At 36.5% G+C, this 70,951-nt stretch overlaps 5 protein-coding genes and 1 pseudogene across 8 annotated transcripts; 3 read left to right on the top strand and 3 right to left on the bottom strand.

Annotated features, from left to right (window-relative positions):
* The first annotated feature begins 13,013 nt into the window (after positions 1-13,013).
* LOC121992094 (protein PHR1-LIKE 2-like) lies at positions 13,014-16,762 on the top strand. Its single transcript, XM_042546237.1, has 6 exons — positions 13,014-13,463; positions 15,273-15,349; positions 15,441-15,495; positions 15,989-16,058; positions 16,146-16,215; positions 16,300-16,762. Exons 1-6 carry the CDS (start codon positions 13,301-13,303, stop codon positions 16,609-16,611), a joined length of 747 nt encoding a protein of 248 aa, XP_042402171.1. The 5' UTR covers positions 13,014-13,300; the 3' UTR covers positions 16,612-16,762.
* A 1,934-nt stretch (positions 16,763-18,696) lies between these two features.
* LOC121992093 (myb family transcription factor PHL7-like) lies at positions 18,697-24,670 on the top strand. The gene is made up of 8 exons (XM_042546236.1): positions 18,697-18,846; positions 18,964-19,062; positions 19,969-20,195; positions 20,793-20,869; positions 20,943-20,985; positions 21,109-21,166; positions 21,307-21,376; positions 23,855-24,670. Exons 3-8 carry the CDS (start codon positions 19,979-19,981, stop codon positions 24,359-24,361), a joined length of 972 nt encoding a protein of 323 aa, XP_042402170.1. The 5' UTR covers positions 18,697-18,846; positions 18,964-19,062; positions 19,969-19,978; the 3' UTR covers positions 24,362-24,670.
* Positions 24,671-30,726: 6,056 nt separating this feature from the next.
* On the top strand, positions 30,727-37,454 carry LOC121992091 (phosphatidylinositol/phosphatidylcholine transfer protein SFH13-like). 2 transcript variants are annotated; one of them, XM_042546234.1, is made up of 15 exons: positions 30,727-31,190; positions 31,454-31,545; positions 31,636-31,939; positions 32,252-32,351; positions 32,797-33,063; positions 33,233-33,310; positions 33,398-33,499; positions 33,591-33,640; positions 33,723-33,822; positions 34,803-34,892; positions 35,001-35,102; positions 35,613-35,778; positions 35,899-36,257; positions 36,638-36,712; positions 37,069-37,454. In XM_042546234.1, exons 2-15 carry the CDS (start codon positions 31,527-31,529, stop codon positions 37,084-37,086), a joined length of 1,830 nt encoding a protein of 609 aa, XP_042402168.1. In that variant the 5' UTR covers positions 30,727-31,190; positions 31,454-31,526; the 3' UTR covers positions 37,087-37,454. The 2 variants fall into 2 exon arrangements, with proteins under 2 accessions (XP_042402168.1, XP_042402169.1); XM_042546235.1 differs by lacking the exon at positions 30,727-31,190 and adding an exon at positions 31,206-31,338.
* Positions 37,455-37,645: 191 nt separating this feature from the next.
* On the bottom strand, positions 37,646-46,181 carry LOC121992090 (DNA topoisomerase 1 beta-like). Of its 3 annotated transcripts, none has more exons than XM_042546233.1 (17): positions 45,770-46,181; positions 44,213-45,204; positions 43,462-43,969; positions 43,111-43,305; positions 42,503-42,583; positions 41,797-41,856; positions 41,589-41,683; positions 41,297-41,453; positions 40,154-40,279; positions 39,689-39,769; positions 39,521-39,611; positions 39,278-39,432; positions 38,818-38,886; positions 38,651-38,740; positions 38,450-38,553; positions 38,199-38,367; positions 37,646-38,061 (listed from the first exon to the last, which is right to left on the bottom strand). In XM_042546233.1, the coding sequence occupies exons 2-17, from the start codon at positions 45,163-45,165 to the stop codon at positions 37,993-37,995; spliced, it is 3,003 nt and encodes a 1,000-aa protein (XP_042402167.1). In that variant the 5' UTR covers positions 45,166-45,204; positions 45,770-46,181; the 3' UTR covers positions 37,646-37,992. The 3 variants fall into 3 exon arrangements, with proteins under 3 accessions (XP_042402167.1, XP_042402166.1, XP_042402165.1); XM_042546232.1 differs by having other exon boundaries at positions 43,462-44,363; positions 44,607-45,204; XM_042546231.1 differs by having other exon boundaries at positions 43,462-45,204.
* Positions 46,182-46,636: 455 nt separating this feature from the next.
* On the bottom strand, positions 46,637-56,045 carry LOC121990797 (E3 ubiquitin-protein ligase UPL5-like). The gene is made up of 3 exons (XM_042544862.1): positions 53,999-56,045; positions 50,275-50,864; positions 46,637-47,381 (listed from the first exon to the last, which is right to left on the bottom strand). Exons 1-3 carry the CDS (start codon positions 56,043-56,045, stop codon positions 47,118-47,120), a joined length of 2,901 nt encoding a protein of 966 aa, XP_042400796.1. The 3' UTR covers positions 46,637-47,117.
* Positions 56,046-56,296: 251 nt separating this feature from the next.
* On the bottom strand, positions 56,297-59,369 carry LOC121990795 (annotated as a pseudogene).
* Between the last annotated feature and the right edge of the window lie 11,582 nt (positions 59,370-70,951).

Genomic DNA, 70,951 nt, shown 5'->3' with positions numbered 1-70,951 from the left:
TCCACCGAGATTGAAGCTCGGGAGATTGAAAGGAGAAGGAAAGGGGCTGAAATCCGGAAGATTGCCGCGAGGATGAGGCTGCTACGCGCTGTGGAGTCGACAAAGAAGCTGGGTACTGTAGCTTCTCATTTAAATCAGATCTGGATCTAGAATGGACGCTTGAGATGATTCCGGGCTAAATCAATGGTGAAAAGTCATCCAAAATCTAATCCGAAGGTACTGATGTTGATCTAGGGTCTGGATCTACCCTCCCGTAGGTTGGATTGATCAGATCATCACTGGATGGCCCAGATCGGCCCAGTCTTCATTGAACGGCCCAGATTAATTCGGCTTGATCAATGGCTAGATGAACTCAGATCTGGATCAAAACTTTTGGGTCTTCATCAATGGCTCATATCTACTCCCCATTAGGTTGGATCGGCCAGATCTTCAACGGATGGTCCGGATCTGTCCTATTCTTGATGAACGACCCATAATGCTCAATGGCTAGATCTTCTCGTTTGAACTCCGATTTGAGCCCAATTTCGGTCCAAATAGATCCAAATCCAAGATCCTTTGATGCCTACAAAATAAGAATCAAATATTAGCATCAAATAATATAAAAATAAAGTAATTTGCAATTAAATCCAAAAATACACACAATGCACAAAATGTGATGTAACCATGATTTTAACCTATGAAATCAAATCAAACCATGCATATATGAATCAAAATAATGCAGTAAAATCATGGTTATCATGAGTCAACTCCTCAGCGGGTAACAACTGATATACATAGTAGAGAAATAACATCTAGCACTAATCATGCGTACAATCTCCTGACATAAGAAGAATAAAATGCAACTGAGGTAAACAGGAGAAAACTGTACTAACCAGGACCTGGTACAAGGATAAACAGTCCGAGAGGTATAGAAATCCTGTATGCATGTCAAGCATGGCATCCAACCAATATGCAACAAATAAATGCAGCATGATGCGTCCTGGTCACCCCTGACACCAGTCAACCATCTCACACACAATAGTGAGACAGAGTGGGTAGGGCTGTGACAACCGTGCACTCTGTCGTCACTGCTCATGATGAGTGACCAAGTGGATGGGATGCTGTCGGAGTACACCTATCCTCCTACCCCAAATCATAAATGGGGGAGCACAATGCTCTCAACTCCCGGTACACGATGGCGGGGAGGAATCTCTGCCGGCTTCTACGCTGCGTCACACTACCCATGAGCGGACTAACGAAGCCAAACAAAGTCCCTGCTGCAACACACTCTGCCTGTATCGACCACTAACCCATGAGTGGTGGTGTGTGCAGATCCATGTAACTGGCGATGTGCTCAACAATAATGGAGCGGACTATCACACAGCATGCAATCATGCGAATGGTGCATGGCACTAACCATGGAAATATCCTGAGCTAATCCATATATATATATAGAAGGTGCACCTTAGGTCAATGAATCAAATCAAAGGTACACAGATAAGACAAGGTATAAAACCTAGGTCCTGAACATGGTGAAACATGGTATATCACTACCCCCTATAAGCATGTATAAGCAGGTAAGAAATAACATGAGATGCAAAACAAGTATCAACCAAGCATGTAACAAGTATGGGGTAGTGACTAACCGAAACTGATAAGAAACATAATTATTGTAATTTGTTAAATTCACTACTATGCATATCAAACGACATAAAGTCAGAAGTACCCGCCTCCAATAGGAATGTCCAAATCTGACATCGAGATACTCGTCTCGCGTCAAAGTCCTGTAATATCAAACATATACGGATTTAGCTAATTCCCTTGTATATTTAATTAGCTAACCAACCATTAATCCATATCCAACTAGATTTAACCTAACCCATTTCACAATTACAATGGATTAGGTATCCCCAATTATCTAAAAATTAAATTGTATCAGATTAATACATGAACTAGTACCTAACCATGTAAAAACCAAATTCTTTACAGCATGAATCACGATCTAAAATAATCAAACTACTCTATGATCTACAACTAAGACCCAAAACCCAGTACCTTACCTGAATTCACAGCTAAGGGTTGCGGCTAGAACAGGGCTGCCGGCTACTCCAATTCAAGGTAAACAGCTGCTGTACAAGGAAACCCTAATCAACAAATTTTTCCTTTCCAAACTAAGTACCCAAATCTGAAATCGTTACCTCCACGGTGGCAGCAAGCAGCACAGAAGCTAGTAGTGACACTAGGTAAAAATGGGAGGCTCGGCAGAACCTAGTGGCCGGCAACAATGAAGATGTAATGGTGCGGTCGGCGGCGCTGTGCTGAGATGTGGCAGAGAGGAAGAAGGGCACAGACTGGTGTCGGGGCAGAGTCACCGCAAGGGAAAGGTGCTCGGCTCAGGGACTGCAGAGAGGCTAGGGCTCGCAGTGGCCGGCGATCTGCGTCGGTGCGCAGGAAAGGAGGAGACGACGGTGGTGGCTTCAGTGTCGCGGAAGGGAAGAAGGGCACAGGGACGACGTGGAGAAGGAAAAGGAAGAAGAAGGAGATGCAACCCTCGACCACGGCTTAAATTGTGAGGAGAAGTGAACTGTCGCGGCGCCGGTTAGGGCAAATCGGCGTCGGCACGCGCGGGGGAAGAGTCGGGCACGGGGGAAAGAATAAGAGAAAAAGAAAAAGAAAAAGAAAAGGAAAAGGAAAAGGAAATAAAACTTTTCCTCATTAAAACAGGGTGGCCTAAACAGGCTTTTCCGGGCCCCATTTTTGTCCCCGTTAACTCGTCCATACAAGCTCGGAAAAATTCCTGAAAAATTTCTAAAAATTTCAAAAAAAATCCTTTATTATTATTCTCTATTTTTCGGTATTTTACAGTTGATGACTTAAATTTTAAGAAATTATAACTTTCAATGTTCAAAAATCAACAACACAAGGCTGATTTTCGTAAACGAGCAACACAAGTGTTGATAATTTTTGAAAATCGGCAACACCATATTGCTGTTGATTTTCAAATATCAACAACACAATGTTGTTGGCTTATCTTTATGACCCTATTTATTTTTATTATATTCGATATGTTACATTGAAATTGTATATAATATCTGAAGATAATCTAATCTGTGATTTAACTTTTCAATCAATAATCTTCACCATTCTCTGTAAGCTCCTTAAGATAAACAAATAAATTACTCAAAAGATAATACAGCCAATCTTCTTTCGATAAACAGATAAAAAGGCATAGAACATCCATTATCGGTCTCAAACATAAACCAATATCAACAATAAGACTAAATAATATAAGGAAGACAACCATTGCACAAGCATGAAACCTAGTGACAAAGAAAATGAGTTTCCAGGAGCAATTAGGGACTAGAGCTTCCTTGAAAAGGTAATTGCCCAGGGTGTCTAGATGAACACAATTAATAGGAAAACTCATCTCATGCCTTGTTAGAGCCAACTCTCCTTGGGTGAACTCATGAAACATCTCACTAAAGGGTTAGAACTGACCATGAGGTCAATCCACAAGTAGGTAGTTGAGATTTTAGAATCGAAAGGCACCTCACGACCAAGAAGGTTTCGTTGAGACACACTGCTTGGGTCTTCAACGATACTGGAGTGGCTTTTGCGGAGAGAAACATGTATTAAAAGAGAGTCTACATTCTACTGAACATTTGTTTAGTAATGAACTCTGATAGTAGCATAATAACAATAGAATAATGTTAAAGGAAAAAAATTGATAGATAATAAGTTGAAAAGCACATAATTTTAGAAGCTCAAATGGGAGCTTCCACCAAGCTATCACTTTCTTCTCTCATCCTTTAACCAAATCATTATGCAAGGCAATGCTCTCAATTTCCACATGTTCTTCACACCCTTCTTCCTTGGCTTTCTCAATTCCCATTTTCATAGTTCTCACTACTTCTTCACTCTCCTCATCTTCATGTATCTTTTTGATTATTTTCGGCACTTTAACACCACCAAACTCATCCTTTTGGCTTCCAAGACGCAATCTTGTCTTCTTGTCCAACTCATTGAACCCATAGTCATCCAAATCAGTACTCACCTCTGGAAAATCGATGTCCTTCCCCTTTGTGTCTGGATCAACCCAACTAAGATTTTGTCGCTGCCTCAATCGTCACCTCATTGTGGCCATTTCCATCAAAGGAGTACTTTGCAGCGCTCCTCGTGTGAATCTAACTCGAAGTAGTCGAGCACGGTGGTTTTGTCGCTGGAGTCGTGCTCCTGTGAGGGTTTCCAATCTGTTGGGGCGGTTAGTACTAACGGTTTAACTCAGGTTTTAATGAATGAAAAATTAGGTTAAGTTAGGTTTTTCGTTATCTAACACTCTGACCGAGTGTGCAGGCGAAGTCCAAACAGGTCGACAGGCTGACCGGATGTCTAGCACGAAGTCCAAGCAGGTCGACGGGCTGACCGGATGCTTGACACGAAAACCAAATGGGTCGACGAGCTGACCGTACATTTGGCACGAAGTCCAAGCGGGTCGATGGGCTGACTAGACGCTTGGCACGAAGTCCAGCTAGGTCGACGGGCTGACCAGATAGCTGGCGAGAAGTCCAGACGGGTCGAAGGGCTGACCGGACATCTGGCAGGTGAGTAAAGGTAAGTCACTGGAAGGGAGTGACTGTGAGGATGCATTCCCGGGAAGGGAACTTAGGCGCCGATCCGACTTAGAACCATTTCGAAACTCTAAGTCGAGATCTTGACTAGATTCCGATTTCGGAGAGACGGAATCTAAGTCATACTCTTTATGTTGAACTTATAAACTGTGCTAACACTTTGTTTTGCAAGATACACATTATATATTTGCCTCGGACTAACCTTGTCTTGCAGGAAAAGGACTTTCTGGAGAAAGGAGGTCCGGGCGCCCGGAGGCAAATGTTATCCAAGACGCGGCGTCGACATGTGGAGCTCGCTGGTTGGGACTGCAACGTCACACCAGGGCGCCCGGAAGAGATCCGGGGCGCCCCGAGCCTCCTATATAAGGAGGATCAAAGGCGGAGCTCAAAACAACAACTCTGAATTGACGATCTGCTCTCCTACGCTCCTACGACGTTGCGACGCCACTCCGACAAAGCTCCGATTTCTTTCTTATTGCTCTATTGTCAGTATTTTATTTCTATCAATTCTTGTACTTAACTCTTTTGTAATTATTATTCAAATTGATAGTGATTGTCCAACGAAAGTATTCAACGAGTACGGGCCTTGGAGTAGGAGTCGACACAGACTCCGAACCAAGTAAAAAGATTCTGTGTTAGCATTGTTTTACTTTTCCGCTGCGCTTACTATCGACGAATTTTTGTAATCGATATTCAGCCCTCCTCTATCGAACGATCACGATCCAACAAGTGGTATCAGAGCAGATACCGCTTTGATTTGGTGCAACCACCAATCAGGCAAAGGGAGTGTTTTTTTTTTGTATTGTTTGTCTTTAAAATAAAACCTTATGCCTTTCGTTTTTTTCCCTCCAAAACTACTTTTGAAAAATACATCGTCATCTTTTCACCATTATTTAGTATCAACAAAATATTACATTTTCAAAAATTTGAGATAATATTTTTTTAAATATTTTAATAATATTTTATTATTTTTTAAAAAATATATATAGTGAAAAGTTATATTTTGTTCTCTAACACTGTTAATCCAAGACCAAGTCTTGGGACTTTTTCTCTATTTCCATGTGTGCAAGACCAATGCCTCTTCAAGAAGGATGGAACCCCAACGAACCACCATCATACGATCAAGATTTCAACTACTGGAGACGAAGAATGGAGTGTTTCTTAGGAAATCTAAACTTTGATTATTGGCTGATATTGAGAAAACCTTCTCAGAACTCATAAATAAACACAAATGTAAGTAAAATTATTTGTAATGTTTTACCTAACAATGTTTTATGCAGACTAGAAAAGTACAAAGATGCACATGAGTTTTGGACCCAATTGATCAAACTTCACAAGGAGCCGATGGAGCTCGAGGATCAAGTAAAAATTGAATTCGAACTCGGATCAGATCCAATCGAAAAGCCTACTGAATTAGGGGATGCGGTTAAGGTGAGTAATATTTACCAAAATACCCCTGCTAATAGTAGTTTAAAGAATATACATGTTAATTTGGATATTTCTGAAAATATCTGTGAAAATAGTATAGCTGGCAATACTTGCAAAAATACCTCTAGGATATTTTCTGATAGAATAAATCTAATTAATTTAGAAAATTCAGAAAATCTAAAAATAATTAATAACTCTAAAAATTCAAATTTAAACCTAAACATATCTGAAAGTTCAAACAATAATAATGATAAGGTCAATATTAATCTAGACACAATTAATAAATTATTTAATAATCTAGACAATATCAATCTGCAAAATCCTATCCAAACCCAATATAATCTAATTAACAACAAATTAAATTTTAAAGATAAGACTTATTTGATAAATTCCACTAATTATATCAACTTAAAAGGTAAAGAAAATATAAGGATAAAATCAAAAATAAATTTAACAAACTTAAAATTAAATGTTAAAGATAAGTAGATAACATATTAAACAAAGATAATCTAGAAAATTCAAAATTAACAGTTAATAAAAGGTTAAAAGATAAACCTTTAAAGAAATATAATTTAAACAATTTGATTAATTCAAACTCAAAAATTAATAAAAACTCAATTATTAACGATAATCTATTAAATAAAGGTAATTCAATTAACTTAATAAAATTAAAATGGAAAGAAAATTCAAATATTAAATATACTCTATTAAAGAAGGATAATTTAATCAATTTAATTAATTCAAAATTAAAAACTTAAATCTAAATTATAAATTAAATATTAAGACTAAATTGTATAAAAAATAGTAAAAGAAAAATCAATAACTTAGGGGGAGGCTCCAGAATAGCTGGCACCTCCAAAAATAATTTACCCGACGGGTAACCGAAACCAATCTACCCGGCAGGGTAATTAGGACTAGAGTAAAAGGACAAGATTTAACTTGACCTATGGTACTGGTGAAGTTTTGGATGATAGTACATTATGGAAGCTTAGTCTATGCATGTCTAGAAAGATATGGCTTCGACCTAGAGCCGTCAATTTGGGTTGGGCCCGTCGGGTTGGCCCACCCCGCCAAACAATTTAAGCGGGTTGGGTTGGAATTTTATCAACCCAAGTCCGCCGTAGGCCGACCCGCCTAGGCCCGCGACCCGCGCGGGTCGGCCCGCTCGGGCTTGGGTTGACCCGCGGGTTGAAAAACATATGTAAGTTAAGTTTTAGGCCAATTTATTATCTTTCTTTATTATAATTTTGAAATAAAAATAGTACTTTTCATCCAACATAAGTACTCATTTGTGTTCATTTATATTTAAAATACATGTTTATGTATACATTTAATTGTAGAAAACTTTTCCGAAGTAAAATGTTAAATATATGAAATATTTTTTAATATTTTTTAAAATTTTTGATGGGCCCGCGGGTTGGCCCGCCAAACCCGCAACCCGCCTTAGAATGGGTTGGGTTGGAAATTTCCCAACCCGCCAAGTTAGCGGGTTGGCCCGCCCCGCCCCGCCAAATGGTTAGTCCGCCACGGGCCGACCAGCCCCGCCACGGATTGACCCGTCTGACAGCTCTACTTCGACCTGGTGCATTTGGCTAAGTGGAACTGACCGAAACTATCATTTATGGATCATAACCAGTTAGACCAAGGTTTTGTACTAAGTCCAGTGGATGAGACTATTAGGAAAACCTCGAAGGCATGGTTACTCTAATGATGTCCAAGTGACTCACCATAACCCAGAAGTTTATGCAGAGAATACCTATCTGTTGAACCCAAAGCTAAACCTGAATTTAACACAAAGTTAAACCAAACCCTATAATTGAATCTAACTCATCTCACAAAATTATAGGATTCCCTAATTGATAATTTATATCAGCTGAGATAAATAAGGAAATAAAATAATTTTTTTTATAAAATTAATTAAATTAAAAATTAAATTAAATTTCGAATTAATTTAAATTTCAAATTAAATTAATTAAACTAATTAAAATTTGAATTGAATTAAATTGCTGTTTAAATTAAATTAAATTTAGAATTAAATTAATTAAATTTTAATTAATTTCGAACTAAATTAAATTTTAAAAAAAATGTTTTAAAAATTCTATAAAACCATTTTAAAAATTATTTAAATATTATTTTAAAAATTCTTTAAAATTCTTTTTAAATCATTTTAAAAATTCTTTTAAAAATTCTTTTAAAACTATTTTAAAAATTCTTCAAAAATTATTTTAAAAATTCTAAAAAAATTATTTGAAAAATTCTTTAAAAATTATTTTTAAAATTCTTTAAAAATCATTTTAAAATTTCTTTTAAAACTATTTTCAATTCTTTAAAAATTATTTTAAAAACTATTTTAAAAATTCTTTAAAAATTATTTTAAAACTATTTTAAAATCCTTTAAAAATTATTTTAAAAATTATTTTAAAAATTCTTTAAATATTATTCATGAAATACTATTTCAAAAATTCTTTAAAAATTATTTTTAAAATTCTTTAAAAACCATTTTAAAAATTCTTTAATTTTTTTTTAAAAAATTCTTTAAAAATTATTTTAAATTCTTTAAAAATCATTTTAAAAACTATTTTAAAAATTCTTTAAAAACTATTTTAAAATTTCTTTAAAAACCATTTTAAAAATTCTTTAAAAATTATTTTTAAAATTCTTTAAAAACCATTTTAAAAATTATTTTAAAATCTCTTTAAAAATTATTTTGAAAATTCTTTAAAAATTATTTTAAAAATTATTTTTGAAAAACTCTTTTTAAAATTCTTTAAAAACCATTTTAAAAATTCTTTAAAAATTATTTTAAATTCTTTAAAAATTATTTTAAATTTTTTTAAAAAATTATTTTAAAAATTCTTTAAAACCATTTTAAAAATTCTTTAAAAATTATTTTAAAAGCTCTTTAAAATACTATTTTAAAAACTCTTTATAAACTATTTGAAAAAAATTTTAAAAAAATTTTAAAAATTCTTTAAAATCAATTTTAAAAATTCTATAAAAACAATTTTAAAAATTCTTTTAAAACTATTTTAAAATTTTTTAAAAAAATTCTTTCAAAAATTCTTCTAAAAATTATTTAAAAATTGTTTTAAAAATTCTTTTAAAAATTATTTTAAAACTCTTTTAAAATTCATTTTAAAAACTCTTTTAAAAATTATTTAAAAATTCTTTTAAATTTTTTTTTAAAAATTATTTTAAAAACTATTTTAATAACTATTTAAAAATTCTTTTAAAAATTCTTTCAAAAATTATTTTTAAAAAAATCTTTTAAAAATCATTTAAAAAACTTTTAAAAATTATTTAAAAATTCTTTTTACAAGTTAAAAGACATTAAAAGTCATTCTAAAATTAAGACACTTAATTTAATTAAAACTTTAAAATTTAAATTATAACTTAAAATTAAAACTTAAATTAACTTAAAATAAAATTTAAAGCTTAAATTAAAAATGGAATTTAAAACTAAAATTTTAACAAATAAAAAGTAAATAATTAAAGTAAAAAACTTCAAACATTAACTCTAGTCAATTGTACTTTAAATTAGATATGAGCTTCATTTAACTCAATCAATCTTCATTTTGACGTCAAAATAAACGTAACTTACGTAATCCTAATTAAACCTAACTTAGGTTACTTAATCAAAACTTAAAGATTAAGTGAATGAAAATAAAAGATAAATTATAACTATTATCCATTAATATTAAGACAATTAATAAAAAATTTAATCAGATAAGTCAAGTAAAATAAAAGTTAATCAATAAAGTATTGATAATGATTAACTATTATTATGTTCATAATAAATTATTTATTACTTATTATTAAGAATAATGGATTACTCATTAATTTCAATAATCTTATTCTTATAAAAAAAAAAACTATACTAAGTATATAAAAATACTTATATAAATAATATACTCGATAAACATAAGTGTTACTAACACTAATCCACCAAAACACTTAGGTACAAAAATGTATTGAGGTTGTAAAATTTAATATAACCAAACCTTAGTATTATATTAAGGGGATAATAAAATAAGGAAGATTAATAAATTAAGGGAAAATAATAAATTAAAGGAGTATCAAATTCAGGGGAGGATTAAATCAATTTATTTTCACACTTAGCACCAAAATTATTCTCTCCGCCTTAAAAATAATGTCTTCTCTTAAAATTTATTTTTAAATCTGATCTTTGGAAATCTAATTTGATATATCTATTTTTGAAAACTAACTTTTATAAAACTAAGCTTTTAAATCGGATTTTATAAACTAAGTTTTTAAAAATTGAATCTTTTGCAAACTTAGTTTTAATTAGTTTTGAAAAGTATATTTTTTCAAACTTAATTTTGAAATTTTGGTTTTGAAAACTCAGGTTTGAAAAGTATTTCAAAGTTGAAACTTATTTTGAAAAATCTACACCTTGATCGTGAAACTTTGATTTTGAAAACTCATATTTGTAAAGCATTCCAAGTTGAAACTCATTTTGAAAATTTAATTTCCTGAAGTTTGGAACTTAAAAACTTATGTTTGCAAATTCATTTAATTTGGCAAAAATTATTACTCAAAATATACTAAGTTATGTTGTTAAATTAGTTATTTTTCAAAACTTAGTTATGTTACAAAAGTTAAATTACTATGTGTTGAAATTTAAAACTCCCCCAAGTTACCTTGACATCATTTCTTACAACTTTTACTCTGTTTGAATTCTATATTGGTTACTTGACTTATGTCCTTATTTGATGAATGCCAAAATGGGAGGGATAGGTGGTTAAGTTAGGCAACAAAATAACAAATTTAAAAACTAACTTAAACCTTAAAAATCATGCTTGGTTTTTGCATATCTTTTCACTGACTTAACCAGGTTATCATTCCATCAAAAAGAGGGAGATTGTTGGTGTAGTTAGCACTAATGGTCTAACTCAGGTTTTGATGAATGACAAATTAGGTTAAGTTAGGTTTGTCGTTATCTAACACTCTGACCGAGTGTGCAGGCGAAATCCAGACAGGTCGGCGGGTTGACCGGATGTCTAGCACGAAGTCCAAGCGGGTCGACAGGCTGACCGGACGCTTGACACGAAGACCAAATTGGTTGACGGGCTGACCGGACATTTGGCACGAAGTCCAAGCAGGTCGACGGGCTGACCAAACGCTTGACACGAAGTCCAGCTAGGTCGACGGGCTGACTGGATAGCTGGCGAGAAGTCCAGACGGGTCGAAGGGCTGACCGGACATCTGGAAGGTGAGTAAAGGTAAGTTACTGGAAGGGAGTGACTGTGAAGACGCATTCCCGGGAAGGGAACTTAGGCGCCGATCCGACTTAGAACCATTTCGGAACTCTAAGTCGAGATCTTGACTAGATTCCGATTTCGGAGAGACGGAATCTAAGTCATACTCTTTATGTTGAACTTATAAACTGTGCTAACACTTTGTTTTGCAGGATACACATTATATATTTGCCTCGGATTAATCTTGTCTTGTAGGAGAAGGACTTTCTGGAGAAAGGAGGTCCGAGCACCCGGAAGGGATTCGGGCGCCCGGAGGCAAATGTTATCCAAGACGCGGCGTCGACACGTGTAGCTCGCTGGTTGGGACTGCTACGTCACACCAGGGCGCCCAGAAGGGATCCGGGGCGCCCCGAGCCTCCTATATAAGGAGGGTCAAAGGCGGAGCTCAAAAGAACAACTCTGAATTGACGATCTGCTCTCCTGCGCTCCTACGACGTTGCAACGCCACTCCGACAAAGCTCCGATTTCTTTCTTATTGCTCTATTGTCGGTATTTTATTTCTATTAATTCTTGTACTTAATTCTTTTGTAATTATTATTCGAATTGATAGTGATTGTCCAACGAAAGTACTCAACGAGTACGAGCCTTGGAGTAGGAGTTGACACAAGCTCCGAACCAAGTAAAAAGGTTCTGTGTTAGCATTGTTTTACTTATCCACTGCGCTTACTATCGACGAATTTTTGTAATCGATATTCACCCTCCCTCTATCGAACAATCACGATCCAACACAATCGTCCTCACCAACGTTAGGGTCCATCAAGATCTCTCAATCGTGGAACTCAAAATTGCCTTTCTTGGCGGGCGCGACGCTTAAGAACAAAAAGATGAGGAGGCAAAGAGAGAGGAGAACGATGGCAACAAGGTATTGTGGTGTTGATTTTCAAATGAACAATAATAGAGGGAGAAGGGTAAAATGGGATATGAACACAGTGAAGCTACATTATTTGGACAATTCCAAAACCAAGTACTTATAATGGGGAAAACGCAAAATCACCTATGCATTTTGGTAAATTACCATAAAATTAAACTGAAAATAATTTTAAATTAATAAGTTTAAAATATTTTTTGGATGATTTTAAAGTTTTCAATACATCAACTATTCATATGATCCTCTAAATTGGAAAGAAGTCTCAAGCGTAGCGCAGATGGTGAGCGCATGATATTTCTGACGTAATGGTCAAAGGTCAATTTTCAGGAACTAACGATTTATGGTTTACCCTACCATGTGTCTAACGTCGATGTATCTTTATTTATCTCCTTCTATATTCATGGGGTCAATATGAGCCATTAATATAGCGAATATTTTGTTCTCTAAGAAATGTGCATTTGATAGAGTATGTGATAAAACTACTGAATTTAATTGGATTTTAGCTACAATTTCTCCAAATACTGATGATCACAAAGTTGAATCTTTCATTGTATCTCTCTCACCCATCACGCACCACTCAAACAAAGAGAAGAAAAATAATGGCGGTGTGATGTGCAAGCATCAACAACTCCTTTGCTTGTGTTCTTATTTTAACAACAAAAGTACAATAAAGGCAATACAAAATAGATTAAAGAAAAGTATGATAGTGTTCCATTGACTTGCCAACCCAATGGTTGGTGCCTCTTTCACATGGCTATCAAGCTCACATTGTTCAATCCTTTTTTTTCCCCCTAATCTTCTTGCTATCATCTTTGATCGCACGTCTCCATCAAAGCTTCAATTCACAAAAAAAAAAAAGAGATTTTTTTTTGTGAGACAAAAGAGATTATTGAAAAGAAGATAAAGAAAAGCTTAATTGGTGTAATCTGCTCGAAAGGGCCAAATCTAGCTTCACATTGACAAGGAGCGCGGTTGAGCTCGAGCTAGGAGCCAAAAAGCTTCCACCTTTCCCCTTCTCCCTCCCCCTTTCGTCCTGCTTCCAAGTGGATTTCTAATCCTTGTGATCTGGGTGGCTTTCTTTCCGCCTTTCGAGGATCGCTTTTCCGCTGGAAAGGAGGATGTTTTCGGGCTTGATCCACAGACCGGAAGCTTCGATTCCACCGGAGGAGGCACACGGCCCGAGCCTGGTGCTGACGGCGGACCCCAAGCCGCGCCTCCGATGGACGGCCGACCTCCACGAGCGCTTCGTCGACGCCGTCGCCCAGCTCGGCGGACCTGAAAGTTAGTAACTTCTTGCCTTCAGTAGCGGATTTTCAAGCGTTATTTGGTCCTTTTTGTCATGAATGGATTTCCTCGTCGGTTTCTGAAGCTTCAAGAGCTTTGCTTAAATTCTTCTTTAGAAACTTGTGTTTTGGTTGATTTAGTCTTCGTAGTGTGGTTGCTCTCCTGTGGCGGCGGACTTCCTGGTTGACTCTAGGTTTACTTCACAATCCATTTGGTTGACCCTGAAATGTCATTCTTTTGAAGTCGTATTTAATTTGCCTTGTACTGGAGATCTTGTCTCTTGAATGATCTCTGAACTCTGTAGTCTTCCGACCAAAAGTAAGTAGATAAGTCCCCTCAAGAATGCTTTTGTTGCTGCCATTCATTTATCACAAACATTACCCCCATTAGACTCCTATCATACTGAATTTTCTTCATCAGTGTTTTCAGGCAAGTATGAGAAGCTGGTGAAGCTGCCGGCATAAAGAAACCATAGCAAACTACCAACGAATCTTGATGTCGTTGTTTGTCCTCTAAGATCCTAGTCCAATGCATTGTTGATGATCTTGAATCTAACCTTCCCTTTAAGACTTTGGTAACTGATGTATTGCTGTCTGATATTAAGAATAACCTTGATCAGATGAGCATTGGTGCTATGTTATGTGCTCCTTTTTCGCATATATACACGCACGGTAGCACATAACTAAATTTTAAACAAAAAGGTTGCAGTTATTCCAATTCAAGGGCATCACTTTTCCTTTTTGGCCGCTCATATAGATGATGATACCGGTAGAGATTAAACTACAAACCACCTTTAAGCAACAATGATGAAAGGTTGCATTGTATTTGTCACCACATACTGATGCCATTGTAATTCATAAGAAAGATGTAGCATGACTGTATTGTATAATAGGACAAAAATGGGATAATATCTGAAAATTGGATAGTTACAATTTCTATCTGCTCAAACTCGGTATCAGTAAGCCTGATAAGGTTGTTTGTTGAGAGTTGTGACCTTTCCTGTTGGAAGAAATGGGTACATGGTCATTAGAAAGCTCTGTCAGAATCATAGATAGGTTCTGCCCTAAAATCTGTATTGAGCTCCCTATGCTAGCTTAATCTTGCATAGAAAATTGGTTACTTGTATGGCTCTGACCCCAAAACTGTGATCACCAAGGTTGCAGTTATAGTAGTGTTAACATTTCACCAAGTTCCTGCTTAGACAACAACCAAATATACCAAAACGTTTGGTGTTTGCTATGGATAGGCATATTGAGATCTGTGGCTATGTGATAATAATGTTCATACTCTGGAAAAATTGTGTTTGGCTGGAAATCCTTGATATTCAACTCACCACATGCTTCCTAATGGTAGCAATCCTTTATGCATCCATATTAATTTGAAATTATGAACATAGTTATTTTCTTCTAGTAAGACGAATGTTCTTATAGTTTTTGAAAAGAAGAAAAGACCACTTTGTGATTATTGTGCTTTACAGTACTGACTCTTCCTTTTTTTCTTGCCAAAACTGCTTGAAGACGATTCTTTCTTTACTTTCTTTCTCTTATTTTCTGAGTGGAACAAGTGTTAATTTCACCATATTGGACATTTTTACTCTTGAATCTGAAGATCTGAATGTAGTTCCTTGCGTAAATAAACCTTGATTGTCATCCTTTTATGGTAAAGGATTAGAACAAAGTTCATGGTACTCGTTCTTTACCATCAATTCCTACAAATGATATTAAGAATAGTTAATGTAGGGAACAACATATATCACAAAGAATCATAGTCTGACTACTAAATGTATTGACATGTTGAATATTGTAGAGGCAACACCAAAGGCTATCATGCGGACGATGGGTGTTAAGGGACTTACCCTTTTTCACCTTAAGAGTCATCTCCAGGTATCGGCATGTTGAATATCATCATCTCACATGCCCTTGACTTGATTTCTCACTGGGAATTTTGTTTTGTTTTTCCTGCTATGATTTCCAGAAATACAGATTGGGAAAGCAATCAGGCAAAGAGCCAACTGAGCAGTCGAAAGATGGTGAGCACATTGGCTTATCTCCGTTTCTGTTTCTTTGATTATGTCTTTCTAAGTAACATTTTATTTGAGTCTCAAGAAGCTTTCAGAAAAGCATTGTGTAGCTAGGATGTATTTTCCCTTTAATGTTCAGAAACTTTCTCGAGCTGATTCATAGTTTGTTTCGGTTGAAACTTTCTTAGCCGTAGTACTCTTTTAGCCGAGATCATTTGGGTCTTCAACCACTTTCACATCCTTGTTTAATTCCAATGTTGCCATGCAACTCGGAAGCTGCTTGTTGGTTACACACATTGTCTGATTAGAATTACACAAAAAAAGTTATAGATGAGTTTCTTGTAGCTTTTGATGTCGACCAGTTTTCTTGACATTTGGTAGGAGCAATCTGCAAAACTAGCCTTGTCGGTATAACGAAATCACTCAGAAATCAACTAACCTTACTAGTTACTACAATCATTTTTTTAAAAGAAAAAAAATCTATCTTTGCATTGTATTTCAGCCTCATACCTTTTGGAGAATCCGAGCAGTGGCACTTTGTCTCCGAGAATGCCTACGCCTGATGTCAACGAGTAAGTGTCCTCTATTCCTGCTGTGGAAATGTCGTATAATAGCACATGGTTCCGAAACATTAACAAGGTTGGAACTCCTGCATTCAGGGGTCAGGAAGTCAAGGAGGCTTTAAGAGCACAAATGGAAGTGCAAAGAAGATTGTTTGAACAAGTGGAGGTTCTAATTCTCACCTTCTGTTTTCTTTTCAATGTTCCATTCAATGAGACTTCACTAAATTCTCTCTCTTGGCTGTTTCATTAGGTTCAGAAGCATGTGCAGATACGAATGGACGCGTATCAAAAGTACATCGACTCCTTACTAGCCCGGGCTTATAAGATAGCATCAGAGCAAGTCGCTTCAAACAGCTTCCCGGCGACCGAGCATGATCTTCTGGACTTGCCAAGCAGAGCTGTTTGCTCCCCATCTGACATTTTGAGTCCTGCAGTTCTTCATCAGTTATCGATGAATCCGGTCAGCGTGCCAAGCCCTAGCTGCAAGACTTTGCCGGCTTCCGCGACAGCAGGCCAGTTCTTCTATCAGAAGCCAGCTGCTTTGAAAAACAAACCATGCTGAAATTGTTTTTACTCATGCTAGTAGACCTCTATTTCTTGTAAGATGATGGGGGAAACTGAACTCTCCAAAGTTGTTTCTAATGATTCTCTAATCGATGACTCATGTTACAATGAGGAACCATGAATGAAATTTCTATTTACATTGGTCGATATTTTTAGACCTTTTTGCCTTTGGATTTACGCACTGTTTGGGTTTGGGAGGAGGTGAGGTGAGGTGAGGTGAGGGATGGGTAGGGAGGGAGAAGAGAGATTTGAAATTTTGTTTGGGAGGAAGTAAGCTATGGAAAGAAAAGGTAAGGAAGAGTAAGTTTTAATCTTCCTTATCCATTAAATGAAATAATTTCTTATATCTCGATCTAGAAAAGGGTAAGAGAAATTAAGAAAATCTATATTTTAATTTTATCCATATTTTATTATATTAATTTTAAAAATTATTATTTTAAGTTTTTTTTTTTTGTGCCGCGATGACGCCTAAAAATTATTATTTTACTAGCCCGGGCTTTTAAGTATTTATTAATTTAAAAATTATTAAATACTCGCACCGCCTAACAATTACACTCCATTGACGCCAACTTTGATGCCGACTTCGAGGCTGACTTCGATACCGACTTTAAGACCGACTTTGACATCGACGTCGACTTAGATGCCGACTTTGATGCCAACACCAACTTCGACTTTGACGCCGACGATGACTTCGACACCAATATCGATGCCGACTTTAACAAATGAGCTACAATTACTTGAACGTGTAAGTCTTGACCAATAAATGTATACAAGATACACTAAGTTCTTGAACGCTTAAGTCTTTAACAAAAGTGAGAATAATTTTGTAACTTCATATATTTAACTTTAATTACCATCACTTTCTTCCTGAGAATATAAATACTTTAGTTCCACTTCCTTTTCCTTACGCACTGTTTGGGAGGAGGTGAGGGAAGAGGAGGGAAATGGAAGGGAAACTTGAAACCCTGTTTGGGAGGAAGTGAGTTACGGAAACTAACGGTAAGGAAGGGTAAGCTTTAACCTTCCTTATCCATAAAATGAAAGAATTTCTTACCCCTCGATTTGGGGTGTAAAGAAGGGTAAGAGGAATTAAAAAAATTATATTCTAATTTTATCTCTGTTTTATTATATTAATTTTAAAAATTATTGTTTTAGATATTTTTTTGTGTCGTAACGAAAAACACTTGTATCACTTGACTCGCATCGTCCGACGCTTGCACTCCGTCGACGTCAACACCAACTTTGATGTCGATGCTAAACGTCGATGCTGACTTTGATACCGACACCGACTTTGACGTCGACACTGATTTTGACACTGACACTGACTTTGATAGCGACTTCGACGTCGATGCCGACTTTAACAAATGAGCTACAAATATTTGAATGTATAAGTCTTAACCAATAAATATGTGCAAGATGCATTAGGTTCTTGAACGTGTAAGTTTTTAACAAAAGTAAGAGTAATTTTGTAACTTTATATATTTAACCTTCACTACCCTTACTTTCCTCCCAAATACGGTAACGCATGTTATGTTAATAAACCTTCCCTTCCTCCCAAATAAAGAGAATATAAATGCTTTACTTCATCTTCTTCTGTTAATAAATTTTCGCTCACCCTCGTCCAAACCAAAATTAGGGGTTTAATATGTAAAGATTTTAGTTAAAATTAGTAGCATAACACATCAAATACACTAAAATTAGTATAAGATTATCAAAATAAGAGTATTTTTTTTTGCATGAAAAATACATTAAAATGTTATTTTAATATTTCTTAATCATTTTTATGACAAATGATTGTTTTTCCCACTAATTGTTGAGATTGCCTGGTTTGGCCCAGACAGGAAACACTCTGACGCTGGCGCCTTGCTCCACGCGTCTAGAGCTGGAATGAAACTAGTGTTTAAGTACGGTGTTTCGTGTTTTGAAACATCCATGCAATCCCCATCCCTCACGACCGTACGAATGGATCAGCGCCGTCAACTGCATCCGACAAATGGCGATCGAGGATGACGTCGTTGCGGACGCGTGTCGACGCGTGACGGGTTGAAACCTGGGACCCTAATGAAGATGGTTTGGTACAATGTTGGGCTATAGAGGGTTTCGCTCTCTGCCGATTGGGCAGCCTTGGTTTTGTCCCCTGGCGACGAGATATATCATAGATTGTCTTCGGCGGTGAGAGAGAGAGAAGTTTCGATCTCTCGGATTGGTGGAAGCCTGGCGAATCTCTCAGCGGGTAAGCGAAAGAAGCGAAAGTCGCGATTTTTAAAATTTATTTTAATGAAAATTTCAGTTTTATTGTCTTTTGATTGATCTTATATTTCACAATTCGCTGAGATCTGTTTTGTTTCAGTCAATTCAGACTCCCGGTCGGAATTTGTTGCCTTCGATCAGTTCTTTCGAATCTGCTGGAGCCAGGAGTTGGGGGTGAGATCGGTGCTGGCTAATCTGGGTATGCTTCTTGCCTACTTGCCTACTTGCGGCTTTTAGTCTGGATTGATTGGTTCATCTGCTCATTTGGGCCGTTTTTGGGTGCTTTTCGAGGGATTTGTGTTCTTTGTTGTGAAGAATCGACGGGGATTGATAGTTCTGGAGACGTCAATTGGGTTCTTTTTCCAGTACAGTGCTGTACATTACTTTTGGGAGCTTGATCGAGTTCGGGACTATGAGTTTTGACTCGTGATGATAAATATAGCTGGCTTCTTATTCTCTTGTACGGCTCAATAGGTTTTGTACTGGTTCATCCGCTGAAAACTTGTTCTCTGTGAGTGCAGATAGGCAAAAAATTTGCATTTTTCCTTGACCCGTCTCTCCCATCACTCAGCTTAGTAATGGTATAAAGCCTACCAGATGGAATTGGGAATAATCCTTTGGGTTTCCTTAGATTTTTGGTATTGGCTCCTTGCTTTAGCACTCAATGGTCAATTTTTAATTTGTTTCTGGTCGGTAAGCTAGTATTGCTGAAGCAAAAAAACTTTTAGTTGGGTTTAGGTGCAATTGACTACGCTTTATCTTCTAACTCTGGAGAATGCCTCCTTCAGAAAGAGCTTTTGTATGATTGGACTCATTGTACTCAAATTCCATGTCTATGATGTTGCACCAATTGTTTGAGTTGCTATTGCAATTAATAGGTTTAGGGCTCAAATTGGATAGCTTCTTATTGGAGGATTATGAGAAATCATAATTTTTATTTTTATTTTGCTTCTCTAGGATTTATTTTGTAAGGATGATTTGGACTGTCTAGTTTGTCTACATTGATAATTTAATTTTGATCATGAATGAAGTTTTTTGGTTTAACAAGTTTCATTTTTTTTTTCAGTTTATTGTGTGAAATTGTAACCACCACGCTATTCCACAGATGCTGTAAAATGTTTCAATCACAACCAATCCCTAATAGAAGTCCAATCCGCAATAACTCACTTGCTTATAACGATCAACTAGAGATAAGTGACAAGGTTATGGTCTCAAATGATGGAGGAAACAACAATAACAATCCTAATTTGGCATCAAGGCAGCGTCTTCGTTGGACAAATGAACTCCACAACTGTTTTATAGATGCAGTAACACAGCTTGGTGGGCCAGACAGTAAGTGAATGATCGACTGCTTCATTCTTCTTCCTAACTAAGAAAATTGTTTTATTTGTGAATTTTTGAGAGGACATGAACTGCCTAAAAGCTTTTTCTATGCAATTATCCTTTTCTGTGTATTTCACTCTACTTCATCTTTCATATTTGGAGATAATGTCTTGGAGTAACCACATAATTAATAGGGATAAGAGTTCCTGATCCTTGATATTCTTACATTTAGTAATTCTGATGTTGTTATGGACTTCCGTTACTGGAGATGCTTTGATAAATCGTTCTATAGGAAGCCTCATCACCATAATAATTTGTCAGAATTTCAGAGGCTTGATGAAAATTCTCCTCCCTAGACTTCTGTTACTGGAGATGTTTAATTCTTATGAAGTTCTTTCAATGTTAGATAACTTTTAGCAACTATAACATAGCTATGACTATCTATTACATATTTACAGTATTCTGCTTTCATTTTAGTTTCAACTTCTTGGTTCTTTCTCAATAATTTGACGCCAAATGTTTTGATGCATCTTTTTAGTTGGTTCATTTTTCTATTAGTGATGTTACTTTCAGTTCACTTAGCTAAATTCAGTTTGCCTACAACAGGAGCAACTCCAAAAGGAGTTCTTAGGATCATGGGTGTACCAGGGCTGACAATATACCATGTCAAGAGCCACTTACAGGTATTTGTGGAAGTTTATTTTACTCGAAGGTTTTGTTTTATATTACTGACTCTGGCTCTTATGTTGCACTCAGAAATACAGGCTTGCAAACTGCATACCTGATCCATCAACTGATGGTGGGCATCTTATATGAATCTCAGTGAAAATAGGGATTGATGAAAATAAATAGTTGTTTTGTAAGCCATTCACTGAAAAGTTGAGCTAAGAGGGTGGTTTGGTTTTCTGTGTTTCTGTTGTAGGTGTCAAATATGAAATCAAAGATTCTGGCGACCTGACTTCAGGAGTTGAAAGTTCCTCGTAAGCATTGCAGGATCTTCAACCCTTTGTTTGAATTTTTTTATTTGGTATTTTAGACAATTTCCTATGTTTTTCTTGATTAAAGTTCATAATAGAACAATTAGAGGTGTGTCATCATTTTTATTCTCTTGTTGTCTCAGTGGGATGCAAATAACTGAAGCTCTTAAGTTGCAAATGGAGGTGCAAAAACGACTTCATGAACAATTAGAGGTGAGTATTTCATGTGGAAGATTAGTTCTATTATTTAGCTGGCTACTAATTTTGGCTCTTATTGAGCTTGCTTAGAGAGCTGTTATGGCTTGTAGAATATCAGATAAATCGATTATGAATAATCGTATGCCGGCAGATTAATCATTGGAATTTTGGAAAACATTATCTAAATGGAAGACCAACCCTTGAGAAGAACAACTCTGAAAGCACGCATAACTTTTACTGAATCCACAATTGCACTTTATCTAAATTCTTGTCGATCCATTCCATTTTCCTTAAAAGAACTCTGATATAAATGCTTTTCATGTTTTTACTACGTTCACTCTAAATTGTTCATAAACACAATTTAATCAGAAGAATATTATCTTTAACTTGACTGCTGTGGAGTCTTGATTATCAAGGAAGCAATCAACCATAATTTTTCTGGTATCTGTGTTCAAATTGAATCCACAAATATTTGTGATATTACAAGATTAAGGGTTCATCCCACCTCTCAAGCCAAAAAGAGTCAACATCTTAGGCAAATGATATATGGTACAATTTTCTTCCCACGCCCTTCATGAACCTTAATATGCAGTATTATCATCATCAACAACAACCTATGTTTGTCCCAACTATTGGAGATTGGGTATGCAAGGCTGTATAACTAGAGACGAAAGTCAAAATCGAAGGGAAGGGGAAAAGGGAAAAGAGGAGAATGAGCTGTGTTAGGACTAGTGACACAATTAGAGGGGGTGAATAGGCACATATTTGTAAATGACAAGTCTTTTGATTCCTCTTGTAAATGCAAGGTTTATACTATTGTTAGAGTAATAAAACTTTATTATTTGTTAGTACACAACAAAAAAAAGTATAAACAAAATAAACAATACTAACACAAAGCATTTAACATGGTTCATATCTGTGATCCTACTCCACGGCCTATTAAGTTAGCTGAGTCACTCCTCAAAAATCTAATAAACAATACTGATACAAAATATTTACCATGGTTCGAACTCCAGTTCTACTCTATGAGCTATTGACTCGTTAGCTAAGTCACTCCTTGGAAATCCCCTACAATGAAAATCTCCATCAAAATATCATATTGCATATGTTGTTAATGGTTAAGTATATGTCCGACTTGCCACATGAACTAAAAAAGTAGACAAAAAGATATAACAATGCCTTTGACCTTGACTATCATAATGAAAAAACCAATCAGAGCTCTCGAATGTACACATAGGTGACAATTCCTTCAATCTCAGATCAGCACATCAATAGGATAAAAAGTGAAATGAAGCTGAAGTGAGATTTCGATAACAAATCTCTTGAGTGGGTTTCTCTTTGAAGCGGCAGGTATATTACCTAATTGATTTATGAAAAGGAAAACACTTGAGGGTCCTAATAAAGAGGGATAGTACAACTGACATAACAAACAGATGTTTTCTCTATTTGTCTTCACTGGAGGAGAATAGTATAGAGAGGAGCAAATTGAGAATAGAATGTTTTCCTATTCAGCTATTCACTAGTATTGAACAGTCGACTCGATCCTTTATTAGGGCCAACAAACTGACAACAAGATGTTTTTTTGAAAAGTTTTTACTGATTGTTGATGGTAGGCATGGAGAAGAGAATTCAAGGAAACAAAGTAGTAGAAAGATTTACTCATTTGAACATTAGATCAGAAGGAAGACAGGGAAAGCTAGAAGGAATGAGAAGGATCATGCATTGAAGTTCCATATCTTCTGGCTAAATTGTAGAGGAGAGCGAGAAAGATATGAATGATAATTGAGAGACAAAATGTAGTATATGGAGAAGTTGTAGGTTGTGCAGATGCAGGAGACGCTATGTAGAGGCAGAAGGCTGCTTGATTTGGATTTAGAGATGCTGTTGTATGTCAAAGATGCTGACGAACTCGCCTAGAGGTTTTGAATATCATGCCCATGAGTCTTACTTGGACTATTGTCTCTTGCTGAAATTCTCAAGTTAAGATAGCATTACGGGACTAACATATAATATTTTTAACAAATTTTGCAGATTACTGGAAATCTATGAAGTTTCTGTAAATTTTCTTCAAAAAATGAGCATCAAAGGACAACCTTCTTTGTTTGAACAAAACTTTCACCGAATTATATTTAGAAAATTAGAACGAAATGTGCTGAGTTACATGTAGAAAACAATGAAGAAAGGTAATGTGCTGAGAATAATAAGAGTTGTAACGATGTGTAGAACATACAATGATATAACTATAGAAGAAGAAGAAAAATAATGGTCTATAACCTTAGAGGAAGTTCAGATTGCAAGTATTCGCAATCAAATAATGGTCTGGAAACCTAACAAAGACAGCGTGACAGAGTTATATGTTGGAAGATGTTTCTTTGCTTCTTCCAAATATACACAGCCTCGTCTTATGACACTCAAAGTATTCACTATATGTTTTCTGTAGGTATTCTAAATAAATAAAAAAAAACTTGGTGAGAAGTATGAAACTTTTGGCAGGTGCAAAAGCAATTACAGCTAAGAATAGAAGCCCAAGGGAAGTATCTTAAGAAGATCATTGAGGAGCAGCAACGGCTCAATGGTGCGCTCACTGAAACACCAAGAGCCGGAGGAAGCACTTCTGCCGGCAGCTTCAGTTACGACTGCTCTGATGTAGACAAGACCGATTCCTCAATTCCTGCTCCAAACTCAGATCCCCCCACCCAAGATAGAGATGCCAATGATGACCATGGAGGCACTGGGGAAGTACTTAAAAGTCATTCAATTGTGAATTCCTTCAGCAGCAAGACCCTGTCTACAGATTCCACAGCCTGTGTTTCCTCCCCTTCAAAGAGCTCAAAGCATGGAAGACCGATCAAGAGGCAGCGCTGCAGCATGTCCTCAGGGCTTGCCGAGACTGAGCTAGTCTCCCATCATATACTGGAGTCGAGTTCAGGCTCAGATTTTCAGCAACAGTGCACACTGTTCACACCTAATGGATCCAACTTCGATCCATCGACCACCTGAATCTGCAACAATGCCCTGGGAAGTGGTTCTGGTGGTGACATATGATGGATTCATGCAAATGCTCTTGTTGTATCAGAATGTAAGAATGTTCATACACTGATTAGTTCCTCTTTTAGGCCCTTTAACTCTGCGTGAGGGATTGCCACACAAATCCATAGCTCTGATAGAAGAATTTGTTATTTTAAACTTCAACGACCGCATCAGTTCAAGAATTAATGGTAGAAACTATGTACATGCATATTGTATGTATCTTGTAGGATTGTAAATGACTCAAATGTTCATCAGCAAATTTTATGTTCAATTTGGTAATAACTTATTTGATGTTCGGTACACATAAAATCAGTTAAATAAAAAAGCTTAAATAATTAGTTAAACGAAATAAATGAACTTAAATATATGCATTCAACTTGTTAATATCTATGAATGAATTGTACATAAATAATTTCGTAAATAAAATTTATGAATTATGTTCGATAGTATTTATGAATCAAACTCATAAAAAAATTAAGTCAAACTCGAATCAGTATTTCAATGATATAATTTATTTTAGGTTTAATTTAATTTGACTTAATTATCTTATCAAATAAATTTAAACATAAAATACAGTTTGCGGGGCGCTACCCCATACATCAACAACAACAATAACGGACTAAACCCTAACAAGAAGACTCTCGCTGTCCACTTGCAGTAAACAATCATTCAACTGAGTAAAAAATCATTCAGATGATTTTCTGGTAGTCATTGATCCAAAGATGACGTCTTTACCATGTAACCGAAGTCATATCAGCTGCCGAAGACAATCCATTCTGCGGTGGTGGGGCGCAACGGGGGCAATGACGCACCGAGACCTGCCACTTGACAACAAGCAGCAAAGCGACGGGGTCGATCCCTTGGAGAAATAGCATTCGGAAGTCGATTCCATCCGAATTGTAATCGAGTTTGTCTCGACAGACGTCAAAGTCGCAGAAATTGAACTCCCAGATGAAAGCCTCTCCAACGCCGCCGGGAAGATTGCCATCGGAGTCGAAGAGGGTGAGACCGAGTTGGGTCAACTTCGACCGTTCTACGTTGGCCTTCAAGAAAGCGTACCGCTCATCCGCCGAGAGAAGGTAGTGCGGCTTCTGCGGGAGGAGGGTGCATCTTGTTGAGTTTTGTTTATTTAATTCAAACTATTTTTCTTATTTTGATAATACATATGTGTATATATTTAGTCCCACATTGCTAAGCCAAGAAGGTTGGAATAACTTATATATGGAACCCTTCCATCCTTACTTAGCAATGTTAAAGGGACCTATATATATGCGGAGTTGGATTTACCGGGCGCGACGCACGTGGTTTGGTTCTGTCCCCCATGAACCAATGGAAAGATACCAATTTCTGAATCTTATATTTTTATTTATTTGTTTATTACATACTTGTTATTTTGATACAATTTAGTACTCTCCGTACAACAACAGAACTCGGTGTCGAAAGACACCATGGGAAATCGAGGGAGCACTTGGGCGATGATGGAGAACTCAAGCTCCAAATTTGAAGCCCATACTCGTCGAACCCTGACCGGTCGCTGCTGCCCCTGAGCACGAAGAAAAGTGGCCAGCGGCTGCTGCTTCTGAGGATGAAGAAGATCGACCGGATGCTGCTGAGAGGTCATCATTGCTGATAGCAACGGCGCAGGAAACAACAAGAATCGCCGAATCGCTGAATCGCTGAATTGCCGATCGCAGAAAAGAAAACAGAGGAAAGAGCGATAAATGGCCGGACTGGCTGGGGGCATCTATATTTATAGTAAATCGAAACCTAATGGGTTTAGGATTCGGAGGCGGTGCTCCGACTCCAGCCGGGTTTCATACTATCACAAACAGAAACTTCTTTAGCTAACTGTGACAGTTTCTCATAGCATCTAATTATGCCTGTTGAATATCTTGTGACAATTAGCCTCTACTCATTCCTTCATTGTTAGTTCAAATCTTTATTCTTCTAATGCTACATGTCCTTTAAATATTTTTCAATCATTACCTAAAGTATCTAACCCCGTGAACATGAGTTTTAACCATTTTGTTACAAAGCTAGGTTTCGGTTTCCTGATAGTATTCTTAGCGATAGCTTTGTATAGGATCCAATGGAGGGATAAAATCTATATAGCTGATCCAAAATAGATGGGTCTTGCATGGTTTGATAAGATGATGTTGAAGCAAATGCATACTTCTTACCTCTTTCAGATTATAATACTAACAGAAGATTGAGTTTTGCATACCATCTATGACTCTGTACAATTTTTTGTTTGAGCAAATTTTCATTTTGTAAGTTGTCTAGACTCTAGAGGCTTTAAATGCGAACAGGATAAGATATACAGGCATCACCTTCAGGAAAGGAAATTTCTTTTTATTTATCTAAAGTCTATCAGGTTTGAAATCCTCTGAGGAATTGCAAGGAGCTCATAGATGGGATGATGCAATCATAATATATGCTTAAGATTACCATGTTGATTCCACAAAGTACACAATTAGGATATTGCTTTATTGTAATCTTGTTTCTTATTACATTACAATGTTGTATCATGTATCAATTTTCACATCATTATTTTGTATACAAGGGCAGTTATATTATAAAATATAAATACTTAAAATTAAGTATCTTTTTAAGTTTGAAAAAGCTAATGTTCTAAAGTTTTATTTTTTTAAAAAATATTGCTATGCATTTCGAGCCATCAGTTGTATCCTATGTTTATGAATGTTTAGGTTCAATCCATGAAAACTCAGTGAATAGTTAATATATGAATTTTAATAATTTCCTTTTACAGTTTTTAGAAGCCAAATAGTGCATACTTATACGCCTATTTTAGGTTTCCTAATTTGGTATTCTCACTATATAAATATACCTAGTTCCATTGATGCCGCTTGTATTGGCATTTTAGAGTTTTGGTTGCTAAGTCATACATTGAGCCTTTTCCTTGTATTTGTTATGTCCCAAATTGCTGCATCACAGTTACCTTGTGATGGTGATATGTATCATTTATTTGTACTGACTTAAAGTATTCGATTAACTTAATGTATTTCACAAAATTATTGAGATTCACAAAATGCGTATACGGTGTGTGAGCTTTGATGCTTCTTTCAACCTAAGTTTAGCAAATTGCAGTTGTCCTTTGATCTTGACTGTACTTCAATTGTCATCACATTTTAGATTTTTTTTTTTTAATTTCAGGATGTAAGGTTACACTGTACAGAGGAAATCATGTCTCATGGTAGAGAATGGGGATTCAAAAAAGGGCAATTCAATGTCGCCCCAACATTGATTCAATGACTCCAAGTTTTCTTTCAATTTTTGAGTCTCTGGTACCGACAGAAGAAGAAAAGGCCAAACAGAGACAATTATTCTTGTCTCTAGAGAATTTGGTGCTAAGCTGTATCTTTATGGATCATGCGCCTTTTGCTGTCTCAAAAAGTGGCATTGATGTTTGCCTTGCAATCAATGATTGGGGCTTGAACAAATTTGATATTGTGTCGAAGTTGGCTGAAATTCTATAGTCCGGTAATTTTCAAAATGTCTTGGTAACTTGCATGTATTCTCTCATATAGATGCATGTCCTACCATCGGACGACATTGTTTCCTTGAATGGTTATTAGTTTTATTATATTTCTCATGTTAATGATTTTTTTTTTGCCATAACAAGACCCTGGTGAGTCTATATTGTGTTGGGCACGCCATCTTCCCATCTAATAATGTGATGTGTTTGACGCCTACATACATTAGGTTCTCCGTACTTAAGTTTCAGTGATTTATTTCCAAAAATCTATCACAACATCATATTTTGAAACTGCATCTTTTGGAGAGTGATCCCGTCCGAAAGCTGAGTCGGATGAAGACGGACCTTGATGTACTGGAGGTTGACGGAAAGTTGCTACGGCGTCCGATCTATCTGGCACTCTCCGGAAGGGTTCACACGGACTGATGACGAAGGGTGATGACCAGGATGATGACGCTAGGGCTCTGCACACACTCAGACGAGCCCACGAGTCGTTAGAGATCATAAACCAGGGAAAAAGTCCTCGGGTCAGGCCTTCGGACGCTCTAGTCAGGTACTTTTTCCTCAGAAGCACAGAGAAAGGACGAAAAGTAAAGACGAGTCAGAAATGACGAGTGAGCGTACCTGTGTAAGGGACAAAGCATCTCTTTTTATATCGCAAAGGATTCTTCTGGAGTCTAACGGGTGTCAGGAAACGTCAGATATCAGACTTTGTCTGACGGTGGGTGACACGTGACGTCTTCTTATAAGTCTAGGAAGGAATCAGAGTACTGTACATACCCGATCATTAGTATATTCTCTGACAGGCAGTGATTATTCTCTGACAAGTAGTTACGATTCCTTAGACTGCTTGTCGCGTAACGCCCGGCCTCCTTCTCTTGTTATCCCTGCCCTGGCTCTTGGTATTTGCTGATCCCGACCTGTACGCCAAGTCTGGCTACTGACCGACTTCTGTCCTCTGTAATCTATGTTTGTACGTTCCGACTTATACGCCAGGTCTGTATTCCGACCTGCTTCTATCTGCTATTATCTATGGCTTGTACGTTCCGACCTGTATGCCAGGTCTGTATTCCGACCTGCTTCTGTCTGTTGCTACCCCTGGTTTGTACGTTCCGACCTGTACGTCAGGTCTATATTCCGACCTGCTTCTGTCTGCTGTTATCTATGACTTGTACGTTCCGACCTGTACGCCAGGTCTGTATTCCTACCTGCTTCTGTCTGCTGTTATCCCTGATTTGTACGTTCCGACCTGTACGCCAGGTCTGTATTCCGACCTGCTTCTGTCTATTGTTACCCCTAGTTCGTATGTCCTGACCTGTACGCTAGGTCTGTACTATGTCAGAGGCTTTTTCTTCCACAACTTTACCTGGTCTGTGGGCCCGGTCCGCAACTGTACCTGGCCTATGAGCCCGGTCCGCAACTGTACCTGGCATGTGGGTCCGATCCTTAATTGCCCTTGAGGCTGGCCCTCGCCCCAACTGTGTTCTTGACCTTTGACTGTTCTATCAACGAAAACTTTGACCGCGATCACATAAGCTTGACTTCTGATCTCCACGGGGACTGGACTTCTCACCATCCCATAGGCTTGACTTTAGACCACGTCAGCCGCACGGCCCTCTCCTCATGCACCGTATCAGAGAGCATTGTCAATGAAGTCCTATAGCCCAAGTATAATGTCAAAAAAAGCATTTGGATTTGTTATGCAAAGGAGTCATCGACTAATCATGTTATTGTTCGAAGATGATAGCTTAGCTTCTGTTATCTTATGCTGTTTTATTTGTCTGGAATGAATTGGCTTATTTGCTTGTTTTTCAAACAGGATATATAAATAGACCATTGCCATAACAATTTTCTTAAAATTATATAATTTTGCAGACACTAATTATAGAAGAAGAAGAAAAATAACAGTCTCTATAACCTTAAAGGAAGTTCAGATTGCAAGTATTTCCAATCAAATAACAGTCTTGAAATCTAACAAAGACAGTGTGACAGAGTTATATGGTGGAAGATGTTCAAAGTTCGATAATATCTAAATGAATCAAACTTATAAAAAAAATTAAATTAAATTCAAATCACTATTCAATGATATAATTCATTTTATGTTCAATTTAATTTGATTCAATTATCTTATGAAATAAATTTGATGATAATAAAGTCGGACTTTGAGTCAGTTCATTAACCATCCTAATATCTTGTCTTTGTATGAAAGACTGTGCATCATTTCATTTGTTTGATCCATTTAAATTTTTATTTTTTGTTGATTTTAAACCACTTCCAAAGAATTTGGAATAAAAATATATATATATTTATTTTTTTTCAAATCTGACAAAAAATAAAACTAAAAATCTGGAAAAGTATATAATTCTAAATGATTTAAGAAAAATCCGCACCTTAAATAGAAGCGGTGCGGTTGAACTACACTTTAACGTTCCCATCCCTTCCCTACCCGACACGCTACACCCACTGGTCCCATCCATTCCCTGAGATCAGCTGTTCCGCTTGGTCCAATCCCCACCATTCTACGCCAAGTGCCGACACGCCGACCGAATCCGGCGCGCACTTCCTGTCTCGACAGACACATAAAACCCACAAGCTCCCCGTCTTCTCCGCCTCACGCGTAACGGCAGCAACTTGTGCACGCATAAAGCGAGGAGACCCAGTCCCCCGTGGCATTAACATTTCCAATTAATCAATTTTCTTTTTTTTTTTTAATTTTTTAAAAATGCAGATTCCAGTGCCATCATCATCATCGCTCCCTTTCTTTTGCATCGTACGGAACAACCTGTAAAGCGCACGCTCTCTGGACGCTTCTTTTGTATAAACTCCCTCGGTGTATTATTTTATCGCAATCGCTGCCTTAAAATTCCCCAAAGCAGGCAAGCAAGCGAGCGACCGCAGAATCGAAATAAAGCGAGAAAGAAAAAGGAAGAAGAAGAAGGAGGAGAAGGAGGAGGACAGGATTGGCAAAAACCGCGCGCCGACCCACCCATACCATTGGTCCTCCTCGTGGGCCCCAGCGCGAGTTGGCGACCCGGTTTAAACGCCCCAATTTATGCACGCATTTGCTCGCTCTCGTGGATATTTATTGACGGCACGAGTATAAAGAGAGGGCGGAGTGCGCGAACCCGCCGAAGCATTCATGGCTTCTTCGCTTCGGTTCCAATAAATTTCGATTCCTTTCCTCTTCCGTTTCCCGATCGATGTAAAGAGAGAGGTGCTGCGAGGCGAGTACGGATGCCGGTTGATGCGGTGGAGAAGAATAGATTGGTGGATGGGTGTCGCCTCGCTCAATGCCGCGAGAAGGTAGCTTAGCTTTCTGTCTAATCGATCCCTTTTGTACGGGTTTCTGGTTTGGAATTTTGATGGTCGGCTTAGTGGATCTTGATCTTGATTGTTGATGCGGGTGCTTTCGGAACGAATGCAGTTCGTTAAGCTGTCGCCTCTAAAAATGGTTTGTTTTTTGTTTTGTTTTTATTCCGTGGGGGTTTCTTGAATTTAAACTTTTTCGTACTCTTTCTTTTAAATTGGACCTTTAACGTTTTGTCTACTGTTTATGGCGATCGAAGGATTTTATTTGTATAGCATATGTATCGGCAATCTCGTTAGACGATTGAGACAAGCAACGAGATTTGTCCTCTGATGATGGAAAAGATGAACGGTATGGTTTCTCTAGCTCAGGTCAATCCATTTCTTTGGTATTACGAACTGATGCTGGAGTTTTATATTATTTGACTTTGTTGTGTCAAAGGGCTTGAGGTGTCTCATGGTTGGGAAGATAGAAAAGAAAGAAGATCCGATGCGGAGAACTCTGAGGAGGAAAGACGAAGATTAAGTATTGGAGCTTTAAAGAAAAAGGCACTGAGTGCTTCTTCTAAGTTCACACATTCTCTCAAGAAGCGAGGGAAGAGGAGAGATGTTAATAGGACTTCTTCTGTTTCAATCGAGGATGATAGGGATTTGGAAGAGGAGCATGAAGTATACACATTCCGCAAGGGGCTAATTTCTAGGGACTTGTTGCCTGATAAACATGACGACTATCACATGCTGCTCAGGTAGAATTTTGGCTATCAAAATGTGTAATCTTTTGCTATTTGCTACAGTGTTTATTTTGAAAACCTTATGTGTGGATCTGTATGCTTAACTGCTGATTTTATCACAATGAAGTAAACGGCCTATGTGTATTTCCACTAAATGGCCTTGTAAAATACATATCAAACCAACTGGAATCTTTTTTTGTGGTTTAATGCAATTTGTGCTTCATTTCATGAGCATATTCATTTGTATCTGTAACTTGAATTTTCTCTTGGTAGCTACTGTCTCCAGCACTTCCACAATGATTATGGGTGAGCTTTTGCATGTTGCAGGTTTCTGAAAGCTAGAAAATTTGATCGTGAGAAAGCAACTCTTATGTGGGCAGATATGCTTCAGTGGAGAAAGGAATTTGGAGCAGATACAATTTTGGATGTGAGTTTCCTTTCCAGATAGTTCTGTTTTTTGTTTTCATCAGACAAACTTCCACGTCACTTATGCAATTTTCAGCAGATTATCTTTCTTTTCATATGTCTTTCCATTTGTCTTTATTTTCAATGGCTTTTGATGAGACTTATGAGTGGACAATGGCCACTGAGCTAATACAAAGTTATGAGTGGACATCTCAGAATGAAATTTCAAACCATGCTTGTAAATCTTATTAGGATTTTCCGATACTTCAATACTTTTTTTTTCCTTTTTTTTCCCACATCAATCGGATATATCTGCATTACTGATGGTATTTTTTGGGGTTTGCACTGATCTATTGTAGAACATAATTAGATCTCCTTGAACTCTAATGCAATTAATTTTGGAGTATGGCATAATGTATAACAAATGTCAAGTGCCGCAACTTAAAACACTGTTTGTTGAATTCAAGGACTTTAAGTTTGAGGAGCTGGAGGAAGTCTTGCAGCATTATCCTCAGGGCTATCATGGAGTTGACAAAGGAGGAAGGCCTGTCTACATTGAAAGGCTAGGAAAGGTGGAGCCCAATAAGCTTATGAACATCACCACAGTTGAACGATACATAAAATATCATGTTCAGGAATTTGAGAAAGCATTTCATGAGAAATTTCCTGCATGCTCTGTTGCAGCAAAAAGGCACATTGACACAACAACCACAATTCTGGATGTGCATGGTGTGGTATGGTATTTAATTTTCAGAATCTAGATATATTAATTGTTGATGTGATGCAGAATATTAACAAAGAAATCTTTTTTGCTGAATCATATAATTTAATGTTGTAGTTGCTGGAACAAGACAATTGTTTATTTGATTTTCCTGAAATTATTAAGTGTTCGGTTTGAGTCAGGGCTTGAAGAATTTCAGCAAGACAGCAAGAGAGCTATTGCTTAAAATGCAGAAAATTGATGGAGATTATTATCCTGAGGTATTTTGTTCATTCAAATTCTTAAGCATTGATTTGTTGTTTTTATGCATCTACATCGACATGTAAACATTTAATTCGGCAATGCAGACTCTACATCAGATGTTCATTGTCAATGCCGGTCCTGGCTTTAGGTTGCTATGGAATACTGTAAAAGGTTTTCTGGATCCAAAGACGACAGCAAAGATACATGTATGTTCCCTATGATTGGAGTTATTTGTTTCACTAGCTTTGCAGGTCTAGAATCTAGAAGAATACATGCAGATAATAACTTTATCCACAGGTATTGGGAACTAAATACCAAGGTACATTACTTGAAGTCATTGACTCAAGGTTTGATTCATTACTCTCTAGTGATATTGATGGTTCTTCTTGTTGATGATTTACTGAATTTAATTTGTATTGCTGCACTCAGCCAACTTCCAGAATTCTTGGGCGGCATATGTACATGCTCTGGTGAAGGTGGCTGTTTGATGTCTAACAGAGGACCATGGAAGGATCCTCACATTATGAAAGTAAATTTTACTTGTATAGATATGAAGAAATATTATTCCTGCACATTACACCCATGTTTTAATTTAACTGAAACAGCCAAGACCAAATATCATACCAAGAGTGTGACACCCTAATTTAATCTTCACAGAGAGTGGTAGCTTAATGAACAAGTTTTATAAATTTAGATGTGCCAACTCCTGCTTGGGCTTGTGATGGGATCTAATAATGTTAATAGAAATTCTCTCGTTAGGATGCACTGTGACAATTAGTATCAAAACAAAGCTCATCCTAGGCATGATGAAATATCTGGAAAGAACTTGTGTAATGGTGAAGCCACCATTGGGCATTGGTCTTCACATGTCATTGACCATGGATGCTTCTTGGTTGAATTGGACTTTGAGTAGTGATGGAGATGTCAAGCCTAACTGCCTAAGTAATCGAGACTATAACATCCAAGTTTACTCTCAGCTATACAGTTATGAGCTAATAAAAGGGCTTTATAAGCATCAATAAGGGAACTATTATTAATTTGGATCTATATTTTTCAGGCTAGCAGTTGAGCCTAACGGCTCTTAGTAGGAGTTAGTTCTCTTATTTGAGCAGATTGTGACAAAGAGACCACTAGGTAAGGTTGATTCAACTTCTTTTATGGAATAGCATTATTTCACTTTTAATAAACCAGCTTTTGTTTAGAAGGTGACTAATAAAATACTCTTAATTTTAAGTAATCTGCATTAGTACTTTTCTCTTACATTCAGCTAGTTAAATTACCTGATTTGATTCCCCACTTAACATCTAATAGAAGCATCAAGTTTCTAAATTTGAACATGATAGGAGTGGCTTGAAATTACAGATGTTTTTATCCCACTATGGAAGAGTAAGCAATACATAATTGGCCTTGTCTGTTTTGAGTGTTTTGGTACTGTTTTTTTTTTTCCTGAAAAGCTCAAGAGCAAAGGGAGTCACTCTTATTTACTTTTTGTCACTCTTCAAATTTTAGTGTGCATATAATGCTGAAGCAGTGTTATTGAGGCATACTAGAAGAATGTCAGATGGCGAAGAGGTCTTTGCTGGCCCATGTCTTTCAAAGGCAAGAATTTACTGATCTAGATTTCAGCATATGAGCTTTCAATTCATTCCGACATTGATATGGATGCATTTGGAGTACTATTCCAACTGAGTATGCTTGTCATTTCAGGGAAGAAATGGTAGTACATGGACACTTGAATCTGGATCTGATGTTGATGATCTTGTTTCTAGATCTGTTGAGTATAGTCGTTTAGCCCCAGTTCATGAAGAAGTGAGTTCTCTTTGTTATCTTGTTTGGAACTTTACCTAATGATATTCCACTGATTATCATCTCCAAAATGGATTGAATTGAACTCTTGAACATGGCAATGCTATAAAGGAAACCTTTTCAGATTTTTTTTTCTATATTGACACAAGTAGGTGATGTAACAGTTAATATCTCCCATAATAATAGATTTTTACATTGTTCTATTGAAAGATTTTCTTGATAAGTCTTCCATTTCATAAAGGACTTGTTTCATTGCAAAGAAATTAGTGATGATCACACTTTTTGTTATTTTTCTTCTTAAATATTTTCTGCAATGGCGGAATGGCCTTTCAAAACCTCAAGTTTGGAAGTAGTTAGATCAGTATTCCTACATTTTATCACTGCAGGAATAATTAGATGCAAATTTTAATCTAAACAGACGAAATAACAATCTCATATAGGTAGGAAATAAAAACTTGTTTTAGATTGTGTTGTGCCAATTGAATTTCAGTGCAATTGCATCCATGATTGCAGATCAAAGCAAGAGATTCAGCAGCATACTATAGTTGTGATGATCATTTTGTTGTGGTCGACAAAGCTATAGATTGTGGTGGAAGAGGAGCAACTTCTTGCAAGAGATTATCTAATTTTGGAAACCAAGGAAGGACTTCATACAGTATTTCAACATCAAATCCACAAGGCACGCAATCTGTGTTCCTCTAGGAACAGTTCTCTGTTGGTTTTAGAAATATCCTCATCCTTGTTTGTCTATTGTCCTCAAAATTCTTAGTTTTTTTTTGTTTTTTTTTTCTGTTACCAGATAATTTAAGCATTGGAAATCACGTTTTCCTCCAGAGAGATTCAAGAGAAACTAAGTTTCAGTTTCTTGGAAAATTGATAATAGCTTGTCTTGTTAAAGTTCTATCATTTATCCATGTGATTGGCTTTAAAGAAGGGAGATTGAACAACAGCCGTCCTTCAGATGTTCAACGTAGATCAACCGAGAAAATCATTGAAGATCAATTGACTCCTGTTTTAGAGCGACTGCAGAGGCTAGAAAGTATGTTAGATGAGCTCACCAATAAACCCACTCAAATCCCTTTTGAGAAAGAGCGTGCCCTACTTGAATCTTGGGATCGAATAAAACATATTGAGTTTGACCTCGAAAAGACCAAAAAGGTAAATTTCTGACCATCCTAGTATCATCCTCAATATTTTTTTGTCTGGTTACACAATTACTTCATGAGCATCCATGTCAGTGCTCTCTGTTTAGTGTGTTAAATGGTCCATAAGCCTGTGGTGCAGGAGAAATGGCACATTGTAACATGTTGGCGTTATTTATGGATTTGTCCTTATTCACATTCTGATTCAAGTTTCCCTCCCGCAACCCTTTTTTTTTTTCATAAATAGCTATGCATCACCTCATGTAGGTTGGTCTGTTGTGGTAGCTATATCCTATGTATTTCATTTAGATTTTTTGTGTTAGTAAGTTTGCTCTACTTAAAGGGTTATCTTAGTTTTATTGCTGTGATATGTTTAGCTTTGCATGCTTGTTTCAGGTATTACATGCTACAGTCATGAAGCAGCTACAAATTGTTGAGTCATTAGATGCAATTAAGAAATCAAGTGTTCGGGTAAAGATTTAAACTTTTGCTATCTTAACTTGTCACAATTCATTGTATCACTTAAGTAGCTAATCATATGAAAGACTTACGATTTCATTTTCTAGAATTTCTGATTCATGGATCTTCCTAGAAGGGAAAATAGAGGATGTCATTTCCTCGAAGCTTCTCTCTTTGAGAAGAAACTAATACATTTGCTTCTCCCAATTCCGTTTTTGTTATGAATCTATGAACTGTTTCGCTGACTTACTGTTACTTTGATGTCCCGAAAAAGAATTGTATGCACTAGATATGCCCACTTAGCCTCATTGTTACCCATGCTAATAACCTCCATGTTTCTCACAAATAGTTTACATTTCTTGATTCAGAAAAGATCATTCTGCTGATCCTTGAAGGCTGTTCGAGCAAGTTGAAACAATGACATAGTTGTAGCAGAAGAAAAGAGAGGCTTCTCCAAAGTAACATCAAGCTATCTCATGTCCCGAAGTTATTTTTGTTTCTTCGAGGGAGACTGGTGTGAATTCTGGATGGGAATTAGTCATGAACAGTCCTTGATCATGAGTAAAGCAAGGGGACATTGAAAGAAAATAGCTGGTGAAGTTTTTCATTTGTAATGCTCTTTACCACCTCTGTTAAATGACTTGGCATTTCAAGCAAATGTTATGGTTTGGTTAACATGTATCATAGCTTTGAGTGGACTAAGTGATTGTGTTCTAATCAACAGATATAACACTTTGTTCAGAAGCTTTACTCATGCTTTGAAACTATTGTTTGTCAGAGGCAACAGAAAAGGAGGCCATGTAACTATTGAAATTCACTTACTAGATTGACTTGTTTGATTTTTAAGTTTCAGATTTATATACTTCAAAATGAATAGAGCATTAATTGATTAGCAATTAACTATTAAATATTTGATGGTTCTGAAATCCAATCATAGCCTCTAGCTGATGAAAGTTTCCATTCATTCAAGTTTACATTCCAACATCAAATATCCTCGCTAAAATTAGCTACATTTTCATGCCTAGAATAACTAGCTCATACAACAAGTTCATTCGCAGGGAATTAATGGAGGAAATCTCATTTTGGACATTTAATTTAATCATGGAAATTAACTTGAATTTGCTAATGGTTTTGAATCAAAGTACATGTATATTTGAGTGTCGCGTGGCAACTGCCATCGCATGTGTGGGAGGAGAATGACTTCTAGCATTGTTGAAATTTACTTGAAACTGAAAGTTCAATGGCTCGAAACTTCTCTTTGCTGCATAAGAATCAATCAGGGAAAATATATCCTAGAATCTGAAGTCAGGATCAACATCCATTGCCCATGCAAACTTTGCGAGTAGTGATTTGTTAAATATCTGGAAAGATAAAGCAGACCAAGGATTATAAATGGAGGCAATGACAGTAACACTTTTACTAATGTACTCAACTAGAGGCAATTCTGACACCAAAAAGAACGTATTTGTCTTAAAAAAAAAAATTTGAAACCAAGTACCTTCTCTATGGGTACTTCATGCCTCTTGCACCACGCAACTGATATTCTTGGGTCAAGGTAATTGATTTTGGATGTTCCAAGTGCAACTGTTTTCAGATCCTCTTTTATTTGTTTATCCATTTCCATTTTTCCTATCTTGGCATCAACCTGAGCAATCTTCTTCTCAATCCTGCAAGTTGGGACACATCAGATCAGATGTATTTAGAGAAAAATTGATCATACAAAGTTCATCAGTTCCGTAAGCTTATTACACTTCAGGGGCCAAGTTCTTCTTTGGTTTCCCCTCTTTATCTTTAAGTGGAGGCTTCCCTTTCTTAGCCCTACTCAGATCCATCATCAATTCATCTCTTTGGGACTGTTTGGAAAACATCAATATAGATGGCAGGTTGAGTGAGTAATCAAAGGAAATATATAAATTGGCAGTATAACTAGTAAAGCACAAAAAAAATTACTGTTAAATCATTTATCTTTTCGTTCAACTTAGACATCTGATTTTCGTGAGACTTGGAGACACTGCGTTGATGATTACAGATAATTGCAACCTGTATTGGAGAAAAAAAATGAGGAATCATAACCACAAACAACTAATAAATAGACAAAACAAAAATATATAAATTACCTCCTTGTTTGCATGCTGATAAACTGTAATCTTCTCTGGCACAGAACCATCCTTGGTTTCCTTATTCAACTGTCATTGCCATAAAATCAACATAAAAAAAATGATCCACACTTATATAGGAAGATTGATGGAAATAAGAAATGAAATATAAACAAGAATTACTTGGATTCATAAAAATGTAATAAAGAAGAAATAGATTGATTTCTCCACGATCTAAATCCATAAACTTATGCAACAGCCCAACGAAATTGTTCTAGTTGGGAATGCAGAAAGTTGATTTTTTATTTAACAAATGGTTAGAGTTGGATTTTTCAAGCAATTCTTCACTGCATCATCACACTTCAATAATTTAAAGTGGAATAATGAGAAAATGAGACAAACTTCATAAAATACCAACTCACAATATAAAAACAAGCCAGATAATAAATGAGTTGATGGGGATTGAGAATCAGTTTCTTACTATAACATCCAGGGTAATAGAAGCATTGTATGTACGAAAAACTTTTGCAGTAAGTCCAGGCATGAGTTCCTTCAGGTGTGCATTTAGTTTGCTTGTATCCAGCAAGTCAAAGAGATCATCACCCTTATCTTTCTTACCTCCGTTGCTCTTTTTGGCTAACAAAAATAAAAAGAAACATATGAAAAATGTTCAAACATACTGTTGATAGAATGTGAACGAGAAAAAAAATTGCAGCCAACACACCAATTTGAAAATCACCAATTGCTTTATAGACATGTGGTTCGACCTCCACAGTGTTCAAGTATCTAATAGAATCTTTACCTAAGAAGTCAAACTGAAGAGATCAAGAAGTTAAGATCATTCGTAAAATATGATGAGAAATAGAGAAATGTGTTCCTTAATAAATGCTACCTTCAACTTATTTGGAGGAACCAACTCGACATTCTCCACCTTTAAAGTGCAGCAGCCAACAGTATCAGCCTCATCATCATCCTGTACAAAGATTTATACGAAAAGGATAAACAACTTACACTTAGCAATATGATGTAAATTATAATAAATTGCTCTTGCAAGAAAATATACATGAAAAGAATAAGAAAATGTCCTGAAAGGTATATAATGCCTAACTTTGGAATTACAGCTAGCATTTCAGTGTGGATATAATCTAATCGTGTTAATTGCCAATAGCTTCAGAAGCAAAGCATTCAGTTAATCGCATTGAAATAATTAAAACAGATGAAATAGTGTGGTCTAATATTAAGCAGCAAAACTAAACCAGATGACTTGGAAATGGAAGAAAAACAAAAGACAAAAATCCAGCAATTTAACAGGATCGACAATACATAAAAAAATACACCTTGGTCACAGGATTGATACCTTTTCATTGCCTGCCCTGAGAGCCAGCTTATCAATAAGGTAGGTTGCCACTGCTATTTGCCGCTTTGTTGGATCTTTACTATTAAAATCTCTTGTATAGTTTCTCCGAATATTTTGTATATAATCCTGCAACACAAATATAAGAGGAACAAAACTGTATTATTCAATAGAAAAATGAACAATTACACCCAATAGATATAGGACTTCAACATTATACCTGAACACAATAACCAATTGGGACTTACCAATTAATACTAAACCTCCCCTCACACTGAAGCATAGAGATACCGTTAAGTACAATGCTTTCACAAAATCAAAAGATTTGATGCTCATATTTAGATACATGAGGAGGGATTCACAGGAAGGCAAAAAGGAGGAAGAGTTTCGCAGGTTGAAGAGTGATGAGATTTTCTTAATCAGGATTAGCACTGAAATTAGGATTAGGAGGAGCTGTGCTACCACATACAATGCCCACAATCTTGGAAAGTAGCATGTTGAGCCAAAACACCATCAAGTATTTGCATGCATTGGCAACCACTTTAAAGATGATGCTGGACATGTTCAAAGCAATGCACAACACTAGGCAGCGGGGTTGAGATGAGGTGAATCGTCAAAGGCGGATAGGAGAGGGGTGTTGAGGGGACATGACTTGGGGGAGACACAATGGATAAGTTTGACTGTAAAACTTCTATAAGAGGTCACAGATTATGGTAGTTGCCATCAGGATCACTAAGGAGAGAGATCACCATTTCCATGATTAGGAGTGGAGAATGATTGTTTGAGAACATAAAAGAAAGATTTTGTAACATTAATAGATGAGAAGGTGGCAAGGTCACTGCATCATATGAAATTCATAGCCTCCTCGCCAATGCATGGAACATGGCTTAATGCTAAGTTAAGAGCAATAAAATTGTACAACAAGTGAAAAATGAATTTACACATACATATAGGAAACCAACATAACCAACATAATAAAAACAATGCAGGACTAAACTATTAAGTCTAACAGCATATACGTGAAAAAAATCTAGCAATCACTAATGAATCAGGACTATCAGAAAACCATAAGAACTTGCTTTTGCTACCTATGAAGTGAAAGCACAATACACAGGTCAAAACACATTCAAGAAAGAAACTGTTTACCTTCAACAACCTGGCTTTCTCATATTTCTCTTTGTCACTTTGCCCTTTTAATGAACTACTCGCTGCCAGAAAGACATACTTGAACTCTTTTGGATTTATGGGATCATTCCAGAATGCCAACCATGTGACAGTATTATCATGTTTTACTTCTTTCCATCTGAAATAATCAAACTGTGATATAAGAATGACCCCTATAAATGTAATTTGACTCTGACAGGCTATACCAACTACCAACAAGTTCAATCTACTTGGTTCCTTCTTCACTCAAGTTTTGCTCAGTTAACTACATTACCTTTCACCAGGTATTGGGCATTCCGGAATTGGTGCATCTTTCCCTATATTGATTGTAATATCTCTTGGCTTAATTCTGTTTTTTAGTTTTCCCATCTAAAATCATAGAAAACCAACAAAGTCAGTGGAAGATAACAGGATTCTTGAAATTGAAATCAAACCAGGCAGCCAGAAACAACTAAAGTAGATACATGACAAGGAAATATGACCTTCGGATGCTCTCCTCGGCCACGAAATAACCCTGGTGGTTCCACTCTGAAGTTCCCAACCTAAAACAGACACATTTATTAGTAGTCAGCATAAAAATAATACAGATTTGATAAGCATCACTGATGTTGACGTTAAACACTTGGAGGAAGCCTCAGTCGTTGAAATGTTAACAAAGATGCCATGTGTTCATATGAGTTAACAATTTGCCACTATATTTGATCCTGAGAATATCAACTTAGAGAATTTCATCACGTTGAAAACTACCAGTTTGGTTCCAAGCCCAGATGAAAAATGGGGGGAAAAAGTTAAAGTTGCAATAGGTCCTCACAGCCATTGAAAAACTAAATTGAAAATCTATAAGGGTTTCATGGCTCATTGTTGTTGTGGCTGCCAGTCAGAACGAGTCAATGACTTAAAAGTTCTTAATAAAGTACTAATCATGTGTTAAATGGGAAGTTACATGCTGCACAGAACACAAACAGAATAACTACATGTCACCCCAAAAGAACATATAGATTCATGTTCATAAATGTAGCTCCAGATCCTCAAATATCTTAATTCAAACACTAAAATCATTAGCTTAAATCATGTTCATATTTTTATTATCAATTCAGTTGCACCAAAATGCAGCATAAAGCAAGTTACCTCATAGCTCCATATCCTAAATATAATAAAAGAAATAGTAAATTTAGCATTAGGATAAACCTTCTCTTTCACACCATCGACAATTGCCCACATATACTTCTCTTCTTGCTTCAATTTTTCTTCCTTCATAATCTTCTTTTCCTACAAAAGCAGCATGGGTACATGGTGATTCCTAATTCTAGTAAAAATATGCTGCATATTGGAAATAAGAGAAAGCAAACAAGTGGGCAAGTATACTCTAGTGACCACTGAGATTGTTGGACCCAAAATATACTTTTCATAAACTATAAAAAAAAAATATCGCAATTTATTCCAAAATAATTTCTAATCATAAAATAAACCAAGATGGTAAGTAACCATTAATCACAATGTCAGTAACTCCTACTCCTGACATAAATGTAATTTTACTATCATTTTTAACTATCCCTGCATTGGAAAGTTCAAGGGCATAAATGGTTTGACATAGCTTTCATAAATAGAAGTTGTACTAGCACTAGTTGCAGAAAGCTTTATGAACAATATTAAAAGGTATGAAACTGAAGAAATAGCAAAAACCTATTGTCGACATCACATAACACCAGAGTCAAAATGGAGAACACATTATGACAAGTAACTATTTCATATAAATAACTGTTAGCATCTTCCTGGATGTATGGAGCATAAATTACCTCTGCAGTCATCTGCTTCTTCTTCTCCTTCTCCTCCAGATGCCATTCATATATAGGAGTAAAGTCACAGTCCTCAAACTTCTTAATGATGTGATTTTTGCCAAGTATTAATCGCCAATCATGCATAAAATTTTCAATAAATTGTTTTTTCTGAGCATAATCTGTGTCTTTCATGACAGCAAACATTGTTGCAACCTGGAGTCAGAAATTTTCAAAAGTTAAAGAGTTCACAACTAAATATTATTCTTTTGAAGAAACAGAGGAATGCAACTGCTGCATGAAGTCAAGGAATACAAGAGAAACAATATCATAATAATAAGAAAAGAAGTAATGAACATCTTTAAAGCTAACCTCTTCTTGTTCAGGAGTCAAATTGACTGGTTGTCCCTTGTAAAGCATTTTGATCCCATGAGGCTTGTATGGAGGAGGAAATATAACACCGTTGTGCACCAGGGTAGTCCATTTCTGTCCCCCACCAGATCCAGGAGGTGTCTTCAATGACTTTGAGGAATTGGAATCCTTCTTTTTATTCATTTTAAGATTACTTTTCTTAAATGATGAGCTAGTAGTTTTGTGTAATATATTTTTGCTGATCGATCCGCAGTTAGAAGACGGTGACTTAATTCGTTGTGCAATTGGTATGTGATCATTGTTATCATCTTCCTTACTTTCTTTCTTTATAGACACTTGCTGTTTATCTTTCACAGACACAGAGGTTCCTGAAAGTTTTGCTTTCTTAATTGATGAAGATTCAGTAGGATTGGTGTCGCTATGAGGTCGTTTTTCTCCAACTCTGGGAGCACTTGTCTCACTATTTGTGCCCTTCTTGCCAGAACCATTTACAGCCTTGGACTGAAACCTTGAAAGAAGTGGTTTTTCATCTTCTGAATCATCAGTTTCTTCATTATTGGAAGTCGGCTTCATGGAGTGAGGTAAAGAAGGCTTTTGACTTTGGGGAGCCTTTGCTGCATGTGATGAGGCACTTCTATTGACTGCTCCTGAAGTAGAATGTTTGAAACTCAATGGTTTATCGTCATCAAAGTTCTCATGCTTTATAATTGTGTCCTTCTTGCCAGAACCATTTACAGCCTTGTACTGAAACCTTGAAAGAAGTGGTTTTTCATCTTCTGAATCATCAGTTTCTTCATTATTGGAAGTCGGCTTCATGGAGTGAGGTAAAGAAGGCTTTTGACTTTGGGGAGCCTTTGCTGCATGTGATGAGGCACTTCTATTGACTGCTCCTGAAGTAGAATTTTTGAAACTCAATGGTTTATCATCGTCAAAGTTCTCATGCTTTATAATTGTGTCCTTCTTGCCAGAACCATTTACATCCTTGGACTGAAACCTTGAAAGAAGTGGTTTTTCATCTTCTGAATCATCAGTTTCTTCATTATTGGAAGTCGGCTTCATGGAGTGAGGTAAAGAAGGCTTTTGACTTTGGGGAGCCTTTGCTGCATGTGATGAGGCACTTCTATTGACTGCTCCTGAAGTAGAATATTTGAAACTCAATGGTTTATCATCATCAAAGTTCTCATGCTTTATAATTGGATCGTCCAAATCCATCTTTTCAGTGCTTCTACCTTCAAATTTATGAACTGAAGAATGTGTATGTGCTTTTTCTGAGTCCATGAAACTCTTTCTCTGAACTATTGTAGAAGCTGAATTAAGTCTATGACTCAATGGTTTGTCATCATCTGAAACAGATAGTTCATCCTCATGTTTTGGCCTCATATTATTTGTTGTTAATTTATGGTGAGAAGAATTAATTGACTGGACAGGTAGCAAAGATCCTACATTTGAGCTTGTTGCAGTAGGCTTCTCTCTAGATGTCTCAGGGAGTGATATAATATTTTGCGAATGTGAGATACTACCATTTTGAGCAATTTGGTGAGAAACAAGATTACAGCTAGAATCCTTTTGAGGATTTGTCTTCTTCAAAGCAGAGGTTGAGTGGCCTTGCTTTGACGAAGAGTTTGGCCTCCTAAAGACAAGAGGTGCCTCATCATCTTCTTCACTGTCGTTCATAACTTGATCGATACAACCATGAACTGACATCTGTTGTATCTTAGTTTGATCAAATAGACCAGGTTCAACCTGAAATATACAAAATATTTAGAAGTTTAAACATCAGATGGGAAAAAAAAACCATGTCAACAGTCAACCAATAAATGATGAAAATAGTGCAATAGCTTGTGGTTGGTTAAAATATCCTTGCTACTCGTTACATAGGTTTGGGTCACATTGGTGCCTCGACCTACACTTTGCCAGTTGAAATCACGTCAGTTTGAAAGAATCAGCAAGCTGAATGAGATGATATGGTCTTTTAATGTACATCCCAAAAGCTACCAACGACATGTGCGACAATTATCAATCCGTTAGAATGGTCTATAATGAATCCTGATCAGCTAGATGGTTGGGGCGTAAGATAAGCATTTTCGACAACATGAAAAACAGAGACCACCAGTGGCATCTACAACAACCAATTCGACTAACACATCACGTCATAATGGAAAAGATGAATAAAAAAAAATCAGCAAGGAAATTCAACGCTCGTAAATCCCGAACCATAACAACTTTCACCAATGAGCAACACATTAACAAAAGGAAGGGAAACAACCCAACTTCAGCGATTCAATGAAAAAACAATCTTTTAGCGTACCGATCGAGCAGAGGCCAAGAGAAGCCGAGCGAATTGCGATCTTTTGGCGGAGCGAACAGGTATATTTCAGAGCACAGCCTGGGACGCCTGCTGACAAGAGGAAGGGGGCGGAGGGTCCGAGAAACGATTACTGCAGCGGGCGTCAGCTCCTGGTCGAACAAGTATTGAGCTGGAAGGCGATTAGGGTTTTGTCGAGTAATGCCTCAGCTTGGCGTTCCTCCCTCCCTCTATCTCTCTCTCTCTCGCTCAGCTTTTATAGATCCCTCTTCCCATCCGGTAACTGCAGCGAGGTTTTCGCCGCTTCTGGTAAAGGGAGAGTCGAATCCCCTCTCGCTCGATCGATGCGGTCGCTCGCCGTTCTTTTCAGCCTTTCTATTTCGTCCGAAAATCCAGCGACGGATCCGTTCCTTGTTAGGGATGATCAAAACTTGCAGAAAACCCCACATACTTTCGTGGAGTTACAAATTATATTTTTTCCTGTCGGGATCTAGAAAAAATTACCAGAAATAGTCGGAGACAAAAAAAAAAAATCTTTAAAATTCGTGCTGGTCTGAACTCTGGACTAAATACCTTTTTCACTTAGCTCTATCCATTTTCTGTTATTTTCAAAATAAGCCTCAGTAAAAGTAAGGATAAAACAAAATTAAAATATAATCGGACGCAACACCTCATATTTTAACCATCACATCACTCCGAAAGACAAATATAAAAAAAATAATGCATCTTATAATCCTGTGAATACTTTCAGCAATTTCTGTACATGATAACAAAAATCATCACACCTCAAGCAACAAGTTTATGCAAACACTACACAAATTAAGAAAAAAAAAGGGAAAGGCAAGAAGAAAATTGCAAGATTGGAAAAGATGCAGTTGAAACTGGATATTACATACATTTACAAATATTTACAAAGAAAGCATTCCTTGCGTAGCTACAAAAAAAACAAAAGGGATTAGGGTTCCCAAGCACAGATAGATTAGATCATGGAACCATTGGCACAAGCCAGTAGTAACACACCACATCTACCTAAAGTGAGAAAATTCAGTGGATTAAATGAGAAACATCAAATCCTCACTCCACTTTGGTTCTTATTCTATGTACAAGAGACCAGAATTAAGAAATGAGAAGGTAAAACAAAAAGGTGAGTATTTATAATGCCAAGTTAAAAGGATTTCCTACAGGACAACTTTCTATCCCCCTATTTACTGCTCCACCCAATAAGGAAAATTAGAGAGAAATCCTTGTGCCTACATAGATAACCGACTAGAGTGCAGGTTTTTTACATCCCATCGTCGGCATAATTTTGACATGAACACTTCTGTGCAGACCCAAGTTCCACATCTTTTGCCTAAGCATTACCGAAACTGCAGCTAAGATGTTCTTGAGTGATTAGCTGAAGCCTCTCATGCATGATGGTTTTTGTTCGATATACAGGCAGGCAAAGACGATAAAAGCATGTATGTGAAGTTGGTAGGGACTCTTGGGAGTCTGATGATTTGAATATGAACAATTTGGAAGGCAAGCCGCGGAATCCATCCACAGGCAAGTATCTGATGGATGTCCAGAAAAAGATAAGCACTCTTCTTTGCTCTTCAGACATGCCCTCAACAATCTGCAAGTCAAAACAATAGTCAAATTTCTTATCTCAAATCTTTCTTCAACATAGTCAGAGATATATTGAGGAATTAAACAAATCTCTAGGCCATTGAATAAAAACATTGAAAATAGCATTCACTTATGAAGGGTAGCTAAAAGAAAAAAAAAATTGAATGGTTCAGCATCAGCATATTTGATATTTGCCTTACAATACATTCCCGTTGCTAGCTTTGTGCTCGTTGAGGATTATGAAACTAGTCACTAAAAATCAGCAAGGTTACTAAAAATCAGCAAGGTTTCATTTTACAGGAAAAAATTCATAAAAATCAATAACAACCAAACTTTAGTCCACTAGATGGAGTCGGTTATATGAATTTTTTTACGCCATTAAACTCTATCTCTACTATATCATCATCTATACTTAAATAAATTTTATCTTACTTTATTGTTGCTAACCAAGTCTTTTTTGGTCTTCCTCTTCCTCGTTTGATATGTGTGTCTATCCTAATTTCACATCGTCAAACTGAAGCATTTATTAGTTGTCTAGGTACATGCCCGTACCATCTTAAACATATCTCTTGGAGTTTTCTCTCAATAGATGCAACTTTGACTTTCTCTCTAATACTCTCATTTCTTATTCTGTCCATCCTCATATGCCCACACATCCATCTTAACATCCTCATCTCTGCAACTCTCATCTTCTCGAGTCATAGTCCAACATTCAACTCCATATAACATAGTAGATCTAACTGCGGTTTTGCAAAACAAGTTTTAGAGGTACTTTATTGTCACATAAAACACTCGACGCTCTCCTCTATTTTCACCATCTTGCTTGTATTTTATGTAAGACATCTCTCTCAATCTCTCCATCGTTTTGTAAAATGATCCTAAATTTCTAAAGCTCTATGTTCCGAGCAACTCATCATCTCCTAGCTTAACAATTATCTCATTATGTCTAATATTGCTAAACTTAAATTCTATATATTCTATTTTATTTTACTAAGTCTAAAACTTTTCCCTTCTATTGTTTCCAGCCAAGATTTTAGTTTAACATTTACTCCTTCACGTGTTTCATCTACCAAAATAATATCATCTGCAAATGACATGCACCACGGTAATGTGTGTTTAATGTGTGCAGTTCGTCCATAATTAGTGTGAAAAAATAGGGACTTAGAGTTGATCCTTGATGTAACTCTAACTTTATTGAAATACTTCAATTACTCCGTCTGAAGTCTTTACTCTAATCATTACATCCTCGTTCATATCATTAATTAGTTTAATATATGTTACGCTAACACCTCCTTTTTCTAGAATTCTCCATATAATGTCTAGATCTTACTCTATCATAAGTTTTTTCTAAGTCAATGAATATCATGTGTAGATCTTGTTTTTGCTATATTTTTCAATTAATTGTCTAAGAAGATGCATAACTTCTATTGTCGACCTTATAAGCATTAACCCAAATTAATTTTCGGTCATCATAGTCTCCTTAATCTTTTTTCTATTATTTTTTCACAAAATTTCTTGGTATGACTCATTAGTTTAATGCCTCTATAGTTTATATAATTTTGTACATCTCTCTTATTTTTATATAAGGAAACTAGAGTACTTATCAAGTATTTTTTTTTCGCTGTCAATATCATATTAAATAATTTTGTAAGTGATTCAATACCTTATTTCCCTAGGCATTTTCATATCTCTATCGGAATATTATCTGGTTCAACAACTTTTCCATTATGCATCCTATTTAAAGCTTGTTCTACTTCTAAAGTTTGAATACTACAATAAAAATTTAAATTTCTATGCTCATTTGACCTATTTAAATTACCTAAGTTAAATTGGTCACCTAAACCTTCATTAAAAAGTTGATGAAAATACCTTTTCCACTGCTCTTTTATTTTTTCATCATTTACTAGTACCCTATTACATTCATCTTTAATACATATTATTTGGATAAGATTTCTTGTCTTCCTTTCTCTCATTTTAGTTATTCTATAAATGTTTTTTCCCCTTCTTTTGTATCTAATTTTTTATATAATCGTTCAAAAATTTCATTTTTTGCTTCATTCATTACTCTCTTAATTTCTTTCTTGCTATTGTATATTTTTTTAAGTTTTCCTCATTCTTACAAATATATAATTCCTTATAAGCTATTCATTTTTCCTTCACTTTCTCTTGTACTTTCTCATTCCGCCACCAAAATTCCTTACTTAGTGGTGTATGTCCATTTGATTCATCGAGTACACTACTATTTTCAACTTTGTTACTATCTTATCCCATGTCATATTAAAGTCACCGTATATTTCACCTAATGTTTGTACTCCTACTTTCTCCTTAAACATATTTTGCTTCTCATCCTTTAACTTCCATCACTTAATTTTATGAGTCGTATATATTTTCTTTCTATTGATACTATATTTGAAACGTATATCCAACACTACTAACCTATGTTGGGTAGTTAAACTTTCTCCAAGGATGGCCTTGTAATTTTTACAAATTTTTCTATCCTTCTTCCTAACCATAAGAAAGTCAATTTGTAATTTATTATTTTCACTTTTGAACGTAATTAAGTGTTCTTCTCTTTTCTTAAAAGAACATATTAGCTAATATAAGGTCATATGGTATCCAAAATCTAATATAGTTTCCCTTATTTCTCCTTACAAACCCATAACTAATCCATGTACCCTCTCATATTCCTAATTTTTCACTGACATGCCCATTTAAATCACCTCCTATTAAAATCATTGAAAAAAATCACAAAAATCACTTTAATTAAATTATGCAAAATCACTTTAAGTAAACACACTATAGAAGATGTGATTACATCGAAGAGGACAAATAAGTAACATATGAAGAATTAATGCCTAAATCTAAATAACCATGAGCTGCGTCAAAATCAAATGCATTACCTTCCAAAACCAAATGATGTTACGATCTTTTGACTTGTAACCATTGTATTCGGTATGCTCTCTCCATTCCTTTACATTGATGACACTATTGTCACCACCTATCATTAGATCAAAATCTTCTAGGTCCAGACCGTTGAAGAAAAATTGCTGGTTCTTTGGGTTAGAAAGAATATCACCAAAACCTTCAGCGAAATGAGTAATCTGTTCAGAGATTGATGTAACAAAGCGATGCTTAATAAGGAGATTAATGTACTCCTCTCTGTTCCTACTATGTACAATAATATCCTTTCCACCAGGGCAGAGCTCAACTGTTTCCATTGAGCCCAGCATTTCTATGTCTCTCACGAATGTTAGTCCTAACCCATCTGAATCAAGAAGGGCTCCATCCATCTCGAGAATTTGTTTCCAACTCCTGTACAAGTCTGGATCTGCATCGCGCACATCCTCCAGAGTAATAGATCTTCCAGCTAGTTGCAAGAAAAATGTACGATCAAATACAATGCCAACTTGTACTTTGTGCATCAATGCTAATGCAATAACTCGACCACTGAAGCTGAAGTATTTGAGATACAAAGGATCCACAGCAGATGCTGCAGCAAATTCACAGTAACCAACCAATGTCAATAAAAGCAATAACCTAAAAACACAGAAAAAAATCTTTGATTGGAAAACATTATTAGAAAACAGTTATACGTGGTATATGTTAATACCACATGGGACATTTAGTTACACATATGCACAGAAAAAAACTACAATTGGAAAACATTATTAGAAAACAGTTATACGTGGTATATGTTAATACCACATGGGACATTTAGTTACACATATGCACAGAAAAAAACTACAATTGGAAAACATTATTAGAAAACATTTATACGTGGTATATGTTAATACCACATGGGGCATTGAGTTACACATATGAATGGTGCGTTGCTTATATGTGATGTAATTTTCACAAATGAAAAGAGAAACATATATTATTTTTTCTCTCAACAAGGTGTCATGACAGGTAAAATGATACTCTCTTCTAGTCAGAAGATTCTCTACAAAGATTTTGTTTGGGAAATGAGTGAATTTAATATGATGAGATGGCCTCCCATGCCCATACAGCTTCCTTTATAAGGGAAGAGAATGTGCAACAACAATAAGGCAAGTCATGGAGTGAGAAAAATGATAACTCAGAGGATAAGAATATCGACATCAAATTTGACAAAGTACGCATACCTAGACAAAGGCTCAAATGAGCCCTAATAAGTTGTCAAATTACCTAATTTAGAAATTAAGCTAATATTTAAGTAAGTTGATAAGTAAATAAATGTATATTAGAATCATTTTTCTCTCTTTATACTGGTAAAATAATTAGACAAGAAAGCCTCCTAAAGTAATTGTCATGAAATAATCTATTTTATCACTAAATTCATTATAATAACCATTACTCAGTAGGAATCCCAGGGTGGGAGAAAAAGGCAAATAAGAAAGTCAATCACTAAGTTAACAAGCTTTGCTCTAAATAACTATTGAGTGGGCACGAACCAATAAAAACTTTAATTGATTTGTCAAATTTCAAATGGACATCTTTGAGTTATTTTGTTTACTTTCCGCTTTTGGTCTCTCAAGCCAGTACAAGAGAATTATACTGTGCACCTCTAAGTCATAATCAATAATTTGTTGAACATTCTAGTTACCTTCTAATGTTCTTCCACTTACCTTATTTTACTTAAAAAATAAAAACTATAAAATTAGATAATCAATTAAATTAGAATTTTAGAGAAACAAACTAAATAAAATAACGACAGAACTGGAATTCATATTGACACATATCAGCGTGCTGAGAGTCAACATGACACTGTACCTATTGACGTGACACAGGAGGCATAAGAGAAATTAACTGTGCAATCAAATTGGATGGAACAATATGTTTTGACCATGTCATCCAACACAATCATACCTAGAAGGGCTTAATCAAAATAGGAAATAAACCAAATCACACAAAAAAATCAATTAGATTAAACATATACCAAAACTTCTCTACACTCTTATTAACTAGGAATTCCCCTTAAATATTTATCCTCCAAAAGAGAATTGCAAAAATAAGCTCTTTTAAATCAAAGACTCGAAACAGAATATCTATTTAGCATCACTTCCACATATGGATAATGTAAATGGTTATCCAAAGAAGCAAACACACAATTAGAGGTTGTGCACACGATGCCACTCCTTAGTGAAGGGCAACTAGGTCCCTCTTTGCAATTGCAAGGAGGCAATGATGGGTATACACATTCAAGAAAAAGTAGACCAAAGAACTCAAGGCAAACGTCGAAGGAGGTCGGTTAGACCACTAGTAGAAGGGCGTTGCAAAACTATAGGGTGGCGAGATAAGTTTTTGGCAAAGGAAGATACCAAAAAATAGAGGGAGGGTTGATGTGTGTTGTATGTGAGGAATAGTGTTGGTTTCCTGCAATTGGGGTCAATTGAAAGGGAAGGTCGGCGAAGGGGTGCAATAAGTGATCGATGGGAAGGCATGAAGGAACTGAATCAATATAGCTTTGATACCACTTGATCCAACATAAGAACAACAATCTCACATAGAATGAAACTCACAGAAGAATATCCTTAAATTTAAAGATTGTTAACTCTTCATAGATCAATCTAGAGCCTTGTGTTGTTACCAAGCATTATGAGCTAATAATTTATCAAGGGTTAATAGTCATATATTATGGGTTTAATCTCAAGTGGAGAATTTGGTTGAAAAGTGTTATCTTGAGTCTTGTATATGCACAAATAGTCCTCTGTCATGAAGAATGACATAATATTTTTCACTCACCAACTTGGATGGCAATTGCAGTTTGCTAATAAGATAGATGTAAGCATTCTTTTTATTTTATATAAAAAAAAATAAAAAGAGATGTAAAAACAACATATCCTCTCACATCTTGTAGTATTATTACTGTTGACATCACTGGACTTTACAAACAATTTTTGGGCATTTAGCCCATCTGTTATGAAAAAAAGGACACAAGAAGGTGTTTAGATTATATGGGAGGATAATATTAAAGAATGGCACAAAGTCACAAAGTTACTAATTCACCAAGGATCTGTATAGATAGGTAGGTGCTCAGTTTAATCCTAAATTAAGAAGAGAAGGGTCAACCATGAATTAATTGTTGGATAGCAAAATTCACTTAATCTGCTAATCAAATTGAGTTGATAGGTCTAATTAGTATGATAACTTTCTATTTACCATGCAAAGATTAAACAGACTACAAATAAGTAACACCATGGGAAATGAGACACTAGTGGCATAGATCATAGGTGGCAAGACGCATCGAGTGCATCATGATATTAATATAAAACTCACATCAAGCACCTAGATGGATATAGATGTCATTCCATCTGAAGTTTAGACTCATTGTGGTAAGAAAGAGGATGATCCACAGTTAACGTGCCAAAAGGACTCTCACAAGTAGATATTAATTGGAGATTGGTGCAGTTCTCAACTATTGACAATGATGCAACAAGCTTATCACGTCATTTTAGGATTAAAACCAGGTGATAGAATTTATTTTCTTTAATGCAGGGAAGTAGGGCATCTATATAAATTGCTGCATCACTCAGAGGTCCGCTTTGGGAACAAGGTAAAGAACATAAAGCTGATCCAATGAGTATGCAGATCTAGAATATCATGAGGACAGGTAGGTAGAGAATTTAGAGCTGATCAACTCACCAGGATTTGGGAAGAATCGTCGCTGATCATGTGGGCATGGCAAGAAAAGAAGGTTCTGCGGATTGAAAATTTCTCTGCATAACAAGCAAAACCACTCTCTGAGAACACCAGGACCTGTGGCTTCCTCATTTTTGAACTCCATTAAAAGGCCTCCACGCAATGCTCCAGCATCAATCCGCCCAATGTATCCAAAGGAATCAGTCATCAGCTGAGATCTATCAATAAGCATTTCATAAAGCTCATCTTCCTCCTTTCCTTCAAATAGCATCATCAGAACTAGATTCCTTCTTGCCTGAAAATCAATTATATCTTTATACTTGAGAAACCAAAGAAGCCTATGATCCCTCTTAGCATGTCTGAGAAGAACATTTAGCAACCTCCGTCGTTCAAAAAGAAGTGAATGGAGTAACTGCCCAGCACCCTCGAAAATCTTGGAGAAGTCCTTAACCACTTCTAAAACAACTAGCAATTGTGACCCAAATGCAAATTGAGATTGACACTGTGTCTGACCCCTTTGGTCCATAATGTCCTCCACCTTTTCAAGACACTGGCTAACTTTGGTCAGGAGCTTCATGAATAGCTCATGTATCAATCCAATTCCTTCCTCGTACTTTGTGTTCCCATGTTCAAAGAAGTGTTTAGTGATAGGCTGGTGAATGCCCCTCCAATTATAAATTGCATGGTGCAACGCAATAAGGTAATTGGAGAGATCAATAAGAACAACCTCTGGGACCATCATAGCCTCTGTTGAAAGTGCCACATCCACTAACCCAACAAGCTCAACGATAAACGAATGCAAGTCCGGCAGCAAGTGAATGGACTTTATATGACCAGTGTATACAGACCCAGCAGAAGATTTTAGAAGCCTAGCTAATGCGCTTCGGCATGAAAGATAAAGCTGATCATTCGTACCTCGGACTGAAGAGAGCATCTTGCAGAAGGTGAGCACAGTAGAGGTGCACTGTAAGTGCATATAATCTGGCAAGTAGTCAGTTTTAGAGGTAAGAAACATCCGAATGGCCCTCTCGCCAACTGAATGGTTTTCAGCAATCGGTGAAATATACATTTTCAGAAGCGCCGCTGAAGCACCTCCCCAAGTAAAAATTCCAAGGTTAGCTAAAATATTGTCTCTGTCCCCATTAGATTCCAATAGCGTGCTGGTGAAGAATTGCTTCATGAGTCGCTCAATGTTGTCCCTCTGCCGATTGAGAAATTCAGCGTCTCGGACAGGGTTGTCGAGGAGGAAGGATATGGAGGACATGAGGTCGTTGACGGTCGTCCATACCGTCGGTTGTTCGGTGCTCCTAAGGCGAGCAGAGAGATGGAGACATGCGTCTCTCCCAACCCCACACTTAAGGAGAGTGGATTCGCCATCAAGCTGGCGGCCTCTATAGATCAACCGCATCTCGAAGCATGGTATTCTCTCGACCAATCCGATCCTTTCGATGATCGAACTGACGGTGTCGCTCTGGAGGGCACGGACTACGAGACTCCCCTGGGAGAGCAGCCGGACGAAGAATTGGATCTCCTCAGAAGGAGGCGATGCGAGAGGCGGCGATGGAGGGGATGCGCAGGAGGTGTCAAGCGAGGACGACGGAGGCAAATAAGAAACTTCCAACTGATCGGAGTCGGCGACGGCCGATAAGGCGGGGACGGCCGAGAAGGAAAGGATAGATGAGATCTTAGCCATCTTCAGGAGATGGATGAAGCGGTCGTGATCGGCATAGTCTTCGATCCTCCGCTTCAGGTGGTGATGAAGGTGATTACGATCGAAGGCCTGGCGGTGGTGCAGGGCGGCGTCAAAGGAGGACATAGGGAGGATCCGGAGGCGCCGGAGGAGGCCGATCGGAAAGCGCAGTCTTACGATTTCATCGCCGGAGCGGCTCGGCACGGCACAGTGAGGTGGAGAGGGGAGGGGTTTTCGGTCGCTGGAGAGCAAGAGGGTCAATGAATAATTCTTACATAAACCGAAGAGATGGGATCTTGACCGAGGAGCTAGAGGTGTCGCCTCGCTTGTTCGCTTTGGGCCGGAGTTGGTTCGGCCCATTAAAATTTCTATATATGTTTATATCATCACTTTTTTAACTTCAATATATGGCAAGTAATTTAATTTAAGACAAATATAATATGTATAATATCATATTTTATATTTACCTTAAACTTTCCATTAAAAAAAAGGATCACCATATTAATGACTTTCTTAATTATCCTGATTATAAATACCTCAAATAGTAAAAAAATCTTTTACGAAAATCCTTTTCTATATTACATTGATCGTCGACAGGGCCTCTCGAATAGCTAAGACCTCATCTCCTTTGGCAAATTGATGTCCCAAAAATAAAGGCTGGAAAAAAAAAGAAAGATTAGCTAAATCACTTTTGCAATCTTATACTTGCAATGTTCAGGTTTGCTCATCTACTCGAACTAAAACCAACCGATACACTAGACACGAATGCAAGTTGAATTTAGTCGAGTTCAATTGCAACACAGAAACACATTGAAAGAGTAAGTAGGAGGATGCTTCTAGTTTGGAGTGTGTTATATGTATAGAAACACCAATGCTAGTTCAAACTAAGCCAATGAAGCATTTGGATGAGTGATAACCTTGTAGACATGAAAGTCATGCCAAGGAACAATGCTTTAACAACTTGTTTGTGGCCGGCGTTGCCAAATGTTGTTGGTAGCGTCTCGTGCAGCGCAAGGAATGTCATTACCCTGCTGACTGTTCTTTTGCTCAAAAAATACAACAGTTAGAAAACTAGACATTGGTTTACATTTTTTCTAATATTGACTATTTCTGGGGATAAGAATTGGAATTAACCTGATCCAGTAACCCTTCGAGGATTTCAGGATTTAAACTTCTCAGGAAGATGTAATCTACAAAGATCGAACATCCATTAGAACATAAACATACAATCATGGACACTTTCTGTAACTATAAATTGAAACAACCGATAAATCCTGAAGACAGTGACATGTAGCAGGATATGCACACACCCACAAGTATAACTCCTAGGGGCTTGGCGAAACCAGAGAGTGCTGCCAATTTGAATACTTGTCATTTGTTGGATCATGTCGATACCACATACAACATATATATCAATAAGCCATTAGATGTGCACTTTTGTTTTGTTTGATCAATTTTTAGTGTCAAAACATACCTTTCAGTAGCATAGTAGATAGGAAGAGCAACTGCAACACCTTGTCATAGAAATAATGAAAATGTGTTCTTGTAAGGTGAACTCCAGACTTCAATTCAGATAGAAATCGACATAAACCAAATTTCATTATCTTAGCAACAATCGAGGTGATATATCGTATCAGAAGGGAAAATGTTTCATACAAAAGGAAAAAGTGCCTATAATCTGCTATCCTTTCTACCAGTTAGGTTAAAATATCTTTGTGAATTGCATCTGGATTTCAACAAACAACTTTGTTGAACAAACAAGGTAGAGCTTGAGGCTTGGTTGGACAAACAACACTAGTATATGGTAGTTATGTTGCAAGTTAGCAGATCTATGTTTGAATAAAACTATATGATTATTAGTCAAAAGTAGCAGAAACAGAAAGAACAAGCTTCTCTACATCGTCATGAGAAAGGCAGTGATTGGATGCATATTCATAAAGTAAAGTAAACCAAAGTATAATCTTTCATTGTACTTCAGGGATGTTGTGAAGAGCAATAGCCAAAGCCAAGTTAACACCAATTTGGATTCCCTGTAAGATTTGCATTCAAGAATAGTAATCAATAAAGAGTTACCATAAGAAGGAAAAGAGAAAAGAAAAAGGAGAATGGCTAATCAAATGCTTATTTCGCTGATAAAATTCTCTTAACTTCTTTATAGATAAGTAGAGTAACTGAAAGCTCCTCTCAACATTACAGTGATCATATTTGAAGTCTTCACTTGTTCAAGTTATTGCCAGTAATATAAGATTATTACTCAAAAAAAAATTTTATCGATTCCTCAACTCTAATATTTCAGAAACATGGTTAAAGTGCAAATCTACTAAGTGACTTAAATAGATTTCCTTACTGATGAAAACACATGCCAAATTAACCTCCCAATCTGTAAGTCATATGTTCTAAGATTCACAAAAGAGAAATTTCATAATTCAGTTGGAGTTTGCTCAAGACTAGCCATAACTTCACCAAAGACAATCTATCCCATGAATACTAACCATAATTCAACAGCTACTTTTAGATTTCCAAAGAGGAACATTTACCTTCATTGATCCAACAAAAATGGTCATTCCTTCAGGAAAGTTGTGCACAGTAATGCTTGCAACTTATGATGAAAACAATTTATAATTAGATGAAGTAAGAATTTCTGATGAACACAAGATGAAGTACAGAACAAGCAAACATCTTTCCATAATGTTTATTATAGCAAAACTTTTATCTGAAATGTTACAAAAGAGAAATCTTTTGGATAAATATAGTAAATGGAACGCTTACCAATTGCAGTCACTATTCCACTAAATAAGACTTGCGTGTGGTGCTTCCTAAGCATGCCCTTGACTGATCCATCACTGTTTTCCCAACTCTTTTGAAACAGTCAAGAAAATTTCCATTATTTTCTCAGGTCAATGGATAGAAAAATAGCTAATGCACATCCAGTAGGAATAAGAAAAGATAATGCATACCTTGTGATTCTCTAAAACAAGAGTCGATTCTGGAATGAAATTGACAATAGAAGCAAAGAATAGAGCGCCTAAATAGAACTGCAAGAGCAATCAGGAGCTATTCATATAAAGATATCCAAGTATGCACCGGTGGCATTTTATTATATGAAACTATGAACGATGTTCCATGGCAATGGTGCGTACCCAGATGCTGCCTTTGAGGAAGCCAAGAGCGTTCATAGTGTTGTGTGTCAAGTCGAAGAAGGAGACGCATAACATGAGGCCAGCAGCAAAACCCTGGTTTTGAAATTATGTGAGCTGATAGCTCCCAAAAGGCAAAAGACAAAAACTTAAAGGTCAGACCCACCTGTAAGCTCCCAAGAAGCTTAAGATTGGGAGTGCCGCTAAGAATCACCAAAAGCCCACCTGCGCGATGCAGAATTTCAATTCCAAATGGTCATATTTTGAATGCCCACTTACAGGCTGAACCCTAACATATTCTAGGTATTGCCTTATCGTAGTGAATCACAACAAATGCGACACGGAACTGGAGAAAGGGTCGTCAACAAAACACTAAAAAGCAGGCATTATACAGACCAAAAAGCGAAAAGCTAACTTCAATGAAAGAGAAGCAGGGGACGATATCATTAGACCACTTAAAGCAGAACCAATCTGTGCACATACCGATCGAGGTGCTCAATCTGTTGACCAACGAGAGCGCGACGGCGACAAGCACCTGCGCCTCCATCGAGAGCGACGGAAAAGACTTGAAGAAGCGTGAGCGCCGAGACGAATGGGCACATTGCCTGCAGCGTGTAGGTTATATAACCCGGAGCGGTCATATTAAGAATATAAAAAAACTTTGCAAATATAACCATCCAGTAGTTTCTGTTTCCATAAACACCCTCATTCCATGCAAATGAACCTTTTGAAGTTCGGGAAAAATATGAAAATAAGTACCTCAAAATATTAACAAGTAGCAAACAAGTCCTGAATTGGTAATCTACTGTTCATTGGCCTAATTGCGTGGCTCACGATAATTAATCAATTGCTTACGTACGAAGCTGATGAAAGACATAATGTTCTCGTTAATTGTAATTTATAGGATTGTTTATGGAAATTAGTGTGGGTGGTTTAGAGACTAAAAACAAAGTTTATTGTTTCGGTGTGAGATTGGTGGGTCAATGAAAGGTACTATTGTGAAGAAGGTCGTAGATCATACGATAGTGAAGGAGACACATGGAGATCCTACAATCACTTAGTATAAGATTAGGAGGGGCGCTGAGGCTGTACTCATTATGACCACCCCAACACTCAAGTTAGTATAGGTGTTAGACAAAAATAAAAGCTATGGAGTAGTAAAATTTTTACGATTATGTGCTACCTATATTCGCGAGACGAGCGACTTTTTATAGAGATGTAGTTGTGCTCTCATATTTTCCATATGTTCCAAGATGAACGCTTATATTAATTGTCCAAGTCCTCCGGAAGAAGCGACTACGTTATCCATGTTTTTAAGGATAAATGACTATGTTGCCCATGGCCTCTAGGAGAGAATGACTATGTTGTCCATACCTTCTAGGAAAAATAGTTCAACGAGCCGTGTAGGATGCAAGTCCCACGTGAGGGAGTTGAGTAACCAGACTAAGGGAATCAGAGTTGAGGGAATCAGGTGGCTGAGTTGATGGAGTTGGGAGTTGACGGAGTTGGGTGGTTGAGCTAAGGGAGTCAGACGACCAGGCTGAGGGAGTTGGGTGGCCTAGCTAAGGGAGTCGAACAACTAGGCTGAGGGAGTCGGGTGGTCAAGCTGAACCGAGCTGAAAAAGTTGGGAGTTAAGAGAGTCGGGTGGTCGAGCTGAGGGAGTTAGACGACTGGACTGAGGGAGTCGGGAGTTGAGGGAGTCGGGTGGCCGAGTTGAGGAAGTGGAGTGTATCACCTTGACCAATGTTGACTTTCTACTCCCCTTAACTTACCGTTCTACTTGACTTTTGATCAAGGATTTGACTTATACCTTAACTCTATCACATGGAGACCTACATTATCCATCACATCACAAGTCTCCCTGCCAAGTTCAATCAAAGGAGGCTTGAGTCTGACTTATTAGATTGAAGTGCATTCTGACCTAACTCTCAACCTGAACTTTAAGCCTAACATGGCCAAAGGGCCTTACCACCACACTATTGATTGCCTCGGGAATCCATGAGTCAAGCGTTAACAATGTGGGTGAAACGCAAGATCACGTATCACAATCATGATTCGCGAGTCCCATTGGCCATTAATATGAACCAATCCAAGGTTGACATGTGGTGACATCATGCCAAGGGATCGACTTGAGATGACTATTGAGATCCTACAGATTCGAGCAAGTGATCCAACGGTTCAGTAGCTTGCCTTTTTGTCTCCACGATCCGACAACCGAGATTTACGTGCCCGAGCTTTATTAGGTTTAGCAAAGGGAGGATGTCGTCACATTCTTCATCATCTTCTTCGATCTCCATTAGTAGAGATCTTCTATGACATTGTGAACCTCTTTTTTTCTATAAGTTTCTTCGTCGTCACTGTGCTCTGGCCCACGTTGTTCTTTTCTTCTCCATTCTCCTTAGTTTTTAGCCTATCTATGATAACTGAAAGCATTTCTATTCTCTGATACACCTCGATGGTGTCAAATTTTAATAGAGGGGACTTTGACCAACTACAATTGCAGTTTGAAATTTCTATTGACCATCGATTAATAATTCCGAATGCTCTAGATTGACCTTCTCTCCCACCCATTAATTTTGTCATCTTTTTAGGGGTCAACTGTTAATGACCTCATATTTCCTATTCTAAGTTTCTTTACCAAGGTCTTTCAATACTTCCATATTCCCCTCAACAACTGGCATTCACCTCTTTCTAACTACTTTGCAAGGTAGTAATCATTTTTTGTTTGTATTGAATATCCCTTACATCCCGGGTCTTTCATTATTTCTTCTATATGAAGAAAATGAATGTTAAGGTCTTCTACTTTGCAGTGAGACCTTCTTGTAGCTTCTTAGACAAGATGTTAACTTCACACAAGCGACAGAAGTCTCATTATATATTTATTTGACCTCCTACTCCATTCACATAGTCGACTGATTGGTAGATGGAATTCTCAAAACCGCAGAGTTTGAGTCAGTTCAAGTTGGAGCTCACCTGTCTCACCACAGCAGGACTTCTATTTGGTCTTTAGTTTTATGTCAAACTCTTGCTCAAGGAGAACCTTCTCTTCCATTTCAGATTGAACTCGATTAACGTTGAGCTCCACTCTTCCTTTGGTAAGAGTTTTTCTTTTTTTGTCATATGTGATGGCTAACTTAAGGTTTTCCTTTTTATGCAACTTAGATAATATTAAAAGTGTCTCTCAATAAATCTCTCAAGTTGATTGAGTTGTAGCTGGAGGAGCATGGTGCCCTCCTACTAACTCCTCTGGTGATGCAGTTGTGAAAACAAGAGAGTTGCCACCACCCCATCCTTTGATGTTGGCAGTGTCCATCTCTTCTAGAAGTTGGGGGAGCCCCTGAGGATAACTAAGAGAATGTGTTGACCACAAGAACATTCAATTGTACTGAGTCTATTGGTGGCTATCACTGTTAGAGTGTATACTAAAAGCCTAGCTTTTGTATAAACATTTATTTAGAAATAAAGAATCACAGTGGTCAATATCTACATTTATTTGTTAAATGTAATTTGTTCAATTAATTTATATAGTAGACAACATGGTGTGTGGTGTCACATACAGAAGATCATGTTGTCGGTTCTTTATAAATGATAAACAGTTGCTCGCGACTAAGATGGAAAGGAACAAACCGTTGAAACAGTCATAGTGTAATTAAGTATTAGTTTATCTTAACTAATAAATTACACTGATACACTCCAAGTGTATTGAGTAGGACCATTTTAGGTAAGTTCTTTTTGTACTGACTTTATAAAAGAACTACACCTTAGTTGTTATGGAAGTGTGTGCTCTTAATCCTAATATAATAACAAACACATATATTTAGTATTCATTTCTTTGACTTATCAATGGGTGAGATTTAACTCGATAAGTCAATAAGCCCGATAAGTTGGGAAATGATATTACTTATAGTGTGTGTTGTTGATTATAGAAGGAATCTGTGTCCTAGTAATCTTGGTTGAGAATGCCCCTAAAAGGAGCTCATAAGGATTGTCATGTTAAACCCTGTAGGTGGACTTAGTCCGACATGACGATGAGGTTGAGTGGTACTACTCTTGGACTAACATATTAATTAAGTGAGTTGTCAGTAACTCATTTAATTAGTGAGCATTCGACATCTTAAACACAGGGAGATTAACACACTCATAATAAGAAGGAGCCCAAAATGTAATTTGGGATTGGTGCGGTAGTTCAATAATAATTCTTTAGTGGTATGAATTATTATTGATGAAGTTAATTTGTGTGTTCAGGGCGAACACGGGAAGCTTAATTTCATCGGGAGACCAAAACTAATTCCTCCTCTCGGTCCCTATCGTAGCCTCTTGTATATAAAGATTTATACCCACCACATACCCACTTCTTACCCACCTTTATACCCATCCTATTGGGGTCGGCCAAGCAAGCTTGGAACCTAAGCTTGGGTCGGCCAAGTAAATAGGATGAGTTGAGTTGGTGTGGCCAGCCCTAGCTTGAACCCAAGCTTGGTGTGGCCGGCCACATCATATTAAAAAGAAATTTATATTAAAATTATTTCTTATATGGATATCATAGTTTTAAAAGAGAGTTTGAAATTTAAATATTTCCTTTTATAGCTTTATACAAAAGATTAAGAAAAGATTTGAAATCGTTCCTTATTTGTAGATTGAAAGGTAGATTTTAATTTTGAGAAAACTTTCCTTTTTTAACCATGTTCATGATTTAAAAGAGAGTTTAAAAATTAAATATTTCTTTTATAAAGCTTCTACAAAAGATTAAGAAAAGATTTGATATCTTTCCTTATTTGTAGATTGAAAGAGATTTTAATTTTTAGAAATAACTTTCTTTTTATCCACATGTTTAAAAGAAAGATTTAATTTATAAAAATTCCTTTTTATAAACCACCATGAAGGGAAAAATTATTGGAGTTTTTTTTTAATTTCTGGAAGCAAATTAGAAAGTTTTAATTTTTTTTGTGAATTAAAATTTCCTTGATTGGGAGAGAAAGGTGGTCGACCATTATTATTGAGAAAAGAAAATTATTTTTAATTAAAATAATTTTTATTTTACATGACAAAGGAATTAAGAAAGTTATTATTTAAATTTCCTTATTTGCCAAGACCAAGGATTATAAAAGAGGAGGTAGAGGTGCCTTCATGGCTAACGATTCTATTCTTTTTCTTCCTCTCTTTTCCTCCTTGGTGTGGCCGGCCCTAGGGTCTCTTCTCCTTCTCTTCTCTTCCTCCTTTGTGGCCGGCGGCATCAACATAAGAGAAGTCCTTGGTGGCCGGTTCTAGCTAGGAGAAGAAGGAGAGAAAGGAGGCTTTGTTTCTAGCATCCCTTGGAGCTTGGCGGTGGTGGCCGAACCTCACATCTCTTGGAGTTTATGTGGTGGCCGAATCTTGCTTGGAGAAGAAGGTGGCTTAGGTGGATTCTCATCTCGGTAGATCGTTGCCCACGCAAAGTCCGGGATAAGAAGAGGAATACGGTAGAAGATCAAGAGGTTATTTGCTTACAAAGAAAAGTATAACTAGTAATTATTTTCCGCATCATACTAGTTTTCTTTGTATAGTTATTTTTGGAAATACCAAACACAAGAGACATATGATTCTAGAGTTTTCGGATTTGTTTCGAAGTTATGTTTCTTTTCTTTTATTTTTTGAATTTGTAATTCGATTGTTCTTTTTGGTTAACCTAGAGTTATTTAAAGAAATTAAATATTAGTTTTCCTTAAAAGGCTTTGTTTAGGCGGTGGTGGTTGCTCCCATATCCAAGAAGGTCATGTACCTCGCCATGCAGTCCTGGAAGCCAATTTTAGAAATTAATATTTAATGGAATTAATAACATAGGTAGATTTGAATCAATAGTGTTAAGTTCCGCTTGCAATTCAAATATAAACCAGTAAGAACAGATAAGTTAAATTTGGAATCAATGATGTTAAGTTCCGTCTATGATTCCTAATTTAACTTCTAAAGAACACAATAGGTTATTTAAGGAAAGGTTCGACACTTGTACAAAAATTTTGTACAGTGGAGCCGGTATGATTTTCCTAGGACTAACCAACAATTGGTATCAGAGCTAGGATTTGCCTCTGTGTGTTTGGTTTTCAAATAGATTATGCACATGTCATACATAATTTAGGCAGGATAATAGTAGGATGTGCTAACTTTATGGTTGCAGACTCCAACTATTATGACATATAGATATTGTGTGTGATTGGACCCTTGGACATGTCAAGGGCATTTTATTGTGTGTGAATGATTGTAATATTAAATACAGCAGGAGCTGTATTAGTTATTAGGATTTTACATTTTTGTTCGATCTAGAATATATGTACATTCCTTTATGGAATATAGGATCAATGTATGTAAAATTTTATATTTGTCGCGGATCGTATCCTTGCGAGGCGTGGTGCTATCGGAGGACCAGAGGCGCAGCGGAATAAAAAGCAAGATAGATGCGACGATTCGACCCGGTGGCGGTGGCTAAAGAATGCAGCAGCTAGGGTTGGAGCACACAGAGAACAGTGATAGAAAAAGGCCATAATAGTTAGAAAAATAATTTTCATATTTATTGCTTTTATTTACTGTGATGTGTGTGTATGCATGTAATGTATGCTAGGATAGTTTAAAATTCCTCACTTTAAATAACTAAGTGGGAGAGGGATTTATTTTAATAAATTCCACGGTCTCCATTACTGATTTGTAAGTGATGCAAACAAACTTGCGTGTTGGCTCTGAGTGCCTTCCTCCATATCGGATGAGTTTGTTTGCGGATCACTAGATCATGTTGGTTGCTACTCGGAAAGCCTAGAGGTTCCACTGTACAAAAATTTTGTACAAAGGTCTGAACCTTTTCCTAGCTACCATGTGTTCTTTTAAATTAAATTTTGGATCGCCTGCGGAACTTAACACGTTTGATCCAAAACTTAATCTATTCGTTCTTTTAGGTTTTGACTTGGGTCTCTTGCGGAACTTAACACGTTCAACCCAAATCACCTTAAGTTATTAATTCCATTAAATATTAATTTCCATAATTGGTTCCCAGTACTGACGTGGCGAGGCACATGGCCTTCTTGGATATGGGAGCAACCACCACCGACTAGACAAAACCTTTTATGGAAAGCTAATATTTAATTTCCTAAAATAACTTTAGGTTAACCGAAAAGAACAATCAAATCACAAGGAAAAAGAAAACAAAAGAACACAACATCGAAAAATATATTCGAAATACTAGAATCGCATGCCTCTTGTATTTGGTATTATTTCCAAAAATAACTAGTATAATGCGGAAAGAAAAATTACTAGTTATACCTTTTAGAAAGACCTCTTGATCTTCTACCATATTCCTCTTCTAACCTCGGACGTTGTGTGGGCAACGATCTTCCGAGATGAGAAACCACCAAAGCACCTTCTTCTTCTTTCTTCAAGTTTCGGCCAAGCACTATGCTTCCAAGAGATGAAGATCTTTTTCCACCAATCAAGCTCCAAGGGATGTAAGCTTTCTCTCCTTCTTCTCCAAGCTAAAATCCGGCCACCACTTGGATCTCAATGAGCATGAAGAGGTCCGGCCACAAGATGGAGAGAAGAGAAAGGAAGGAGGCCAGCCACACCAAGGAAGAAAAGAGGGAGAAAATAATAAAGGTTGTTCACTATGAAGCCTTCTCTACCCCCTCTTTTATAATCCTTGGTCTTGGCAAATAAGGAAATTTAATTAAAAACTTCCTTAATTCTTTTGTCATGAAAAAGAAAAAATTTATTTTAATTAAAATAATTTTTCTTCTCACTTAAACATGGCCGGCCACTTATTTCCTCAAATCAAGGAGAGTTTTAATTAAACAAGAATTAAAACTTCCTAATTTGTTTCCAGAAATTTATAAAAAATTTCTCCAATAATTTTATCCCTTCATGATTGGTTTATAAAAAGGAAATTTAATAAATTAAAATCTTTCTTTTAAACATGTGGATAAAAAGAAAGTTATCTCTAAAAATTAAAATCTCTTTCAATCTACAAATAAGGAAAGATATCAAATCTTTTCTTAATCTTTTGTAGAAACTTATAAAAGAGAATATTTAATTTTTAAACTCTCTTTTAAATCATGAATATGTTTAAAAAGGAAAGTTTTCTTAAAATTTAAAATCCTCCTTTAATCAACAAATAAGGAAAGATTTCAAATTTTAAACTCTCTTTTAATCATGTAGATGATTTACAAATAAGGAAAGTTTTTACCAAAAATTAAAACCATCCTTTTAAACTACAAATAAGGAAAGAGATTAATCTCTTCTCTTAATCTTTTGTAGAAAGTTATAAAAGGAAATTTTTAATTTTTAAACTCTCTTTTAAAATCATGATATCCACATAAGAAATAATTTTAATAAAAATCCTTTTTAATATTCTAGTGGCCGACCACCTAAGCTTGGGACCCAAGCTTTGGCCGGCCACCTACATGGCCCATCCACTTGGACTTGGCCGGCCCTAGCTTGGGTTCCAAGCTAGCTTGGCCGGCCCCATTGGATGGGTAAGAAGGTGGGTATGCGGTGGGTATAAATCTCTATATACTAGAGGCTACGATAGGGACCGAGAGGAGGAATTGGTTTTGGTCTCCCGATGAAATTAAGCATCCCATGTTCGCCCCGAACACACAACTTAATTTCATCAATAATAATTCATTCCACTAAAGAACTATTATTGAACTACCGCACCAATCCCAAATTACATTTTGGGCTCCTTCTTATTATGAGTGTGTTAGTCTCCCTGTGTTTAAGATAACAAATGTCCACTAATTAAGTAAGTTACTGACAACTCACTTAATTAATATCTAGCTCCAAGAGTAGTACCACTCAACTTCATCGTCATGTCGGACTAAGTCCACCTGCAGGGTTTAACATGACAATCCTTATGAGCTCCTCTTGGGGACATTCTCAACCTAGATCACTAGGACACAGTTTCCTTCTATAATCAACAACACACACTATAAGTGATATCATTTCCCAACTTATCGGGCTTATTGATTCATCGAACTAAATCTCACCCATTGATAAATTAAAGAAATAAATATCAAATATATGTGCTCGTTATTATATTAGGATTAAGAGCACACACTTCCATAATAACTGAGGTCTTTGTTTCTTTATAAAGTCAGTATAAAAGAAACGACCTCTAATGGTCCTACTCAATACACTCTAAGTGTACTAGTGTAATTATATAGTTAAGATAAACTAATACCTAATTACACTACGACCTTCCAATGGTTTGTTCCTTTCCATTATGGTCGTGAGCTACTGTTTATAATTTATAAGGTACTGATAACATGATCCTCTGTGTGTGACACCACACACCATGTTATCTACAATATAAATTAATTGAACAACTACATTTATCATAAATGTAGATATTTGACCAATGTGATTCTTATTTTTAGATAAATGTTTATACCAAAAGCTAGGCTTTTAGTATACACTCTAACAGATCAAACTTCCATTTTAGATGACTATAGGAAATTAATTAAGAGCGTGTGATCTTCCCCATCGGAAGAGGCACAATCTTATTAATGGACTTAGTGTCACGTAATGTTATACACTTAGACACGTCTAATAGTATCCTCCCCATCGGAGTCACTGCTATTATTTGTGTGACCGAAGAAAACCAACTATTAATTTGTCAAATAAATAGGTTGACAAGATAATAAAATTAAAAACTCCTCTTACAAATGTTTGGTTTTGTATACGTCCACACTATCATGACATACAAAATTCACGGTGTTTGAGATAATTTTATTTGTCATAAAGATTTATTGACAAGATAATTAATGGGTAAAACCCTCCTCTTACAAATGTTCAATTTTGTATACGTTCACACTATCGTGACATGCAAAATTCACGGTGTTTGAGGTGTTAGAGAATTTAAATAATATTGTTTGAGAAATCAATGTTATTTTAAATTCAAAAGTTTTGACCAAATATTTGATCAAAGACAGATCAACTATTAAATTTATTCGTCATAAAGTAAAGTTGATGAGATAATAAAATTAATGGATAAAATCTCCTCTTTGATTTTGTATACGTCCACACTATCGTGGTATACAAAATTCATGGGGATTTAAGGAGTTGGTCTTGACCAAATATTTTTGTGATTCTTAGGATTTAAAATGTTTGTCAATTCCATAGTTGTTATACTATAGAAAAGACTTAGTAGTCCCAATTATAATGATTGGAAATATGACTTGGACATTAAGGTAGACTGTCCTCTTAGAACTAAGAAGAATAAAGGTGTATTTTAGTTGATACATATCTAGTGGTGTTATCTACCGGTATCTGGTGTGTAGATACATGAACCACTGATCATGTCTGTAATTCATTGCAAGGGTTCCAGGAAACCCGACAACTATAAATCACCATCCACATAGGGCATTGCTATAAAAGTAGCAGCTGTTGCAGTGGGAGATGTTTATCCTCTGATAGGAATAAAATATGGATTTTCAGAAATTGTCTTTACGTACTAAGTTTAGAAAGAACCTGATTTCAGTTTCTAAACTATTAAAGAATAGATATTGTGTCTATTTTGATAACAAAGTTGTTATCAAGAAAATAGGAAAGATATCTGTTCTGGTACGTTGGTTGACAATTTATAAATTCAATAATTCGCACGATGTAATAAATGGAAATTAATAACACATCTTCTAACTTTAAGGGAAAGCAACATTCGAAAATGAACCAATCATATTTTTGGCATCTAAGGCTAGGTTATATTAATTTGAGTAGGATTCAAAGGATAATAACCAATGAACTCTTGGGTTCATTGGTAGTGGAAATCTTTCCAACTGCGAGTCTTACTTGGAAGGAAAAATAACCAAGAAACTTTTAAGTCTAAGGGGTATGGAGCCAAAGATATGTTGGAATTGGTTTATTCTGATTTGTGTAGACCTTTGACTATCCAGGCAAGAGGTTGTTTCGAATATTTCGTCTCTTTTATAGATGACTATTCGAGATAAGGATACATTTACTTGACACGCCACAAGTCTAAGTGCTTTGATTAGTTCAAAGAGTACTAGGCTGATGTGGAGTAACGTCAAAGTAAAAGTATCAAGATACTACGGTGAAATTGTAGTAACGAGTACCTCTTAGGAGTGTTTAGGAGTCACTTATCAGAAGTCGGGATTTAATCCCAACTAATTGCACCTGGTACACCCCAACAAGATGATGTAGTAGAAAGAAGGTATAAGACTCTTATGGAATAATTAGATCGATGATGAGTTATTCAGAAAATTACCAAATTCGTTTTAAGGATATACACTGGAAACGGAAGTGAACATAGTACATTCTAAGTCAGAACTCTCTACTCCCATAGAATTGCAGAATGGGCGTAAGCCTAGTCTGAAGCATATTCGGATTTGGGTGGTCTAGGACATGAGAGACACTAATAAGTTGGACATGAGTTCACTTATTTGTGAGTTATCCTAGAAAAACGAAAAGAGGTTTATAGTCCTTAAAATCGGAAGGTCATTGTTGGCACCAATGCCCGATTTTAGAAAAGGACTATACTATGAACCACAAGCCCATGAGTAAAAATTGTTCTTAAGGAAATTAAAGGACACGTCTAATCTAGTACCAACTGTACAAGATGAAATATCACAAGAAACTGCAACACGTATCACAAATGATACACAATTGCAGAAGTGCCTCGTCGTAGTGGGAGGGTTGTTAGGCAATATAAAATATTCATGTTTTTGGAGAGTCTTTGGACTTGATCCCTGGTGGACATGAACCTGATGCCCGGACATATGACGAAGCACTCCAAGATAAAGATGCAGCATCTTTGCAAAGAGCAATAAATACAGAATTAAAATATATGTATTCTAATAGAGTATGGGAGCTTATAAAATCACCAAATGGTGTAAAATCTATTGGGTGAAAATAAGTCTACAATAGGAAAAGAGGGATAGACAAGAAGGTAGAAACTTTCAAAGCAAGGCTTGTTGAAAAAGGAAACTTTTTCACCGGTAGCCATGCTTAAATCTATTCGGATTCTTTTATCTATTATTTTTCATATGGACTATGAGATTTAACAAGTGGATGTCAAGACAACTTTTCTTAATGGAAGTCTTGAAGAAAACATCCATATATAGCAACTAGAAGGGTTCATTACAAAGAGCAAAGAG

Source organism: Zingiber officinale, chromosome 6B (assembly GCF_018446385.1).
Source record: "Zingiber officinale cultivar Zhangliang chromosome 6B, Zo_v1.1, whole genome shotgun sequence".
In the NCBI taxonomy this organism is placed as follows: domain Eukaryota; kingdom Viridiplantae; phylum Streptophyta; class Magnoliopsida; order Zingiberales; family Zingiberaceae; genus Zingiber; species Zingiber officinale.
The sequence above is the reverse complement of the archived record's forward strand: the minus strand, read 5'-3'. Positions and strand labels throughout refer to the sequence as shown.

What these genes read in the sequence shown, in the direction of transcription:
- LOC121992094 (XM_042546237.1), top strand. Translation starts at nt 13,301, where the DNA reads ATGTTTTCGGGCTTGATCCACAGACCGGAAGCTTCGATTCCACCGGAG. An exon ending in CCAGCTCGGCGGACCTGAAA is followed by an intron (nt 13,464 to 15,272) that starts GTTAGTAACTTC and finishes TGAATATTGTAG; the next exon opens with AGGCAACACCAAAGGCTATC. An exon ending in ACCTTAAGAGTCATCTCCAG is followed by an intron (nt 15,350 to 15,440) that starts GTATCGGCATGT and finishes TATGATTTCCAG; the next exon opens with AAATACAGATTGGGAAAGCA.
- LOC121992093 (XM_042546236.1), top strand. Translation starts at nt 19,979, where the DNA reads ATGTTTCAATCACAACCAATCCCTAATAGAAGTCCAATCCGCAATAAC. An exon ending in ACCTGATCCATCAACTGATG is followed by an intron (nt 20,986 to 21,108) that starts GTGGGCATCTTA and finishes TTTCTGTTGTAG; the next exon opens with GTGTCAAATATGAAATCAAA. An exon ending in TCAGGAGTTGAAAGTTCCTC is followed by an intron (nt 21,167 to 21,306) that starts GTAAGCATTGCA and finishes TTGTTGTCTCAG; the next exon opens with TGGGATGCAAATAACTGAAG.
- LOC121992091 (XM_042546234.1), top strand. An exon ending in AGACGACAGCAAAGATACAT is followed by an intron (nt 33,500 to 33,590) that starts GTATGTTCCCTA and finishes CTTTATCCACAG; the next exon opens with GTATTGGGAACTAAATACCA. An exon ending in TTCAACATCAAATCCACAAG is followed by an intron (nt 35,779 to 35,898) that starts GCACGCAATCTG and finishes TTCTGTTACCAG; the next exon opens with ATAATTTAAGCATTGGAAAT.
- LOC121992090 (XM_042546231.1), bottom strand. Translation starts at nt 45,165, where the DNA reads ATGTCAGTTCATGGTTGTATCGATCAAGTTATGAACGACAGTGAAGAA. An exon ending in TCGATGGTGTGAAAGAGAAG is followed by an intron (nt 41,857 to 42,502) that starts GTTTATCCTAAT and finishes TGTCTGTTTTAG; the next exon opens with GTTGGGAACTTCAGAGTGGA. An exon ending in AATTGGTGATTTTCAAATTG is followed by an intron (nt 39,433 to 39,520) that starts GTGTGTTGGCTG and finishes TATTTTTGTTAG; the next exon opens with CCAAAAAGAGCAACGGAGGT.
- LOC121990797 (XM_042544862.1), bottom strand. Translation starts at nt 56,045, where the DNA reads ATGGGCCGAACCAACTCCGGCCCAAAGCGAACAAGCGAGGCGACACCT. An exon ending in ACGATTCTTCCCAAATCCTG is followed by an intron (nt 50,865 to 53,998) that starts GTGAGTTGATCA and finishes AATTTGCTGCAG; the next exon opens with CATCTGCTGTGGATCCTTTG. An exon ending in ACATCATTTGGTTTTGGAAG is followed by an intron (nt 47,382 to 50,274) that starts GTAATGCATTTG and finishes TTTGACTTGCAG; the next exon opens with ATTGTTGAGGGCATGTCTGA.